This window comes from Osmerus eperlanus, chromosome 11 (genome assembly GCF_963692335.1).
Source record: "Osmerus eperlanus chromosome 11, fOsmEpe2.1, whole genome shotgun sequence".
Lineage (NCBI taxonomy): Eukaryota > Metazoa > Chordata > Actinopteri > Osmeriformes > Osmeridae > Osmerus > Osmerus eperlanus.
Window position 1 is genome coordinate 5,201,647 of NC_085028.1, and position 61,259 is coordinate 5,262,905.

A 61,259-nucleotide genomic window follows, 5' to 3' on the forward strand; every position below is an offset into this window, starting at 1 on the left:
TAATGTTCTCCAGGACATGGAGAAGCAACTATGCATGCATGGACACTGGCTGCCAAAAGGCCAAAGCCAATGACATCTGGGGGCATTCTATCAATGTTTTTCATGCACGTGTGTGCGTGTGTGTTGCTGACACAAGGCCCATTTTATGATTCCATAGTAACCCTGGAGTTGAAAATGTCATCCAACAAATCTATTAATACAACAGATAGAGTTACTGAAAGTTCCACATGTGAGACTGTATGCTGCCATTCAGAGAATTCTCAACAGGCGCATGGGGACAGGGACTGGACCAGTAACTTGAGCTTGTCTGGATCCTAAATATCGAGAGACGTTCTGTTTCAAGAAAGTGGGAGCCCAAAGTAGTGATCCCTTCCAAATTGTCTGTCAAAACAAGACTGAGTGACTCTAAGGGCACGGCAAGCACTGGTTGCAGTCTGGTCTGTATTTCCAGATATGAGGGGAATTTGTTTTATATCTCAATAAGGATTTTGAGCTCCCTAATTCAATTTCAGTTCATTTCCTGTAGTGTCTGGGAATTGAATGAAACTGACACCTGCGTTTCCACGATGTCTGTGGAAATTACAGGTAGACACACAAATGCAGTATCCCCCCCTCCTCCCACCACCCCTCCACACACACACACACACAAAAAAACACACACACACACACACATACAGATTAACTTGGTCGGAACCACTCAAGGTTGCCTGATGGGCCAAGATTGCCTGATGGGCCAACAGCAACAAAGAATGCAGGAAGTACCACATCATTGAATTAAATTGGATACCTTCTTGGAGGCCTATAGTATTTTTCTACTCTCCTTTCTCTCTGTTCTGGTTATGTGACAGAGACACATGAGGAATCTTGCCTGTTTTCAAGCTGCTCTCCCTTTCCCTGTGACGTGCATTCCCACCCACCCATGCTAAAGAAAGTGCCATGCTAGTGGAGGCAGCATGTTGTAGGCTAAGTACATTAGCACATGCACCATTATTTTTCAATGCTCAGGAAAAGCTGGTGTACGTCGTAAACTGCTTCCCCCCTAATACAGTGTCCGTGTCGTTATATCCCCCCCCCCCCCCCCCCCCCACCTCTTTTGATGCTCCTCCACCAGGCTTCACTCTGAGACTCAGACACGGAACACACTGCCGCAGACTCAAGTTCCTATAGCTGCAGACTCAGGTTTCAGGACGTTTGATGAGCTCCAAGCTGTTTCCTAGGGATTTGTGTTTGAGTGGGAAGTCTTCATGGGAAGTGACAGGTGAGGATCCAGCCTGCCGGGCGAGGGCCGAGGAGGAGCCAGAAGGCTTTCTCTCTCTCTCGGGCCTTCTCCAGTCCTCACTCTCTGGCAGAGGCCTGGCTCCATGGAGACGGCACAGTGGGCCTCACGGGGGAAGCATGTCAAACACACTGTGTTTCTGTTGGACTGCACAGAGGAGGAACTGACTTAGTTGTGGAAATGTCAGGAATTCAAGCAATGGAGCTCAGAAATTGAATGTACCCCCCTCCCCTCTCAAAAAAACCCAGAAACTTCCTTTGTGGTTAAGTAAACTGATGGAGTGTGAGACATACTGGCAGGATTGACTGTCCTCCTCTGCTTCCCCTCCACCTCCTCTCTCTGGGTGTCTGCTGTCAGACAGTTTCTCACCTATTCTAAACACCCGGCCTAACAGGCTGGTATGGTCTTGCCACACACATACACACACACACACACATGGAAGCATTCAAGCACATGGATGCACACATACACACACACACACATACACACATACACACACACACGGTTCCCTAAAGAGTGAGAAGAGGTTGGCATCCCTTGTGTGATTCCGTCCTGAAATTGCCAGGACAGAGTGGAGAAGGACAGAGTCTTTTGAACTTGATCCAGCAGCATGCAACAAACACCCTGGACAGCTTTGATCTCTCATACCTAACCTTCATCTGGGGCAGTAAGATTATTTGTGCGTTTGTGATTGTGTGTTTAAGTGTTTGAGTGTGTGTGTTTATGTAACCCATGTGAGCCCATGAGGACAGGGTGTGCAGGAATGCATTGGAGGGCCAATGTGGTTGAGTGACTTCTGAAGCTACAGGACTCATCCTTGGTAGCCACTTGCAAGCAGCTGCAGGGAACATGCTCCAGAAGACCTTTTACTGGGTCTGTGTTGTCGTCAAGTTGTTTCCAGATGACTCCCTTGTCTACCATTACATGTGATGATGGTCAGATTGCTTCTTGTATTTCCATCTGACCAGCCTCTAATCTTCTGACAGACACATGTGGACAGAACGACTTCTCAGTCCTGTTGAGGCGTCCCTCTCAGGAATCTGCGCTGGAAAGGTTTCTATTTCTTATAAGTAAAAATGTCTGAGGCTGCATGATGGGGAAAGAGAGATACTGGGACAGGCTGAGAATCAATTAATGAAGAACATTTATTGGAACTGAACATAACTTAATGTAGTAAAATGTCAGGAAGTAAGATGCAAAATAATGTGCTGCATGAATGTTTAACTGTAATCAAGATTCTGACTTGAATGGACAGATCAGTATTATGCAAATCTAAGATGAATAAATGGTTTCTTCCTTATAATGATGCCGCAAAACACAATTAAATTTTTACCTTTACAAATGTTTTTAAATAAATCAAAATGTGAAAACATGGGAGTCTTCCTAAAATTACAGATAATGATGTGTCATTGGAAGAAACTAATAAACTGTATAAGGCATTCTCAATTTTACTCCAGATTCCTGTCAACTTGGATATCTCCTTTGTACAATATTCACATAAAATGTATAAAGACATTTATTATAAAAGCAACAGTGGAAAGCAAATACAAGATTAATATTTATAGCAGAACAAGCATAGAAAACGACAGGCATGTAAAATCACATTAGAAGTTATATCTCACTTTGAAATGTCAATTTAGTTTTACTCAACAAAGTTCCAACATTTTATCAAATGATACAATTTCACAATTATATCATAATCAATTAATTACATATAGTCTAGTTTTAATTAAATATAGTTTAGTGAGTCATTCCATTCAGATAGACTCACTAAAAAAGGAACATGAAAAACTTACTATCATATGTAAACATGTACAAATTGGCTTGCAAGAAACAGCAATAAATGTCATGTACATTAGATTAATGAGATCCCTTTTTAACATACATTTGGAACAAGCAACATAGGTGACAGTTACATAATATTGAATGCATTTTAATCAATGCTTGCACTTCAATAAATAAAATGACTGAGGTGCAGCGTATTTAAGACATTACATATTTAAGACACGAACATTATGAGATCCATACTTACAGAGAAACGTGGGCTCTATTTTAGGATTTCATTGTGTTCAGAGTGGTATGGGGCCAAATACTAACACATGGGACGTAGAAGAACTGTTAGAATGTCAATGTTGGAATCTCACCTGGGAGTTGTTAGTATGTGATCCACACCAACACATACATCAGATCCTTCCAAACATTTAATGCAATTCCAGACAGCTCATCTTGATGGATAGTGTGGGACCATCCACCTCTACTAGCTTAAGGATATGTAGCACCACCATGTGGTCGTAAACTGCTAGTTCAGCAGCCGACAGCAAAGCCCTCCTGTGTATCTTGTCCTAGTGCCTTCATACATGAGACCAACAGGCACATCTTGATCCTCGAAACATCAATAAAGTGCAGTTGTGATTAATATTGAGAATTCTTATTGTTAAATATTGATCTTATTGCACCCCATCTCTTTTATTTCACACTAACAACTAGATTGGCTTTTACAAAAGTGTGCACGATTTGGATTTCTTCCCATCGGCATTGTCAAATTCAGCCGATGACTCTTTCCTGTTTGGGTCATTCAGTTCATCAAACAGTTTGCTGTCCAGCATCTCCTGTTGCCAGGGAATAGACACAGCCCCTGTGCTGAACTCTCTGAAGAATTTCTCATCTTTGGCTTCAAACTCAATGCCCTTGACTTGGGAGAAGTCCCCGATGGTTGTGCTGTCCTTGGCGTAGACCACGTTGGGCTTGGGCACCCAGGGGGGGTCGATCAGCCCTGCTTCCAGACGGGGGAAGTTGATGGACTTGAAGAACTCGTGCTGCCGTGGGTCGTCACCTCTGAATGACAAGGAAACACACTGTGTATAAGTCCATGTCGTCGTTGCGGAAATATATTCAGACTGGGTATGACAAAGGACAGAGTTAGACTATTGATATTGGTAGAGCTATTTGGGAAGTACAAGCACAGCCCGTGACTTTGTATGAGGCCCACATCAAGAGAACGGACGTGAAAATAACTCCTCCTCTCCTCATAGTTTGTTTGTCTTCCCTCAGGGAAACAGAAGAGAAGAATACCAAGAGACTCGAAATATGTGTATTAGAACTCACACTCTCAAAGAATTCAGGCAGGAGACTCACAGAAGCGATGAAAATGAATGTTTTTGAGATGCAATAATTACTACATGCCTAAACTAATACCTAATTCTTCAGATGGAAATTGAGATTTAGTTTGAGTAGATCTAGGATGTTCTGGGAAGATGCAGTTGTATGCTATGTATGCAACATGTTACAACTGGATTCTATTCCACTGTATTCTGTTTAATAGACAAAAAATGTTATACAATAACTGTCTGAAACTGGGTCTCACCTGCACCCAAGACGCTCTTCAACTTTTTTCTTGATTAAGAGATGGATGATGTTTTTGGTTGGGGGGTCAAAGTGTTTGTGGTTGTACATGCACTGGTCCTCCAGAGTGCGGCGAGCCACCTCCTCCATTTGCACCTTCTCCTTGTAGTCCTTGAAGGGCAGGCGGGCAGCCACCATCTCATAGATACTGCAGCCCAGCGCCCACCAGTCCACAGAGGTGCGGTAGGACTCCTGCTTTAGAATCTCTGGAGCCATATAGCCACTGGTGCCAGCCTACAAAGAGAGAGAAAGTGAGAGAGAGACAGAGAGAGAGTGAGCAAAGAGACAGACATACACAAGATGTTGACTTCTGAACGCTACTAGGTTTCTATTCCTTGTCAGCCAGTGAGGACATGACCTCATGAAGATAGAGGTTATGCCCCCCATGGCTGGAGCACTCTCCCTTGAGTAAAGGCCTACTGTGACTCAGCTCCCTTCAGCAGACAGATCCCAGATGCAGCTGAGTAATGCTACGATTAGCAAGATGAAGCTAACTCAATCCAAGTCCAATCCCCTACCTGACAATGCAGCAATTAGATTAATTGGGGTCTAAAGTTTTACTTTACTTGACGTTGAGTCTTAGTGGAATAGACATCTCATCTTGTTAAAAGCAAGCTCTTTGAAAGGAGGTAAACTTCCTCCAGAATGCAATACTACAAAAGTACCAACCAAGATGTTCTACTTTCACACATTGTTCATGGCACATGATTTACTTTTGGTGCACAGTGGATGCCAGTCATGACCATGGTGGTCACAATCCCACATCGGGATGCCATCAGGCCCTAACAGGGTCTTACCTTCTGGCAGATGGTCTTCTTTCCAGGCAGCTCTACAGCCAGACCCAGGTCAGACAGACGACACTGTCCAAAGCTGTCCAGAAGCACATTCTCCGGTTTCATGTCTCTGTACACTATGTGCATGGCATGCAGGTGCATGATGCCCGTGGTGATCTGTGCCGTGTAGTAGATGACTCGTTCCATGTGGAGGCCCTTCTCCCCCATGTTATAGATGTGGTACTTGAGGTCTCCTCCAGTCATCAGATTCATGACCAAGCACAGGTGAGTGTCTGTCTCGTAAGCGTAGGCCAGGTTGACGATGAACGAGCTGTTGACCTTCTCCAGGATCTGCTTCTCCAGCAGGGCCATGCCTTCTCCGTTCTTCTTTTTCAAGCGCTTCTTGTTCAGCTTCTTGCAGGCGTACATCTGGCCTGTGTTTTTAACCTGCACTGCACACACCTGGATGGAACAGAGAGAGAGGGCGAACCAATGCATAGCACATCATGGTCAGCACACATCATGGTGTTGACAAACGTATGGTTTTGCAAATGTCTCTAAGGAGATATACATATGTTTATCAGGAGCTTCAATAAAATGATGTGCTAATTAATATTATTTACTTGTGTTATTAACAAAGTGGCATTAAAAGGAAACCAGCCTTTTAATACTATCTAGTAAACAAATGTACTTTATAACTGATTAGGATTATTATTTGGGGACGTACCTCACCAAAGCCTCCCTTCCCTAGGGTCCTGAACTCATAGAAATACCTTTCTGTGATTTTCTGTTTTTCATACTCCTTCCATTGTAAGAACTTTTCAAAAAAGGGACTGGTCTGGTACTCTGTGAAGGGCTTGGCCTTCAGGAAGTCCCGTGTGGCATCTCTCACCTTATCCACCATGACTTCCTCAAAGTCCTTGTCTGAAACAGCCTTACACTTCTCGGCCACATCCCTGGTCAGATAGGAAAGGAAGCTTTTGGAGTCAGCCTTACAGAACTTGTTGATGATGTTCTGACGGTTCTTGTCTTTGGCTCCCCCCACTGCCAGTTCCCAGTCCTGAAGCTCGTCCAGAAACTCTGCTGCTGCAACATACTCAGGCTTGGAGGCTAGGAGAAACTGACGGAAGAATGTCTTACCCAATGGTTGTTTCTCACAGAGCGACTCAAAGTCCTTCTCTATTGACTTGCGGATGGCACTGCTCTGCTCTAGCTTGGGCAGTGACAGGCTGCGCCTTCTCTTTTTCATCTCCTTGTCATCCCCTTCCTGGGCCTTCAGGTAGGCCGTGTTGGCCACCAGGTTGTCCAGCCCCCCCATGTCGCACATGCTGGCGGTGTGGTATATGGGCTAGTCCTTGCACAGTGTGACTGAGTATGGGCTGGGGATGCTGCCTGTGTCCACTTCTCTACAGTCCCAGCAGAGACTGAAACAGCTTACACCTGCTCCTCCACAGAAGACACTCTCCACCACTCACCTAATAGCATGTCGAATTAAAAAGAAAAACTCACAAGGGATTTTCTCTTAGGTAAGTGTATTTGTGTGCTTATTCATGGACACTGCTCACGGAAAGGAACTTACTTGGACTCTGACTTAAGAAGCTTTGGGCCATCTATATTTAGGACGCCGCCATGTGTCAGTGTAGGTGGACACAGTGAAGTTAGCAGGTAACCAGCACCAGCGCCATTAAAGGGAACGAAGGCCTCCAAGTACCAACATTGAGGTTGAGGGGGCCAATCAAGGAATGAAATATAAACAGTTTTTCTTGATGTGCTTGAACAAATGTGTCTTTCTCCATGATTATTTATTGATTAAGTGATTTAACTGTCCCTGATTTATCCCTGTCCCGTTTTCACACACAGTAATCTCTGGTTCATGAGGAGTCCAGCATGTGTGTCAAGTCCTAGTCAGGAGACTAAGAATGGATTATCCTTGCTGTGGTGAGCAGACATACAGATTGTGGGGAATGGGCATTCTAGCATGCGTCTGTGTTAAGAGCAAACGTTGCACTCAGTAGCCTACTCATCACCATGGCTGTCTATACTGTATGTATGTTCTGTATACGGTTTGCATGGTGACACTCAATTCAGTGTCAGTGTGCAAATGTCAAAAGAACAAATGTTATTAGAACTCTGGTCCAAACCAGAACCAGCAGTTAATCATAGGTAGGTATCACTCTTAGCTTTCTAACACTTAATAAGAGATTCATCTAGAATATGTATCAATTTCAGAATGAAGAGCAATCATAGAACCTTTGCTTTCCTTAACATAGTATACCACAAATAAAAAACAGCAAGGTCATACTCTCGTTGCAAATGCAGTTTTAGTCACAAGTGGCCTGCTTGCTGCCCTGCTAATATGACACTGAAGGCTGTGGTTTCCTCTCAGTGGTGATGCCAGGGTTGGCTGCTGGTCAAGAAATAAGTGTTAAGTATGACTGCGCATGTGCAGTTCGAGGCGGGTAGTTTTGTATAATTGAACAATGGCAGTGATGCATGAGAGGAAGTAAAGTGATACATTTGATACTCAACGTTGTCGTCTGTTTGAGTTAACATTGGTAGCAGAGGATGTTGTCGAACAATTACAAGGTGCCCCCATTGTTTGATGAGAGAAAAGTGGCTTGATCATTATGTGAGTGGATTACAACAGAGTGAATTAGCCAAACTGGAGTCCAAAGAAAGTGCCAGAGCATTCCGGTTTGGTGATGGCAGACTTGTCCGTTCTACAAAGAGTGTGAAAATTAAAACCTGAGGTTGATCCTGAAGAGGGTGAGATTCACGATGAGGAGGAAATTCTCACTGTGAGTGGAAATATGACTACACAGGAAAAACAGAAGACTCTGCTGAAGCTACACAAACAATTCGGACATGCTTCAGTAGAGAAACTGAAAAGACTAATGGACTCTGCAGGTAACCGTAATGATGAATGCATTGGAATCCTAAAAAACATTGTTAGTAACTGTGAAACATGCGTTAGATACAGCAGGCCAAAGCCAAAGCCAGCTGTGGGTCTACCCATGGCTTCAACCTACAATGAGACAGTTGCTGTGTACTTGCATGAGCTAGAACCAGGAGTGTGGTATCTGCATATCATTGATCACTTACACGCTTCAGTGCGGGGAGTATTGTCACTACCAAGAAGCCTAAAGAAATTGTGAAGCATTTCATTCATCGCTGGATTAGTGTACATGGGCCTCCCCATAGACTCTTCAGTGACAATGGAGGTGAATTTAACAATGAAGAAATAAGGGATATGGCTGAAAAATTCAACATTGAACTCAAGACCACTGCAGCTTACAGTCCATGGAGTAATGGCCTCTTGGAAAGACATAACCAAACCCTCACTGAAATCCTGTTGAAAATAAGAAAAGATGATGGATGTAATTGGGGAATGGCTCTGGATTGGGCTTTGTTGGCAAATAATTCAATGCACAATGTGCACGGCTACAGCCCATATCAACTTGTGTGATACTCAGCCGACGGTGGTCGGCTGAGTATCAACATGGAAACTCAACAAGATGAAACTCAGCAGGCGGTGTCCGAAGGCCAAACAATGCTACCACACTCTGGGTTCAAATATGAAAACTGTGACATGGACGGTGTGGAAGAGATGGCGACAAATTCTGACTCACCTGACTTGGAGCACAACAATCGGTCTGAGCAGGATGGGTGTGCACAAACTGATACATTACAGACAGCCACTGTCGCAACTCCTGAAAGACTGCAGCTGAAATCTGGAAAAGTAGTGACGTATACAGACAGGGTAAGTGGACAAACAGTAACAGGAAGGGTTCTTGGCCGTGCAGGAAAGGCCACTGGAAAAAACAGAGACTGGTTTAATATGCAATACAGTGGACCAGAGGATATTGCTGGTACTACAGGTTCAGTCAATCTGAGTCAGATGGAGAATGTTCACATGGCTCCATCTGAGCTGACCTGTGCACAGACAGTTATGATGATGACATTCTTCTGATGGACGATGAAGGTCAAAAATGCATCTCGACACGGTGGGTGTGTACATTGAAAGAGACTCCTGATGGCGTTGCACCTAAAGCTAGACTAGTTGCTAGAGGTTTTGAGGAAATAAACAGGGAGGAGCTACCAAAGGACTCTCCTACATGTGCCTCTGAGTCTCTAAGAATGGTCATGGCAGTCATCTGTCAAAGGAAATGGCAACTGCATTCTATGGACATTAAAGCAGCGTTTTTACAAGGCAAAGAATTGACTCGAAACATCTACATTCGTCCACCACCAGAGACTCAGAGCCAAGGAATTCTGTGGAAACTGAAGAAATGTGTTTACAAGTAAGTATGACTGCGCATGTGCAGTTCGAGGCGGGTAGTTTTGTATAATTGAACAATGGCAGTGGGATGGCAGTGGCATGAGAGGAAGTAAAGTGATACATTTGATACTCAACGTTGTCGTCTGTTTGAGTTAACAATAAGGACTATTTTTTTCAAGTAGTAGTAGTACATGTGCATGTGGCCTGGGATTGAAACTCTAAACACAATGAAACAGACCCAACTAAACACAAATCAGGGTCAACTAATCAAGTTTACTCCCTTCTCCCAAGGCCCGCCAGCCTGCCCCACGCAGCCTCTACAACTCATCTGGAAAGCAGCTGCCGCCTTCTCTGCTGAGGTTGCTTCACTGGCTGGCGCACACCTTCAGGACATCCTTAAGCCCTACTCTGACTTTGCTCGGCGACGTGGTTGAGACATCTTGTGCCTGTGCTCCAGTTCTCTCACCCTGGACTGCTTCCCTGTCCTCCCCAGTGGTGGGATGAACCGCCTGCTCAACTTCACCTTTCCATCACTGCCCCATCTTCTGATGAGGTCTGAAGACACACCCACTCAACATGGCACCTGGACTTATCTCTTGATATAAAGACACCTTACCCAGCACTTATCTTTACTTTTAATATCAGTGGAATGGACCTTTTTGTTTTGTATGTATTTGCGACGTTCTTGTCTGTGAATGTCTCTGGGTGATTATACAGTATTGAGATGCAGGGTCTTGTAAAATAGATATTTCCTTTGCAATAACCACTAAAATACAGTTAGAAATACAGTTACTTTACAAACTATTTGGATGTCGCTTTTGGATAAAAGCACCTTAACTTTTAACTTTTGTAAAGCCAAGCTCTCCAATCCAGGCTTTACTTTACAAATTTAACCCATCATTATTTTTGTTTCACAAATGTGAGGAACCCAGGGGAGCAAACAAGGGAACTTAGGGTGGCCAGATCCAGAAGTTCTTGTAAAGGCTGTCAAAATAATACTAAATTCCTTTTTAATTTGATTACACATTTTTATTTACAAAGCACAAAAAACAATGACAACACAAAATCTATCTAGCTAACCCAGGAAAATACATAGCCTACTGCTGCCATCCCCCACAGACCTGTTTTCTTTCCCAGTTCAACATCCCACAATTCCATTTGGAGGGCATTGTAGATTTGACCAGATTATAACCCATCACACTTGAATGTGGTACAGGAAGCTGAACATCAGTGTAGTCCACCATGTCCTCAGACAGACACAGCAAGTAGAAGATTTAGGAGTTGTTCATTTGCCAATTCTCTGTACAACCCAGTCCTGCTGGCACAGTGGGCAGCGATTGTTCTGTTTCACCCACAGTGACATGCAGCAATTGTGAAAAGAGTGGTTGCACTCTCCCCAAACCACTGTAATGACAAACAGACAAGGAAACAATGAGAATTACACCTTGCAAAAATTATTCAACCGTAAATTAAATTAAAGTACATCTCATCTTCACCGTTCACCTTTCTGACAGTAACTGTCAGTGACGAGGTAAGTAGCTGATTCAGTTATACCTACATGTAAAGATTGGATATTTACAAAAAACGAATTCACATGACGAAAGAGGCTTACCAACACAGTCCTCTTGTTTGTTTTCAGCTTGACACCGCAGGCACGCATCTGTGGGTAAAGGAAAATGTCAGTATGTTTGTGGTAGACATTGGATGGGTTGTGAGGACAAGTCGCTAATCTCTCCATAGTACAGTACTACTACTGTAGGGCTATACTTTGCAACTACAACTACTAGCTTGGCAGACTGAATGTAATACCAATTAGCTAGAAGATATGCTAGTGAATTAACTAACCTTGCAACAGCACGTTAGCTACGACACTGAAATGTAAAGTCATTGTGTGTAAATAAAGCTAGACAAGCTAGCACTTGCTATCTAAAACGTCAGTCACACTGATTGAGCCAAGCTATGTAACCCCAAGCTTAAAACGGAGTCGCGTCAGCCGCTAGCGTAGCGCTAGAGCTAGCTAGATACTAGCTAGTAGTACTAGTCGAACTTACCCATTACTTGGACTCTACAGATGGCACATGTATCGCATTCAACATCCCAGCTCCACATTGCTACAGCATTCCATTTCTTCAGAGAAAACATCTTGTCGCCACCCGATTTCGACACGGTTGAAGTGTTGTGAGAGTGGACTAAACCCGACTCGTCACCCTCATCCATCTCTGCAATGAAAACACGAATCAAAATGGACGAGCTAGCATGATGCTAATTTTTAATACTACTGATTAGCCACAGGGGGCGCCCATTTCGTTAGTCTTGCTAAAATGTTCAACCTGACCTCACAGTCTATTCGTAACATAGTGTACGTCTTTCTGAAATGTTTCAAATGTTTCATCAAAACAAACCGTCATAGCGGTGCCGTTTGGTGGCGCTAGAGTTCAACAATTGTGGTGGTGGCAGGGATTTTAATCGCCTTCACAACAATTCTTGGATTGTAGGCCTACTGTCAAGTAAAACAGCACTCTGACGTTTCTGAGTTGAGTCCATGACTTTGCATACATTTTCAATGTGTAAAGCGTGTGTAGGAAGCCTGGAGCTCAAACAATCCTCAGGCCCGGGAGGGATGATACTCAGCATGAAACTGCATGGGTAGCATTCAACCATGGTCCGGTAAGCGCAGTAGTACCCTTTTTTCAGTTCTAGCCCACTAGGCTACTTCTCATTGACAAGCAGTAACATGAGCATGAGCAATATGTTCTTTTTAACAGCACTGAAAGCACGTCATTCTAAATCAGGCTATCTCAAATCATTTAATCTCAGTGAGTGATGAACAAATGAAGAGGCAGCGTGAACGCCCTACAGCAGCTGTTAAAATACGTGTTAAATCTCTACCTCTTTTTAAACGGAATGAAAAAATAATAAACGTGGTAGGTCTAACCTAAATCACAAGGAAGTACCTCACACCAACAGTAGATAGCCTATATGCTTCATGTTTAGGGCTGGGGTGGAGTGATGAAACCCCCCTGCCCCGTCTCCTGTTTGGGAGTCTTCAAAGAGGCTAAGGCAGTGATCATCCGTGATCCCGCTGTTTCCTGGAGATGTACAGTGAAATTTGATTTAGAGAAATGTTTTTTTGCAGGCCTTGGCATACATTTCCTATGTAGCTTTCACACTCAATTTACAGACAAACCTGTTCCCATGCTGATGTGCATAAGTGTTACTTTGCGTTGCTTCCCATTTGGCAAGACTACCTGACTTTGCTGCACCACCAAGATCTCTGAGTCCAGGGACATGAAAGATCTCTGAGTCCAGGGACATGAAAGAGCCAAGGTCTCCGCCTTGCCCAGAGAGGAAGCATCCCATCTCTCCCACCTCTCGCTAACTCCCCTCTCTCACTAAACATCTGTCTCTCATCTATTCTTCCTTCACTGTAGGATGCTCCAGATTTGCGGCCGTGCCTAGCAGAGATAGCTGAGGTGGAGGTCAGAGAGATGGCCCAATAGTTCCAGTGGATTGTAAAGTCACTGTGGTGAAGACATGGAAGTCTTAGCATCAATGAGAAAGCTTACTTTAAAAGTGAACCAGTATTCCCAGACATGTTTTCCGTGTCACGTTAAAAGTAAATCAAGTCAGGGTTTGTGACATAAAAAGCAGAGTAAAATTAATGTTTCCTATTTCAGTTTGTGTGTCCAGGACAGCATTATGTGTATGTGTTTATATACTTAATAAGCACATTAGCCCCCGTAATAGCTATGGGTTTAGACAAATGTTGAAAGAAATCTCATGCAGAGAAGTTCAAGTCATATTACAAAAACATTGTCTATACTTCTTTCGTACTAGCACACATACACAAATAAGTTGTGGCTTTAATCTATGACTAAGTTGGCCAGAATGCACTGCTACGGGCTCTTGAGAAACTCTTCAGGACACGTAATGTAACATAACAAATCTGACTACAAAGAATGTGAATATGATCTGGGTCCCCAGGGGCTCCCATTACTGTGAAAGCATCTGTTTTCAGGATGTCTTAGGAAGAAGTCTATGCTGTCTATTTTGTGTGTAGCTGTTGCTTGTAAAGCTTTTGAGGAAATGGGCCTCCATCTTCAGCTGCACACAGAGAGCAGATACAAACTTAACGTTTCCAAACAGATCACAGACCACACACATACGCGCAGACACACAAACACACAAACACTTGTATGGTCAGTTCTCTCCAATTTATGGTGTACAGTATATTTATGATGTCTCTGAGAGTAGGATACTAAATTCAGAGAAAGGAGGGACTGGAATTTGCTATTTGACTTTTGCACATGTGGTTTACTGACCACCAGAAAAAAGAATGTCACAAACCTGTTTGAAATGATGATATACAAGAACAAATAACATATCAAGATACCTTTTATTTAACATAGAGAATCATGACATTTTATTATGCTGCAATCTATCACTATCACATAGATACAAACCTTTTATCTTTCAGTGTATCTAATTTCATTGCTTATCATCCTGGACTCTTACAATGTGGTGAGTAAATCACGGCTCGCAGTTTCAGCAAAGGAAAATATGACTTTGGCACTCTTCTCAAGTGTCCAAAATGTCTGACCAATATGATTTGCACCTCCACTGAACTGAAAGAAGGGGTGATGTTTTTGACACGAGGGGCCTAACTTATAAAACCAGACATATATCTTCTACAGTAGTAGTATAGGTATAATAGCACAATCTTATGAATGCAACAAAAGTAACAAGTAAAAAGTCAAAGAATTCTTAATCAGCTGATCCTATAGAGGACAAATTGAAAGGTGTTGTTACACACCATTAATGCCCACAAATAGCCACAAAACACTAATTTACACCTAGTCGTTGGTCAAGAAAGCACAATTGACCTTGTGCAAGGCACTCTGAATTCCCACATACAGCCTATGGAAATATTCTGACCCCTTATTGTGTGCCATTGGCATATTTAAAATAGATGCAAAATGTTTCCATCAATGTACATACCCCCCACATCACCAAATTATTTACTGAAAACATGTTACATTTTTGTTGATGGTGTATTATACATTTAACTGCCAATTGACATTTCAAATGAATGTATATAAACTGTTTGCAAATATAAGTCATTTATATAATGATATTATATACTGTATATGTTTACCCTTTGCTACTCCAAACTGAGCTTCTTTACAATGTAAATATGCTGCTAAATATTTGACAGATATTGCACATATAAAATTATGCATAATTATATATATATGACTTATATATGAAGTACTTCATGAGTTACATTGTCTATTTCACAATACTTAACAGTAAGAAGAACACTGTCATGTAACGTGTAACCCAAATATCTGTGAAGAAAACTTGCTCCAGAGTACATATAACCTCAGATTGAGGTTTCACCTTTCACAAATACACAGCCCAAACAACATTGGAGTGACTTCGGCACAAGTCTCAGAATGTCCTTGTGGTTCATTCAAAGTCTGAACTTGAATCTCATATAAAACTTGTTTCAGGTTGAATATGACAGTTAATCGACATTTCCCATCCAATCTGACAGAATTTGAGGATCTGTGAGAAAGAATGGGAAAAACTGTCCAGATGTAGGTGGAAGGCTGCAAAGTAGCCTACTGAACAAATATCATTTCTATTTTTCCTTTTCAATGCATTTGCTTTCACATAAAAACATGTATAAAACGTGTTCTCAATTTGGGGTCATGGGATAGTGTAGAATTTCTATAAGAGTTTCTATAAGAAGTAGCCTTTTTCACATACCTTAATTTTCAAAAGAATGTATGTATAAATGTGTACACTTTTCTGGGTTAAATTAAGTGCACAGAAATAGATCACGTATTAACTGAATCATTTAGTGTAGCAGAGAGATGTCTATGTCAAACATTGAAAAGGTTATTGCATGTATCAATAATTTGGTGCTAGCTTGGGGTGTGGGTCAAACATTGAAAAGTTATTGTAGTTTTTAAGATTAAACACAATTTGGATGAGGTGTTTGATGTTTTTAAATGTCAACCGTTGAAAAGGTTACAAAAGTAAACACATTTTCCTGATTATAATGGCTCTTTTGTCTCCATCCTAACTCGATCATCCACTGTTTGGGTTTCTCAATGTCAAATGAATGTATTTTAAACATTAATCCAATTTAACCGACTTTAACCTGCCCAGTTAAAGGTTTCTGTAAACATTTTTTTTTTTTAAACTGTATGGTGAAATTGTTTGTCAGCACAAATACTGCTCTTCTGCGAAGCCAGAACAAATACAAATCCACCAAATGTAAACCTGAGTCAGAAAGACAGAAACAGCCAGAGATCCTGGTAAAATCCTGCTAGAAAACAGATTTTTTATATGACTGCATACTGAATATTTACCCCTGGCTTGTAAAAGAGACTTAGAGACTTGTTGCTCTTGTGGTTAGTGGTAACTGATTTAAATGTTTGTACTCGCTGTGATATTGTTTTTATTATTGTTGCTTGCTTTTTCCACAGGTACACTTGCACTTATAGCGGTTCATGTTGTTTAATTGTAACTTGTTTAACTACATGCTCTTATGGTTCTTCCCTTTGGCACTTACTTTGGTTGTTCACAATGTGTGCTTCATGTTTTGGCTACTCGCGATGTTTTGTGGCTATCTTGTTGTTATGATCAGTGACCTATGCACTTTGTAAAGCTCTCTCTTGGAAGTCGCTTTGGATAAAAGCGTCTGCTAAATGAATAAATGTAAAATGAATAAATGTAAATGTAAAAGCTGCTGATGCATTGTGTTTTATGAAATGTGCAATGAAATGGCTCCCTATGACTCATAATAAAGGAAAGATTTGAAATAATGATATTAGACATCTCAGAGAAGTTGCATTAAAGTTAATATTTAACTAACTCAAAAAATACTTTCCCAAGCTTTTAATTGTATAACTTTTTCACGGTTGTGAATACTAATGTATGACATTCCCTCAAACATAGTTCTAACACATAAGAGGGTACATCTGTATTTGTGACTTGCATGGACCCAACCTACCTAAGAGAACTCCACTGGTGGTCTTCTGCAAATAACAGTGATCTACAGCAAGACAAAAAGGCTGCCATACCGGTTCTTGGCCCATCCATCCTGGTCCCCCCTCGCTAATCACTCCGCAACCACTTTTCTAGTTTATCAGGATTTATAGGTCTACAACACAGCATAATACATGTGCTTTCACAAACCACAGAATACAGCCATAGAGAACCAATGGCTGAATCTGCCTGTCTATCCTTAGGATCCCCTGCGTCTTAAATGATTGCATAGCACTGTATAAATACTGACAAAGCTAGAAATAGACATTTCATAAGCCAAGCTGTTTCTTTTAAAGTCAGAAAGTATGATTTAGTTTGACAGTTGTTATATTTTTCTTAATTTAATGTAATGTGTAAGTGTATGAGGCCAAGAACTCCATGTGTTGTTGTTTACAGTACATACAGACTCAGGACCATGTTGAGCTGTTTTCTTGTGTATGAAGGGATATATTGTTTCATTGGGATGCTCCAGGCAAAAGTTTGAAGAGTTTGGCAGTGGGATCTATCTGATGTACTGCCATTGTTTTTGGCTGTTGAGACCTCATTAGCTTCACTTATACGGTCTGAATTCCTAAATGACAATACATATATGGAATAACTCGGGTACACTCCGAAATGTGTGGTGTCTAAGGGAGTGTGTGGTCAGGACCACCGCTTCAACCATGGCTCTGGGTTCTAGAGGTAAAAACGTTCTTTCACTTCTACTTTGATTTGTCCCTAATACAAAACTCCATCAATTAAAAACTGTCATGACAGCCATGTGATAAGGGAACAAATACAAACTGACAGGCTTCAGCTATCGACGCAGACACAATGCTAAATATGTCAGAAATAGCCTAAACACATTTGTTTGGAATAGGCTACTAATGCATATTAATGTGGTGTCTTTTAGATGCTGATCCTGACTGCCACTAAAAAGCAAAAAATAGGGAGTGTATGTCTTAGACTCAGATAAAAACTAGGATCATGTTCTTGGAGCAAACGTATCATGCAACTTGACAGCTAAACAACTTAAAGGGACACGCCTGCCTCCTGTGAAGATTGCAGCCAATCGCACAAAACACTACATAAGATTCTCAACGGGCGCTGACCTGTTGAATTATTGACTTCAAACGACAGAGGAGTTGAGATAATTCATGGTGTTGCGATTGACTGGATTTGAATTGAAGAGAACATGAAAACTAGGATCATTGCGGACGTTGCAGACCGGGACAAAACTGCTTCCATGCGCATTCAAAAAGGTAGTTTTAACTGATGGGTTGATGACATCACTATTTTTTTAGTATAGGCTACTGTAAAGTAGGCTACATATTTTTTTCTGTTGTTTGATCATAATGTTTGAAAGCTATTTCAATACAATGTTGTCAACCGAAACAGTTTGATGTATGTCCATTATACTGAACGGCAAACTCTTTATGTTAGAAACTAAAATATTGGAGAATTTTGATCTTATTTTAATGAATTTGCTTGACAAGTAACTAGGTTTTCTCGCGGTTGGATGAAAATTAGCAGCATTATACTCTAATTGTGACTACGATTATTAAATTAAATAGAAATAGTAGTTTGGGCTTGCTTCAACCTAAATTATATTCATTTATAATTAGGTCATACAATAAGTATAATATGCTGTATGCATTTACATAGTGTCTGTGTTTTGAATGACAGAGACGATGATGAGGAGAAGAAGATGTCTCTTGCTGGTACTGGGCATGCTCTGTCTCTCTCTCCTCCTGGTTGTCCTCGGGATCTACACAACCACACGCACAGAAAGTTTGAGCATCATCGGTTACTCCTCCGGAGTCATTGTGAGTGTCTGCATCTTCATAATTTAGCTGTCTATGTGCCTGTAAACAGCCAGGACTGTATATACGGACCATGAAAGAAACAGAGCAAAATGGAAACTTTAACTCCACTTTGAATTTCACTTTCTTGTAAAATAATAATTACATGTGATGTGGTTAGCCTCAAAGTACGTTATAATGTTGTGTCGATCTTGTTTAAGATTTTTTTTAAACATGGGGCTTGGCAGGTGACGAAAATGAAATAATTTTATGACAGTTACTAAGAAACAATATTACAATTGTAATTTACAATTTTAAAGGTTTACTATAGAATGCGCCAGAAATTGTGTTTGTGAAAGTTTTGTGTTTATCATGTTCTGAGACTGTATGCTGTTTTATGCAGTTGGCTTTTGGATCCTTCTTGGGTGTTCTTGGACTCTGTCTTGAGGAAAACCGCAAGCAGCTGGTATATTCTCCTTTTTTGTCTCATTCCTTACCTCCTAATTTCCCCTCCTCTCCCAACAGTCTCTCTCTCTCTCTCTCTCTCTCTCTCTCTCTCTCTCTCTCTCTCTCTCTCTCTCTCTCTCTCTCTCTCTCTCTCTCTCTCTCTCTCTCTCTCTATCTTCATGGTTATCTGATCCTCTTGATCCCACTTGCTCGTTGTCTCACACTTGATTTTGCATGACCTGGAAACCCTCTATCAGAAACATGTTTGTCTCTCCTGCAGATTGTGGCAGCCATCGTTTTTCTCAGCCTCGGGGTCATGACCTCTTTCCTCTGCCTGGTGGTGGATGGTGTCTTCATCGTCTTCAACATGGTGAGTTGGCAGAGGCATGGTGCCTTCTGCGCAAAAAAAATATTTAATCATTCAGTATTCCAGGTATTCCTCGATTAACTTGTTTTTAGTCATCACAAGTCCTTATTTTCATATTTTCTTTCTTACTTTTTGAATGAAAATATTTTTTGTATCACTACTCCTCTAATGCACAACACGGGTCTAAAATGACCCACATTAATTTCCTATGATATTTCATGTATGGCTGAGTGTTTCTTTGCCATGTCTTTTAAAATCAATGTATTTGATAATTATTATTAATTATTAATATTCCAAGTATTCATTAAATATCTTGTTTTTGATCGCCACAAATACTTCTTTTTCTTTTCTTACTTTATAAACAACCATTGTTTTTGTGTCACTACATTCAGTTTACAGACATGGGTCAAAAATGACTCATATGTATTCCTATGGAGTTTGATAGAAACTTTTGATATTTGTTAATTTTTGCAATTTGGAACATATTTACTGTGGATAACCATTCATATGCCACACATTTCACAACTCAAACCGGCTGCTTTTAGGCTGGGAGATGTTCATCAGTGACAACATCATTGAGGAGGTTCTGAAATGCAACAACTTAGAGATGAAGAGCTGCAGCAGCAAAGGGAAAGATTGGAGAAGCATTGACAAACAGGAATTCATGGCCTCTTTCAGTTTGTCCCTCCTTGCAGGCAAGGACAAGAGCTTAGAGGTTGTCTTGCGGGAGCGTTTTTGGATCCAATTGGAAAATCCAATGTATAAAGCCACCATGGGGCTATAGAGATATGATGATATTACCAGCTTGACTTTTGATGACAAGAGGAACAGGGCTTTGTGACAAGAAACCAAATCAAGTGAGATGCCAAGTTCCGAATTTTTCCATGGTCAATGGCAACATGACCATGGTGAGCTATGTGCTGAAGAAGGGAAAGGCTGTTGTCCTTCTGACCATGCATGATGGCAAAGCAGTGGATGAGAACAATATTGTGATCCAGCACTGTAACAAAAGAAAAGCAGGAGTGGACACAATGTTTCAGATAGTTCGCACCTACTCGTGTAAGTGGAGAACACAGAGGTGTCTGGCACAATGTGCTGGATGTTGCCACCCTCAATGAGTACAGTAACTTCTACACCAACACCTTCATTACATGGGTGGTGTGACCAAGCGGCAGTTCATCAAGGAGCTAGGCAAGGACCTTGTCATGCCACATAAGAGGCGCATGAAGGCCAAATCACAGCTACAAAAGTATATTACAGAGGTGATGGAAAGATGTTTCCATAGTGAATACATATGGATCATTTTTGACCCATGTCTGTAAACTTGATGTAGTAACACAAAAACGTTTTTTGCTCAGAAAGTAAGAAACACAAAAAATTAAATTATGATTTGAGGTAATCAAAAACAAAATACTTAATGAATAATTTGAATTTTAAATAATGAAATAAATCGATCTAAAAAGATATAGCAAATAAACACTCAGCCATACATGTGTAGGGGGTTAAATATTGTCCAAACAACCAAAACTAATTCCCCTATGGTTTAAAGGAAGATGGTAAACTGAACAGTGTATTAACATGAACCAAATAATGCAAATACAAATAGAAATATAGCTGCAGGCAGCAATGGCGGGTTGCTCCTCAACATTGCAAACCATTACAAATTTGGAATGACATTTCAAGACAATTGAATCAATGGCTGATTTTAAGTAATTTTTTGAAATTCTTCACAAATTGTCACTGTAGAGAAATATACATGCTGACGACATCATGGTTTCTAAAGACTTTTTTGTTCCCAATTGGCAATAAGGCATGCGTACCAACTTTCAGACATCTTGGCCTGATGGGGTCAAAATGCCACCCTTTTGAAAGTGACAACTTTGAAGCAACTTTGTTCTGTCAGGCCACCTGTGCTCTGGTCAGGCCCATCATGCAGAGATCCATTCTTTAAAAGCTTTGATTACAACAATAACTTTATGAAAGTGAGGATACACTTCACTAAAGGACGTGTATGTAGGTTATGTACTACTACTGCTGGCTCTGCCCACACACTTTCCCCATCCATGCTGTTTCCCTCTTTCCCAGCGCAGGTCACGCCAAGGCATAAATGCGGCGGCCGCATGATGATTAGAAGTAGCCCAAAAAACATACCATACACAGTGACACTGTTTTCAAAATTCCCCGAAACCGGTTAGAAAACCATGGCTACAGAAACTCTCCCTGAATTGAACTCTCTCTAGAGTCTCAGTCAAACACAACTGACAAGAGTCATGCCGGGAACTGGACCAAGATAGAGCTAATGTCCAGCTGTTTGCAAGTGTACCTTGTGATGGTACTGCAGCTTGACAATACTTTATCATGGTCAGACTCTCTGATCCCATTAAATTACACAACATGCACAATCAGGGTGACCAACAGTATTATTAACATGAAAGCTTGTCTCGGGGGTCATGCATGTGATCTCACTACAAGCTTTTGGTTAGACGTGACGACCACGTTAGCAAGGTATTTATATTCATGTTTTGTTTGTGATTGAATGGTAATGTCAGCTAGCTATAAACAATGTTAGTTAGCTTGGCTAAAATGGTTTTCATAGCAACAGATATCAACAAATCAGATCAATCAAACTTTATTCAGAAAGGGGGAGTGGTGGGAACATATACACTAAAGGTGAAATGGTACGCATTGTTCTGCCTTGAAGCTGCGTGCGCATCCTCATTGTTTGTAATCACAAGACCCCATCTATATGTAAAGATAACATCCAAGCTAGCAATTTCGCCAAATTTGACTGCAGCTTTTTAACATGTACTCTGTTATGGTTGTTGAGTCAAACAACTTGCTAAATGATTTAATGTCTGTTAAATGTCAAATCCAACTATAAATGTATAAAAGAGAGAATTAAACCTAGAGGTTTAAAAGGGTACCTTTTCCTAAACTGACATGCACCAACTCAGAGCACTGAGTTTTAACATTCATTTACACATTTAGTCTCTATTTTTTACTCTACTCTTAACGCATGACTATGTTTAACTTAATGTCAGCACCTCTCTGTCATCAATTGTGTCTGAAGTGGGGGGTGGGGGCTTGTTATCCAATAAATTACACCCCTGAACTTAAAACATATCAATGGCCTACTACAATTGTAAATGTCCTTTGGCCTCTTCTCCAATTGGTCCTTGATACAATTGAATCTAAAATAGATTTTTTTCTTCCATTCTGCAGTTTTTGGGGGCTTTCCATATCAGCACCCATTTCCCAGTTCCTCTATTTTGCACTACTACACTTTGACTTTGAAACTTTCATGTAGGCCCATACTATAGCAGTTACAGATATACAATACAGATGAGAGTGAATAATGGATAATGGTAGTGGGATGGTGTTGCACTGTTCTGCTTCTCTTTTTCACCACTCCTATGAAACATTTGAACCACTGCTTTTGCCTGTTAGTGCCTGCAATGCTGGGAAGAAAACTATAGGACAACAATAATGTTTAATGTAACTGGCCTTTCTAACAGTACAACTGGCCCCAGCTTGGCACCCCAATGGTCTAGAACCTCCCATAGTTGCATTGCAAATCAAGACAAAAGCCTTTTCATTTGGCCCAGTGGCAGACTCATGCTGTTTGAGGTTTTCAAACATCACCACTCATGGACTTCTGCCTAAATTGACATGCACCAACTCAGAGCAATGAGTTTCAACAACCATTAGCACAGTTATTCTATTTTTTGACTCTACTCTTAATGCAAGAGTATGTTTAAGTTATTGTCTGAAATTCTCTGTCAGCAAATGTTTATGGAAGAACCGTCCCTCACCAAATTGCTTTGGTCATGCTTTCTTAAAAGTCTAGTCCTTAGTTTAATTGTGCCAAAGAGGACGATAAAATGACCAAGCTGTGTTTGGTTGATTCAACTTTATGGTTCTGAAGAAGAAAACCTTCTGTTTATTTTAACAGTAGAATTAGCTGTGGCCAAACTAGCTACAGAATGGCTACTAGATCAAGGAGTGAAGGTGGGGGCTTGGTCAGCCCACAATGTCCTGACATGTTGTGTTTGCGTCTCCCCAAGCTCGCACGTGCGTCAAGGGCTCTGGCCCCTTGTGTGTGTGAGAATTTGGAGCACGCGCGCTGAGGAGCAGAGGGAGAGAGGATTTGGGGAAAAAGCTAGCAATTAGCCAAGAATGCATATTTGAAATATTCACAATAAATCTACTTTTCATCTTACATTCAACTTTTTTTCATATTTGTGTACAAAACATTCTCAAGAGTATTCATATGAACTTGTGATTGAATCAGACTATCACTTTTTGACCGGCGGATGTGTAAAGAATTATTTTAGCGTTAGCGATAAATTCGCTTTGCTTGCTTTATATCAATAATTTTTGGAGGTATGAAGTTGCCTTTGCACATGGTAACATGTTGTACTGTCTTCCACCGATATACCAACTTTGGTGTTGATATCTCAAAGATTTGCTGAGATTTGACCAAACGTCCTGTTTCGTTGCTTTGTTGCAGATTTTGATTGGCTGTACCGGACACACGATTTCGAAAATCAAAAATCTGTTGAATAATTGAGTGAAGGTTGCTCTGAGGATGATGTGTGACAATTCTGGGGAAGATTGGACCAGAATTGAAGGAGGAGTAGCGAAAAAACGTGTTTCCTTAATCTTTATTGTACAGAAAAATCCAATATGGCGGACGTTATAGGTTCTTGAGGCTTTTTTGTTCCGCATGAGTAATGAGGCATACATACAAAATTTCAGAATTTTGGGACAAATGGGAAGCAAATGGCATCACTTTGAAAATGGTCAAATTGGGGTGTGGCCTGTAGCGCCACCTTCTTTCTAAAGTGACCCATGTTTGGTATGGTAGTTACTAATGTGCTGCAGTTTCAACATGCCAAATTTCACAACTTTTTACAGTTCTGGTCTATGGGCTGCCATTGACTCCCATAGGACTACCATAATAATACCACCAATAACAATAGGGTTCCCTTCTACCAGAGGAACCCTAATTATAGTTATTTGAGTCTATGGGTTAAATCAGAGCAAGAATGGTCAAAGTAAGGTTAAAATGAAATACGCATTTAATAACATTGCAAATGAATGAAATCAATTGCAAGGCAAATATGTTACAAAATGAAAGTTAATTCTCACCTACGCTACCATGATTATTGTAAACCAGAGATAGAAAGCAAGAGGTGAGCAAGGAGAATGAGTACAAGCCAGAGCTGAGGAGAAGGTCTCAGGAGATCAAGAATCCACAGAACAATGCTTCACCATTCCTTAAATACACAAGAACAACCAATCAGACCAAATCAATGGGGTGTGAGAGCCATCAAGTTAAGAGTCCGCCCAAAAACTCCAGATTTTAGCAATGAGAGGTGGGGGCAGGATGACACCCAACCTTACACATGAAATGTTATAGGAAATGAATGCGGGTCATTTTTGATCCATGTTGTGCATTAGAAGGTGTAAGCATAGCTTGTCTATCAAAGGGTTAAGAAAAGCATACATAGCTTGCTTGTTTGTTGTGTTTTACAATGCAATTAAAACAACAGTGTGTTTTCCATCCTGGCTACAATTGGAGCCTTGTCTGGAATTAAAAGCGTTATGAGAGAGTTTAATATTTGTCATCGACTTCATTGTTGATGCAGATCATTTATCTGTTACTAAAGAACTGGATCGGAAATGTGCAAGGGATAAGTTTCTATACGTTGAACTGTTAGGCCATGTTTGATTCCTTTCTTATGCTTCAGCTCACAGGAGTGACATGCCTGCAGCTGGCAACGTCTAATACTAAAGGCATCTTTATAGGCAGCTGCAGGATCAGACTCCATGTATTATGTTGTCAAACTAACATCATTGTTATGTTTTACAGGAGTAGACATTGCCAAAATGAAAAGAACCCTTTCTTTCCCCTCCCAGGATGTGCGCCCCCTGAAGGCTGGCAGATGTCAATTCTACACCAGCGGAAGCAGCTACATCTATGAAAACTATTACGCCGCTGTATGTACAGATGTTGAGGTCATCATTTAAACTTAGGATGAAGAGCCACCTATGTATGGATATCATGGGTCAATAGTTTCAAGTAAGACTAAATGGTGCCTGAAGTTTACGCTGAGTAGCTGTGACTGGCTTCTTCCTGTGGCAGGTGCCCTGCCGCGGACTAGTAGAGTCCTGTACCATGAATGTACGCAGCGGGACCTGCTACTGCTGTGACCTCTACGACTGTGCCAAGTGAGCTTGAGCCCTCAACTCTCTCTTTTCGTGACTCCTCATTGGTTATTGTATATCAAGATAGACGCACAAGCATTCACTTGTGTTTGCATTCTGTCATCCTGTTCTGCAGTGGAGGATACATGAACAACTACTATGAGTTTGTGGGTGTGCAGAGCTGCCAGGATGTGATGTCATTGTACTTGATGATCTGGCTCATGACCAGCCTTAACCTAGTGGCCTTCTTCATGGGTATCCTCACCACAGCTGTGCTGGGCAGCGTTAAAGACCTGGTGAGACACACACATACGCACGTGCACACACACAGACACACATGTACACACACACAGACACACATGTACGCACACCCTGACACACATGTACACAGACACACATGTACACACACCGACACACACGTACACACACAGACACACACACAGACACACACACACAGACACACACAGACACACACTATGTAATCGGTCAGGAGAACAGAAGGGATCACGTTGCATTCTGTCTCACTTTGCATTAGTTCTGTTCTGTAGATTCACATATCTGCCTTCTTCTCGGAAGATCTGTACAATTGCAGACTAAGCAGTTAGGTCAGAGAGCAGAAGAGCTATAACATGAAATGTAGATTACATTTCCAGCAGCTTTTCCAAAGACATGTGTTCTCAAGATGTAGCTGTGTGGTGCTCTGAATCTAGGTAACTCTAATGCATCGGAATTTCACTACCATGTTTTATTGCTATCCAGTATTTTACACAAAGGGAAGCCTTCTTTCACATTCAAATGTGAAATACCACAGTAAGGAATAGAGATAGCTTTCATCACATGTCTAATGTCTGAGCAGAAACAAGTTAACTAACTCAGATTGCATTATAGTCCCTTCAGCGTGGGGGAAGGGGGGATATTTATGGGACACAGCATGGAGTCCCGTAAAAAAAGCATGAGTGATAGTTTCCCAGAATGACCCTCTTTCCATTCCTACCCTCACTCACACCCACGTACACACCACACATTTGTTTTGTTTTAAGGGGACTTCTGGTCCCCACAAGAATAGCTAAACAAGTCCACACGCACACGCACGGTCGGCGGGGCTGGTGTAACCTGATCTAGGTATTGGTGTGTGTGTGTCTGCTATATAGAAGAGCTTCACCTCGCAGTTGTCCTCGGAAGGGGGAGATGTGTCCTCTCCCACAGCCCCCCTGCTGATAGAGTCCAACACACATGCTGGGAACCAGGTCAGTCACGCACACCTGAACCCTGAAACCCCCAGTGGCGGTTCTAGACACAAATTTTACTGGGGGGGCCAAGGGGGGGGGGCAGTGTTTAATCAGAGGGGCACATTAAAAAACGGAAACAAATGATATTTAAACATTAAATACTTTAATTTTGCTTTACATTAAAATCATACAAACGGCTCTCCCTCTTCCAGCTCCTCAGCTCTCTCAATAGTTTGATATGTTTCTCTAACTTTTTTATTTACTGGGGCAAAAAAGGCTGCAATGTCCCTTCCTCGTTTCATGATGACTACTAGAAGAAGAAAAACGTGTAATTTTTATTTATTTATTCAGTCAGCTCAGGGGGGCCACAGGGGGGGCCAGGGACATTTTTACAGGGGCACTGGTCCCTGTAGGCCCCCGTGTAGAACCGCCCCTGGAAACTCCTAACCCTAACTCTACCAACCCAGACGCCGTGTACCCCTTAACCCCACTGGGAGAAAACACAGGTCTTATACCCACTCATCCTAATCTCCCTAAATCCGAACCCACCACCTACTATGCCCTCCTGTTCCCACCCCCATCCAAAGAAATGTACCAACCAGTTGTGTAGGGTGGAGGACCCTCTAGACGTGAGAAGCTATCCTGACATAACCCTCTCTGGCTGTGCCTGTGCCTTTACACTCTGTCCTGAGGTTCACTGCTCTGGCTGTGCCTGTGCCTTTACACCCTGTCCTGAGGTTCACTGCTCTGGCTGTGCTGTGCCTTTACACTCTGTCCTGAGGTTCACTGCTCTGGCTGTGCTGTGCCTTTACACTCTGTCCTGAGGTTCACTGCTCTGGCTGTGCTGTGCCTTTACACCCTGTCCTGAGGTTCACTGCTCTGGCTGTGCTGTGCCTTTACACCCTGTCCTGAGGTTCACTGCTCTGGCTGTGCTGTGCCTCTACACTCTGTCCTGAGGTTCACTGCTCTGGCTGTGCTGTGGCTTTACACCCTGTCCTGAGGTTCACTGCTCTGGCTGTGCTGTGCCTTTACACCCTGTCCTGAGGTTCACTGCTCTGGCTGTGCTGTGCCTTTACACTCTGTCCTGAGGTTCACTGCAAGGAGCGCTGCCCATTGAGATTCCAGCTCCCTCCTGACTCGTTTATCTGTTTGTTAAACACCCCATTGTTGTTAGTGTTGGAACTTACAACACTTACCGACCCAGCACCAAGGAAAACAAACACATTAGCTGTGCAGCATGATAAAAATGCAATAAATACACTTATCATTTCCATGTAAAACAAAAAATATGGTCCATCTCATGTTTGCCCTCCAAGATCAACATTCTTCAGTAGTAGTTGTTGTGATGTTGTGTACTGAGGTTGTATTGCTTGTGTAAACTGTAGAGGTGTGAGATGTGGATTTGATGTCTGTGTCCTCAAGAAGCCAGACTTTTCTCTCTTGGTAGACCCTCATTTAAGAGCAGCCACAACAACATAGATCTCCAGTGATCCTACTGCTAGCAGAACCAGAAGTATATCCTGAAAAACCAACCACCCATATCTGGAATGTATTGACATGGCTGTTTGTTTTACTGCTCCTATCTAATGGGGCGATCTAAGCATTTGATGGTGTCTGGTCTATTTCACTACACTGTGCATGAAAGAAAACGGAATGACTGCAATCCTCCTCCTGACTGATCTTTTCTTTCCTTCTGTTTCATCAGAGACAGTCCCCGTATTTCTCACCAGGCATTCTCTCTGGCAGCCAGACTGACTCCCTAGAAACCTCCTCTCCAGATCCAAACCCCCCTCCCTTTGCACCCCTCTATAACCTTCTGCCCTTCAAGTCCCAAGGATTCTCCGTCTAATGTCCACTGCTGGTCACCACTACCCATCTCCACCGGACATATCACCTGCAGTATCATCACCCCACCACATCACCACCCCGACGAATCATCACACTGATACATAACCACTTCCACTCATCGCAACCCCAAAATACCACCATCACCCATCACATGACACATCACTATCTAACACATCACAACTAGATACATCACCATCTAACACATCACAACTAGATACATCACCATCTAACACATCACCACACCAACATCATCCTCCTCAACCAACAAATCTGTATAATATTTGTTTCTAGGAACAGTAAACACGACAAACATGATGTGACAGACCATGTGAAGAGAAGCATTCGCAACACAAGGAGACAAATCTATGGAAAAATGTACTGCACAAAATTGTAATGTATCCCAATAATCAGTAACCCTTAATTCGAAGAAAAGGTGACGTTTGTTAAATATGGTGTCAAATGTACATGAAATGTAAATATCTCATTTGGATTGAGTTGTCTATCATGTTTTGAATGCATAACACAACCGTTAAGACTCACTAAGACAACAACTGTTAAAACTCATAAAAACCTTTGTGAAATGTATACTGTAGGTTTACATATACAATATATACCTTGTATACTACATTGTGACTATAAGGTTGCATAATAAAAACGTAGGTGCTGTTTGATCCAACCTTCCTTCTTCTTTCCCCTTTTTAGCAGTGGTCTTTATGGCGACAGTATCTAGATTTACCAAGAATAATTTAATGTGGGTCAGTGATTTCGTTAAGCTTGGCGAAATCTGTTCTCTCTCTCTCGGAACCTTCTAGATTTGAGAGAAGGGCACTGAGGGAAAAAGAGCTCTGGTCAGACAGGACACGGTTTAAAACCAAAAATTGTTTGGTGGACTCTCTCTTCATTCTGTAGATGTGGTTTGCAATGGTAATGTGTGTGTTCCATCATGAACCCAACAATACTCCGAGACAGGAATGTGGACAGACGCACATGAGTTAGGATGCTGTGTGACTATAAACCCAATGTAATCAAATGACCTATATAAAATCTAATTTGCTTACAAATTTAGACAAAAACAATTAGTAACAGAAGTTGTGTTCTTTTTTGCCACTACACTCCCGTGGGGTCAGGGGCGTAGCCAGGACATTATTTCCCTGACCAATGGTGGCCGTGGCCCCCCTTGGCCACCATGTGGCTAAGCCCCTGCATGGGGTCACACATGATGAAAAGTAAAGTAAAAGTAAAGTCTAGTTTATGCAATTTTGAAAGTTTAAACTGAGGGAATTAAGGGTTTTGTCTATGATATTTATGTTTAGTTGCTATTCTCTCATTACAACAGGGATTTGTGGCTCTAAACCATTCTGTCTTGCATTTGTTGAAACAATACATGGCAATAATACTCCATGCTGAAACCACTCACTGTGGTATGGTTCTAGAACTTATAAGTGTAAGGAAACTAAGTTACTGTTAGTAAAGGTACACAACAGCATTTTCATAACCCACAGAGGTCAACAGGCATCTCAATCCTTATATATCAGCCTGCGGAAGACGGGGCGGAGCATTTACATTACATATCTACAGCATTTATATTGCATCTTTATCTGTAATATAAAGGATAATACATCCTGTGACGTGTGTGTATCAGCATTAAATTTGGGGAAGAGGTGCCTCACTGCAAGAATGTCCAGAGTTTGCACAGTGTGGTGCTCTGGCTGGACCATCTCCCAGGCCTTTCTGTGTGGAGTTTACATGTTCTACACATGCTCACATGGATTTCCTCTGTAAAGAACCCCAATTGAAAACGTTCAAAAACATACAGAACAGATCGCTCTCTTACCCATGTCCTTTGGAGCACTTGGACTTGGGCCACAGTTGCCTGGCTGATCATTCCTCCTGGCTGGCCTTGGAGGAATTACAACAAGATGGGAGAAAAACAGAAGGAATGTTATTAGTGGAAACTCAAGCACGTGTGTGCTGGTGCGGCCTCCCTGCAGGCGTTTGCATGTCATCACATGATCAATTAGGGTTTCTTCTTTCTTCATCTTCTTCTTTTGTTGCATAGTTTCCTGTACCTTCTCTCTCCTCACCTCGGGAGATGCTTTTTCTGGGAGGCCAGAGTTCAAAAATCTCATTATGGTTTCGTAGGACAGGAGGATGGACAGATTGATATGAGGCTTGTGAGAGTAACAGCCATAAATCTAATTTTTAATGTGAAAAGAAAGCGTTTGGTTTACTCTACTCTACTCTACTCTACTTTTACCGGGATGTGCTTTTTGGAATTTCTTCTATTCATTTTTATAAATTGAAATATGTATGTCAGCTCCGAAACTGGCACTGGGTTGCAACGCCAACCACTCAGGCTCCAACAAAGGATCACACCATTCATTTTATTAAGGTTGACACCAACAGCCCGACAGACCTTTTATTTCCAATAAAAGTTTACCTTGTCTATGACACAACTGTTGTCACTGTAATAGTGCAAATGTGTCATTCATTCAGAAAGAGATTTTGTCTAATGTCTGCCTTGATACAAAATACAAGGCAGACATTGTTGCTTTTGAACATAATTTGACATAATTATAAGATATCATATTCTACTACATAACCTTGTCTATGTCAGGCTCAACTCCAACCTGGAAGCACCCATAGAAACAGGACCCGCTCACTACCCCCCAAGCCCCCCTCACACACACACACGCACACACACACACACACACACACACACACACACACACACACACACACACACACACACACTCACACACACACACACACACACACACACACACACACACACACACACACACACACACTCACTCACACGCACACACATACCTCTCCCCAGTTGACTGTCTGGTTAGGGGGAGAGACTCAGCTGTCTGGGATCAGGTCTCTTAAGGACATTCTCAGGGGTGTCAAACTCATTTTCACCAAGGGCCACATCAGTATTATGGTTGCCCTCAAAGGGCCAGTTGTAACTACGATGTAACGATGTTTACGTTGTAATACATCGTTTTTAGCTGTAGCTTTTGTGATATTCTGCAACGATTGCTGTCTTTTGATTCTTGGACAATCTGCTGTTTTTCTTGGAGGCTAAATTTGGCATATTTATCTCCGTGTTTGGTGTCCAAATGCAGACGGAGATTATACTCTTTAACGACCGACATCGCCTCATAACACAAAATACTGTGTTTTCTACTTGAAGCACAAACATAACTTTACACAAACTTTCCCATCTTTGTTGAAACTGCCTTCCATCCAGGGCCGGATGCAGGCTTTTTTACTGGGGGTGCAGTGAACATTTCTGGGGGGTATCGGAGAGTATTCTGTTTTATATTGATACAATTTTTAAGACTGCTTATCGATCCTAGTGTTAATCAAACACAACCCAACCTAGGACGTATTCTGGGTTTGATGTGATGCTAAATAGGGACTTCCAAAGTCAAAATGTTTTGGCCTTCATTTGAGCGCAAAATAGCTTTTGAGCATAGTGAAGGTGATGTATTTATCATTTATGACTCCAAATGGTCGACAGGGAAGCTGAAACATGCATCTAGCTTGGCTGAGTACTCTAACCAAGTTTGAGAGCGATACCAATTTGGGTTGAATGCCCGAGGACTTTGGCTGAAAATGTGCATGGGGTACGTTTGCAGAACCGGCTGCATTGAGTGCTGTCATTCAAACCATGCTAGCCTTCACCCACAGTTAAACTTGGAACTTTGCTGCTGTTTCCGACTTCAGCCTGAAGTCTCCCTGCATTCTCATATAGACAGAGCACCCCTGCTTCACACGGACACAGCCAACTGGTTGGCATGACTGAAATTGTAGATTCTACTTAATTAAAGGAATCTTCCCAGCACAGCTGTTTCGAGTGTTTAGCAGAAACAATTACAAACAACAATGGGATAAAGATGGGATGTTGTGAAGGTTGTGAACTACAAGATGATTTGAAAACCAAAACTATTCCTGATAGCTCTTGTGTGAGCTTCATGTGTAGTATGAACACACTCCACTCTGGTCCATACTCTCCAGAACAGATTGCTAAAAGGATGTCATGATGAGCCAGATGCAAATTGTGAAATCAGTCTAATTCTCAAATTTTCTCTAAACCTGCCATTTTCCACTTTGAAGTGTGGAAAGTCATCAAAAACATACTTCTGCACTTGCAGTTGATTTATAGTAATCATGTGTGACATAGCTGTCAGATGTTGATCCATCATTACTGTAGGTTTAAGGAGAATAGATCAGTCTAGCAGATGGATGGGTTCATCTACTTCGAGGTAAGTATAGACTGTTGGAGCTGTGAGGATGTATGCAACACTTTAACACAAGAGATAGCAGTCAACCAAATCTTCATTATTCATGATCTTGCCTCTGCAGCCTGAATACATAATGTGGTCAATATGCTCCATTCAAGGGTACACAATGTAAATGTTGTCATAATGATCACAGCCCTCTGAGAACTGGTTGATGGTTAATGATGTCTGTGCTGATAGGATAAGTGCTGTCGAGAGTGCTAGCTCAATCCTTAAAACAATCGGTCACGTCTGAAAGGGACATGGGTCTGTGCTATCTGTTCTTCCAGCTTTTGCTCAGTTCGAAACACTTTGGAAACCCTTTACATCAAGTTTACATGAACTACCATGTAACTAAACAGCCATACCTCAACTAACAACATAGTAGTTACCTGGGAAGTTCTATGTAGGCACACATCATGTGGGCTCAGCAGTAATTGAAACTTGTTATGGGGGTCTTGCCAGCAGTAAGTGGATCACTGATCTTGTTTTGGCAACACAATCTTCAACACCCCTTTACATCCTCCATACATCAAAATATCACAACAACAAAGAACATTGGCAAAGGTTTTATTGTAAATTATTTTCAATGGACAAATAAAAAACCCTGAAATCTTGAGAAAATATCTATAAAACATTTAAATAACAGAAGAAAACGAATCCATGTCCTACAGTCCTGATTTAGACACACAAACATAATGGTGCATTCATCAAGTGGTGGTATCTTGTCATGTACATATAACCAAAGACAGTTTTTAAATCACCAGATTTTATGCAACATTTTGATATCATTTCAGCATCTTCTATTCAATCGCGGTTAGCCATTTTGTGGATAAGTACATTGTCATCTTACAAAGATCCTTGTCCAGTTCCTTGTAGCCAGTACCGTAAATGTACCTTCCTTAATTCCAAGTCAGGCATGAGAATTAAGTACAGATGTACGTACAGTTGAAAAATCATAACTCCTTGGGTGACTAAGGCCGGTGCATGTCTGGTTATCTGCTGTTGCAATGATAACATTCCCAATAGGGAGAGGATGTGGACTGGATAAATATGTTCCCTTGTCCTGATCAAAAAGGTATGATTGTTAGAAATCAAAACGAAAGAGCATGATATCTTAACCTTCATTAAACACGCAACAGGTAACACCACCAGGACGAGAACAGGGAGGTTGTGAGTCTTGGACTAGGACGTGGACACAGGAGCACAGTGGGACAGGGCATGGTGGGTTGCTTTGAGCAGGTTCATCTCAGTAACACCGCAGAATCCAAACTCTGCTTTTCTCTACCATCTGAGACAGACAACTAGCCAGCTTCCTAGTACCACTGAAGAAAAACATTGAGACATTAAATAAACAGTTATGAAAGATCAAGGTCAGATCACAGTGTTTGAAAAATAGACATAGAAAGCACACGTAAAAAAAAAAAAATGCTGTTAAATATACGGGACATGCATGTTAGAAATATGATGGACCAAAGACAGGTTTTCTGACAGCAAATATTCCCAAAAGCTAAAATATGCAACACTAATAACTCTGTTCTGACGGCAACATATCTCAACCAAAGTTCAAGTTGGTAGGTATTTGTTCTACATATTGACTTTCAAACTGGTAGACTGAGACAAATGATTGACAACAAACAATTGTGCAGGCCTGATCCTCCTAAAACACAAACCAACGTATGATTGAATTAAAGTCTTTGATTATGGATTGTATAATCACAAATTCTGGAACTTTCTGTCAACTGGGAGGTTCTCCTGTGACCAGGGGTTGGTCTCAGCCAGGGAAGGTCTTCTCAAGACAGATTCAAATGCGTGCTAGGCTGGGATCATCTTCAAATGGTCAACGTGTCAACAGACGTTGATTTGTGGCGATTGTGACAACAATATGCCGCAACAGTATTTCAAATAGAACAGAGGTGATGAGGTAAACTATGATACCCACAATATCATACTACCAGTCATTCACTTGACTAATGTTATGACCATAAAATGTTTTCATCATTCGCTCCTCTACTTTTTCAGAAAATATTAGAGGTTACGTGATCAAATTGTCTGTCATAAAAAAAGAAAAAAATATAGGTTACCAAAATGTACACATGAACGAAATATATATTTCTTTCCATTTTAAAACATCTGTATTCAAAATACAATAATACCCTTTTCAAGTCAACCCTGCAAAATAGTCTTTGGCTTCAGAAAAATAGTCATAAGAAAGGTTATCGTACAAGAATGAGATAAAAACGTACACAAGATCATTTAACTGATCGATATGGGGTTCTCTGATACCACGTATCTAAATGATTACATCTGGATTATTCCAAATATTTAAAGTGCTTCAGCATTGTTCCCTTACTTTAGGGTGTTAAAGAGATTAGTAGCCACAACAGTTGGGAAAAAAATAAAATAAGGCAGATTGGTTTTATCCCCTTGACTGTACTCTGAAATCCATATTTGTTCAAAGCACAAAAGAGCTGAAAAACAGGAGGGGAGTACTTGTTTGGAGGAGCAGAGGGAGCTGGAGAAACTATACCTGCTGTTGGCCCAAAAATGGGCACGGAACCAAACTAAGGACTATGAGGGACTGTAAGAACCAAACTAAGGACTATGAGGGACTGTAAGAACCAAACTAAGGACTATGAGGGACTGTAAGAACCAAACTAAGGACTATGAGGGACTGTAAGAACCAAACTAAGGACTATGAGGGACTGTAAGAACCAAACTAAGGACTATGAGGGACTGTAAGAACCAAACTAAGGACTGTGAGGGACTGTAAAGGATTATGATTACGAACGGTACAACATTTTGAGTGAATACAAAAAATTGGATTTAGCAGCCTATTCACACACCAATTAACTATGCTTTTTCACATAAGTGTAGGAACAAAACAGAGGACAGGAGGTGGAGAGCATTCTCTTCAGGTCGAGATCAGACGTGTTTGGGGGAGGGGCTCTTCGGGGATCAATCATCAGCCCCCAGTGAGGGTCAGGTGACGACACGCTCTGCTCTAATTGGCCTGTGGATGGCGCTGCATCGCCTCAGAGCTTCCTTGTTGTCTCTCTGTGGTGGCAGGCCGCCTTCTCACTTGTTGACGTTTGGAGGCTCCAGTGTTGAACTGTAGCAGGTGGCATTGTGCCATCACTGGTGTGGCCATCTAAGGTCAGACGCCTCCATGCTGGTTAGGATGTCTTCCCCACTATCGGGTTATCCCTGGAAAACAAGAACCAAAACCTCTGTTTAGATGTGTGTGTGTGAGTGGCAAGGTGTGTGTGAGAGAGGCTGTGTGTGAGTGTGTGTGTGAGAGAGGCTGTGTGTGAGTGTGTGTGTGTGTGTGTGTGTGTGTGAAAGAGGCAGGGTGTGAGTGTGTGTGTGTGAGAGGCAGGGTGTGTGTGTGAGAGAGGCAGGGTGTGTGTGTGTGAGAGAGAGAGGCAGGGTGTGTGTGTGTGTGTGAGAGGCAGGGTGTGTGTGTGAGAGAGGCAGGGTGTGTGTGTGTGTGTGTGAGAGGCAGGGTGTGTGTGTGTGAGAGGCAGGGTGTGTGTGTGAGAGGCAGGGCGTGTGTGTGAGAGAGGCAGGGTGTATGTGTGTGAGAGGCAGGGTGTGTGTGTGAGAGAGGCAGGGTGTATGTGTGTGAGAGGCAGGGTGTGTGTGTGTGAGAGGCAGGGTGTGTGTGTGAGAGAGGCAGGGTGTGTGTGTGAGAGAGGCAGGGTGTGTGTGTGAGAGGCAGGGTGTGTGTGTGTGAGAGGCAGGGTGTGTGTGTGTGAGAGGCAGGGTGTGTGTGTGTGAGAGGCAGGGTGTGTGTGTGTGAGAGGCAGGGCGTGTGTGTGAGAGAGGCAGGGTGTATGTGTGTGAGAGGCAGGGTGTGTGTGTGTGTGTGTGTGTGAGAGAGGCAGGGTGTGTGTGTGTGTGTGAGAGGCATGGTGTGTGTGTGTGTGTGAGAGGCAGGGTGTGTGTGTGAGAGAGGCAGGGTGTGTGTGTGTGTGTGAGAGGCATGGTGTGTGTGTGTGTGTGAGAGGCAGGGTGTGTGTGTGAGAGAGGCAGGGTGTGTGTGTGTGTGTGTATGTGTGTGAGAGGTAGGGTGTGTGTGTGTGTGTGTGAGAGGCATGGTGTGTGTGTGTGTGAGAGGCAGGGTGTGAGTGCTGACGTACTGGCTGCCGTACTGGGCGGTGAGGGCGTTGCGGGTGTGGTGATGCTCCTGCAGATCCTTCAGGACCAGGCGGATCTGCTTGAGGCTGTGGAACGTCTCCTTGGGGTCCTGGATGGTGAAGAGGGAGTAGTCATCCTGCTCCCTCTGAGGACCCTGGTACACCGCTATGCTGGCACAGGCATCTGGGGGCAGACACACACACACACACACAGTTAAGCCCTGAAAGGCAAGCCGTATCCACTTGCAGGGTAACTGACTAGCCAGGTGGGCCTCACCCTCCATCTTCTGGAGCTTGGAGTAGTTGGAGGAGAGGAGAAAGTAGATGCGCTCCGTCTCCCTGTCACAGTCGATGTCCAGCTGGAGATTGGCCAGCGTGGTCCTGGGGGAGGGGGGGGAAGATACATGACTTAGAAAACGTTGATGTCCCTCGAGAGGACCATGTTGACACCCAAATTAAAAGCACATCTAATGTACACAACGCAGCTCTAAACAGAGAGAGAGAGAGAGAGAGAGAGAGAGCGAGAGAGGGTCACTTACGGGGTGCAGGGTTTGCAGCCCGGCTGGCTGTCGCTCCTCTGGCAACACAGCCACGCGCCCCCCGAGTAGGTGGAGGGGTGGTACGTGACCTGTCGCCCCGGGTTACAGCGGCACACCTGGCTTAGCACCTCAATCCACTCGCTGGCCTCCACACAGTTACCTGCCTGCACATACAGGGGCTTCTCACTGTGGATCACCTGGAACATCTGGGGACAGGAGTCCTGATTACCACAAGTCTCACGCAAACATGGGTGTCCACCACGGCATCATGGGTACTGTAGTTCTAAATCCAATATCATTTGTCACAAATCGGATGTTATCTTTTGTGAAGTGACACTGAAATGGGTCTTATGTAAAGGGATACACACTGTTTAAAAAAAGAACATGACAAGACACACAAACAGAAAAGTGTTAAAAGATCTGTTTACGTTTTTGCGGTTGAAAGCACTCTCGTCCAGTTTCTCCACAGCCAGAATATTCTTTACAGGGATGACACACAATGCCTCTTTACCTGGGGAGGACAAACACGTATGCTCACAATGGCATGTTGATACCAGATAAAAGGAAACTGTGGCAGTGTTTCCCCTACCATTATATTAGGAGGGCGCCCGCCCCCCCGACAGCACCCCCCGCCCCTCCTGGAAGGTCAAGTTAATTTAGTAAAAAAAAATATATATATATATATTTTTTTTTATATAGTGCCAGATCACAAAATACATAATTTAAGGTTACCTTTCCTATAAAACAGGTCTATAGCTTGCTCTTTTATTAAACGAACTAAATGGCCTTATGTTATTTATCTTATTTACATGACGGCATGTCATTTCTGTCTCTACATGGTACTTACAGCTACAATACTTTATTGTAGATGTAATCAGAGGTCTTGATAAAAGTGCAATTTCATGTGCAAACATTCAATGTTTCAATATTTGTATAAAATAGCCTAAGATTTCCTTTTCTGTCAATAATTGTGTGCAGATGCTAACATTTATGTTAATGTTTGGACAGAGAACAAAAAGCATATGTCTACATATGGTACATACAATCAGTCAAGCAATGTGGACTGTTTACACACATGCAGAACACTAAATGTGTGTGTGCTCAAGCTGCACTACTGGCGATCATCAGCCCTAAGCCCTGACAAGCATCCCTTTGAACACAGCCAGCAAACGACTGCATTTCACCATCTCCCATCTCCTTCCAACAAAAAGAGAGATTCCGCTCCGTCTCCACACACACACACACACACACACACACACACACACAAGGCATTCTTGCCATTCAACATGACCATTATTCCTGGCTCTGAAAACAGAGGGGGCGGAGAGCTCCAGGGGGCGGGAGAGGGGAGCCGTCTGATCTGCACCTGCCATTGGTCTCTCTGCGCCAGGTCCCATGCCCTCGCCTGAAGTCCAACAGACTGCACGTTCAGCCTCAGTGAAGCTTGCACAACCCCCCCCCCCCCCCCTCACCCCGAGCATCTGTGAAGCTGTCCCCTAACCCCACCCCCCACACGCACACACACACACACATTCTCCAGTGGAATTGCACACAGGCACCCTCAGTTTCTCCTCTGCAGAGCATCGGGGCTTATCGTGGCCTCTCATGCAACAGGCTACAAATCAGGGCCCTCGTAAACACAGAGTTGATACATGATCCTCCCAGCACAGCGGGGCTCCTGAACAGGGCCAGGGCCTCCGCCTCACTCCAACTGGGTTGCAGCAATCCCACCTTGTGCTGCTTCAGAGCAACACTGTGGAGTCAGCCAGACTAATACAGACTCGTCAACATCCCAGGAGTTTTTTTTAACATGCAGAACCAACCAGGAATGGCCAACGTCAAAGTCCATTCACACTGATGAGGAACTGCCTGCCCTACTGACGGTCCACACTTACAAGTTCTTTCTGACCGTCACAAGCCTCCGCTCCTCTGCTGTCTGATTGGACCACATTCTGGGATCCAGTAACTTAATGTGTCTGATTTAAAACATTTGCTTGGCCTGAGTCAACCCTTAGCTTCTTTATTGAGTCCACAGGGACCGGCATTGAATCATGATAATGTTGCACAACACATCAAGACAAATAGACATGAGAGGCCCTTACTGCAAACTGGACAATGCGGACAGCTAAGGTTGGGTTATGAGCTACAGGGCTTGTGGTTCAAATATGTTTTAAAAGACAATAATTATTTGGATGTTGGGAATTGCTATTGGCAAAAAAAATGAAATAGTGTTTGCGTATGGAAGTCTGACTGGAAAGCAGAAAGGAGAGAGCAGAAAGCAAGGAGGAGATAGAAAGGGAAAGACAGAAAAGGGGGAGAGAGATAAATAACAGAGAGAGAGGGAGAGAGAGACAGAGGGGCAAGTGTGTTTGCAGAAGAGAAGCACACCTGCTCTGGGACTTGGATGTCTGTCAGGACTCCTGTCTGTGGGCTGGGTCAGGGGCAGGGCCGGGGTCAGGCTGAGTGCAGGCCTCTCCCAGCCCCCTTCCTCACTCCCCGCCTGCTCTGGCCTGCCTTGAAAGCAACAGACAGGAAGCGCAACGAAAACCAGAACCAGCTAGCAGAGTCGGGGCCCGTCCGCCCACCACAGCGCACGCACAGAGCCCCAGTTAACACTCGCACGAACCCTGAAAAACCCCAACAAGCAAACCATGGCATGTGCTGGGACTGTGGACCCTGCAGGAGGATCCAGTGTGTGGACACAGGACACCATCAGACACAATGACCACAGCCCAAGTTATGAGTGCTGTATGTACAAATGCAAGCATGCAAACGCAGAGCGTCAACCTCCGAAACATTTTCTCTGGGAAAATTCATCAAAAACGATTGTTCTGAAGAACATGCCAGGGAATTCTGACGTGCAGTAAATTAAACAAAGGCCACATTTGGCTATCGCCACTTGCCAAATAATTCACGACTGCTTAAAAAAACAGCCTTGACTTCGAAAATCAGCCGATAAGGAACGCACTGTTACACAATTCGCTTTTGTTTTATTTATCTTCTACTCAAGTCCAGCATTCCATGCTAAATATGGCAGCTAGCTCTCAGAGGAGGTGGATGATCTGATACTGTCCTGGCTGGAGGGACGAGGATGTGCTATCTCTCATTTGTAGATTGCCTGGATTAAAAGCTATTCTGGCCAAACCTTTTGTAGAAGAACCATGAAGGGTAACTCGGGGGCTAGCATTTCCTGCTACCAGACACCCTGACCCTCACACTGGGCCCTCACACCCTAACCCAGGGTGCAGTAGTAGGATACTGGACAGGTCGAGGCAGGGCAGGGCAGCAGGGGCTTCACTGCAGCACAGTGGATGCTGCAGCTTAGCTCCAGCGACGGTATGTGAGATGAGGTGAGGTTTAGAGTTGGGCTCCGGCCGAGTGTGAGAGAATGGGAACCGGGAACCCGGCCTGAACCTGACAGGCATTCTGTTTTTCATGTAATTGAACCTGACCCGAACTTGATGCAGTTAATTTAAGCTGAAGCACTGAGTTTGTTACCCTGTCACGCAATTGGTGTTACCGCGGTTACAGCTTGCCTGTAATTACCATGCCAAAAGCTGAATTACCATGCCAAGAAGACTCGCCCAGCCCACATGGCCGAACATGACCCCGACATCATTTTGACATATTTGTTTCTACCCTCTAATGAGGTGAAACCCTGCCCCCCCTCCCCTCACATCCAGGAAGCTGGCTGGCCAGAGAAGACGTTTTCATCTCACCCAGGCTGCCGTGCCCATGAGGAGAGAGGAGACCAGATGCCACGCAGGGAGTGGGTGAAGATGACAATCTGCGTGTTGTTGCTGGTGACGTGGTGGATGTCTCACCTCTGTGCTTGTGGTAGGAGAGCTCTCTGCTGGTCACTCTCAGCCATCTCTTCTTGAAGTTCTTCTTACCAATGCGTCTTCTTCCCTGGGCCCTCTTCTGCACCTCCCTGGACACACACACACACACACACACACACACACACACGTTGCTAAACCAGCTACATAGAACTGCACAGCCATGTAAAAGTACGGTTTGAGCAGGCATTCCCACATACCCTTCCTTCAGAACAACGGAATCCTCCACTCCACTAGACTCCTTACTCACGTTGGACGAGATCTCATCTAGGAACTGGACAGGCAGAGAACACGCTCAACCAAGACACATGGCAACACCAGAAAAGGCTCACTCTAACTAGCTTTTTATAGTCTACAACAGTAATATAATATATATATATATATAATTATTTTACCTTCTTCACTTTTCCAATACATTTATCTTCTTGGAATGACTTGAAAAAATCATACATGTAGGACTCCTTAAAACTGGACTGAGGAGAAACAGAAAGGGAGGAGTTCACTCTCTGAAACAGTCAGAGAACACGTATCCCCGTCGCCCGTCCTAACCAGCCCTGCCAGCCTTACCAGCTTGTTCTTGGACAGGCTGCCCCAGCTGCCCAGGGTCTGGATGGTTTTGGAGATGAGGGTGAGCGTACGGGACACCTCAGGGTCCTGGGAAGGAGGGAGATGGGATATCACACAACATACTATTGTCCACTTCCTTTTCTCTCTCTCACACACGTGCACACGGACCATCCATTACCACAGAGTAAGAATAATGTGAAATATTAAAATAATATAAAAACATGAAATCACAGTTATGATTAAATATGTTTGACTAAATAATAAATCAAACTCGAGCCAAACGGAGGTTCTTTCCTCCAGCCCTGCTGGCAGGACAGGGGGGGGCGACGGGGGCGACTCACAGGGTGGTGGGGCCGCAGCTGGAAGGTGTGTGGCGAGAGCACGGCCACGGCGAAGAACCGCAGGAACACAAAGCTGCTGACGGCAGAGTACTGCACGTGGGGGTCGGCTGTGGGGGAGACGGCACACAACACCAGGCCCTCGCTCGTTACCCAGACACACTCGGAACCTTCCAGACCACTTAGATGCATGAGAACTAGGCATGTCTGAACAATGACCTGGCTTGTAGTCTCCTGACAGGTCCTCTCAGTGTGGTGGGTGGCCAAGTAACATACATTTACATTGTCATTTAGCAGACGCTCTTATCCAGAGCGACTTACAGTAAGTACAGAGACATTCCCCCCGAGGCAAGTAGGGTGAAGTGCCTTGCCCAAGGACACAACGTAATTTTGCACGGCTGGGAATCTAACTGGCAACCTTCAGATTACTAGCCCGACTCCCTCACCGCTCAGCCATCCCTACATACATAAAGACTGCATCAAATATCTCCCAGCAACTTAGAATAGGGGTGGGGGGGGTTGGGATCTGTTTTATGTACTTCATATTGTAATGGACAACTGTGTGGAAATACAGTTACACTAGGTCAGGGCTGTCCAATCCCGGCCCTCAGGTTCCACTGTCCTGCATGTTTTAGATGTTTCCCTGCTCCAGCACACCTGATTCAAATGAATGATCATTACCCGGCTTCCACAGAGCTTGATAACAACCCATTCATTTGAATCAGGTGTCCTGGAGCAGGGAAACATCTAAAACATGCAGGACAGTGGAACCTGAGGGCCGGGATTGGACAGCCCTGCACTGGATGGAGGGATGAGGATGGGCAAGCTTCTAGCTCCACCTTGTGGTGGACACGCTCTTTACAAGCTTCTGCTGTTGGGCAGTAATCTTGTCTGTTTGTGGCTCGATTATTTCGAGAAGCGGGCACTTTTTGAAAAAAAAATGTGGCAGGTGTCTGGATCGGGACCCGAGGACGTGTAGTGCTGTTCTGAGGAGCGTTTTCGGATCATTTAAACGCATTCATTGAACTGGAATGAGTTGGCATCGGCCACCATGTTGAACGCTCTCTCCAGGCTCAAAGGCTACTTTACCACCAGTAGGTGGGGCTCTTGGCCAACAAACAAATGGGTCTCACTTCTGTTATGCCCTACATCTCTTTTCTGTCACTTTGTTTAATAAAGTGATGCTCATATCCAGACATTATCATTGTGCAAACCCCAGTTAAACACCAAATCAACGACCCAACATGGTCGGCTGCATCACGGGCCAGTGAATGAACGATGCCTCCCAGTGGGAGTCCGGTAGCAAGCTGGAGCCCTGAGAGGGGCGGGTCTAGGCGCTCGGCCTCGGCTGGCCTCACCTGGGAAACGCTTGGAGGCCATCTGGCGCAGGGACCTGAACACGTCACACATGAGGGGGGGGCAGCTGGAGCTGGACTGGGTGATGGAGGAGAACACCTTCTGAACGTAGCCCTGGAGGTTCTCCTGCAGACAACACAGATGTTTCAACACGGGCACACCCCCTCATCGTACACGCTCTACCGTGATAGGCTGGCATACGGCGTGACAAGCAGGAAGAAGCGTACTGTACCTTGTTCACCTCCACGTTGTCCCCTTCCTTCAGTTTTATCGGGTCAATTTCACATGTTTTGTTGGATTCACAAATCTATGTGGAACATCAGATATAAGACAGCAGTTAGACAGTGTAGACTTTACAGTGTAAAGGAGCATGCGTGTATTCAGGGGTGCAGTGTAAAGGAGCATGCGTGTATTCAGGGGTGCAGTGTAAAGGAGCATGCGTGTATTCAGGGGTGCAGTGTAAAGGAGCATGCGTGTATTCAGGGGTGCAGTGTAAAGGAGCATGCGTGTATTCAGGGGTGCAGTGTAAAGGAGCATGCGTGTATTCAGGGGTGCAGTGTAAAGGAGCATGCGTGTATTCAGGGGTGCAGTGTAAAGGAGCATGCGTGTATTCAGGGGTGCAGTGTAAAGGAGCATGCGTGTATTCAGGGGTGCAGTGTAAAGGAGCATGCGTGTATTCAGGGGTGCAGTGTAAAGGAGCATGCGTGTATTCAGGGGTGCAGTGTAAAGGAGCATGCGTGTATTCAGGGGTGCAGTGTAAAGGAGCATGCGTGTATTCAGGGGTGCAGTGTAAAGGAGCATGCGTGTATTCAGGGGTGCAGTGTAAAGGAGCATGCGTGTATGTCAGGGGTGCAGTGTAAAGGAGCATGCGTGTATTCAGGGGTGCAGTGTAAAGGAGCATGCGTGTATGTCAGGGGTGCAGTGTAAAGGAGCATGCGTGTATGTCAGGGGTGCAGTGTAAAGGAGCATGCGTGTATGTCAGGGGTGCAGTGTAAAGGAGCATGCGTGTATTCAGGGGTGCAGTGTAAAGGAGCATGCGTGTATGTCAGGGGTGCAGTGTAAAGGAGCATGCGTGTATTCAGGGGTGCAGTGTAAAGGAGCATGCGTGTATGTCAGGGGTGCAGTGTAAAGGAGCATGCGTGTATTCAGGGGTGCAGTGTAAAGGAGCATGCGTGTATGTCAGGGGTGCAATGTAAAGGAGCATGCGTGTATTCAGGGGTGCAGTGTAAAGGAGCATGCGTGTATTCAGGGGTGCAGTGTAAAGGAGCATGCGTGTATTCAGGGGTGCAGTGTAAAGGAGCATGCGTGTATTCAGGGGTGCAGTGTAAAGGAGCATGCGTGTATTCAGGGGTGCAGTGTAAAGGAGCATGCGTGTATTCAGGGGTGCAGTGTAAAGGAGCATGCGTGTATTCAGGGGTGCAGTGGCGTGATGGAGCACCTCGTCCAGCACGGGCTTCAAGGTCACCGTCAGGTAGCTCCTTCCCACTATCTTCATCATGTCGTCGATGCAGCGCGTTGCCAGTGAATTCCCTCTGAATATGGTGTTGGCCTCCCTGAACGAGCAGAGATTTTGGAGGGGGGGGGTCAGGTCAGAGGTCGGGAGGACACACAGGTTCGACTTCGTCGTGGCCATACGTTTTGGCAATGACAAATGTTGTGTTTGGCAAAGTTTGATGGTTCAGTATTTGATGAAAATGTTTTCCGGTAGAATACTGGAATACAATAAGGCACATTTCATATTTGTAAAAAGATTTGGGGGGCAAAAAAAAAATATTTATGCAAAGTCCCCTCTTTTACAGCAGTCAATCTGCTCAGAATGATAGAGTGATTTCACCTGGCTAGACCTAGTTCACACTTTCCCCTGTGCTGATGATATGACTTAGTGAAATTATGCTAGCAGTCATGTTATGCCAGAGGTGTGTGTGCTCACTGGGTGTTGTCCAGCTCCAGGGCAGCGATGGCAGAGACGAAGGGCACCAGGCGGCTGTGATGGAGTAGCAGCCGCACCACGGGCAGGACGGCCTCGTACCTCTCCCTGCAGATGTCCCCCAGGATGTGAGCCGGGGACGCAGAGATGGGCTGGAGCACAAAGGGACACCCAGAGGGAGAGGTACACGAAGGGAAACATACAGAGATAAGACAGAGGGGCCAGGAGGGAGACAGAGGGAGACACGAAGGGAGGTAAGACAGATGTAGGAGAAGAGATAATGGGAGGGAGGCACAGGGTCAATTCAATATGCTTCTGATGAACACACTGTCAGGGTGATGTGCTGTACAGCCAGCTAGACAGGCAGCCAGGCAGCAGCTGGGTGGTAGTCACCTTGACGTCAGGGGACTTGAGCAGCAGGGTGCGGAGGGGTGTGTAACAGGCGGAGGGCAGCACATTGTCCTCGGTGTAGGTCACATTCAAACGCAGGGAGCCCAGGTCATCATTCTTAGACTTGCTTCCATTCCCCTTGGGCTGCAGGAGGTACCTGGAAACCCCAGGTCAACACACACACACACACACACACACACACACACCCTCAGCCTATGGAAACATTTACCAACAGACCAATGGTCAATGCTATCACACACCCAATTCACTGAATTGAAGACGGGCTGTGGTGTGCCTGCACAGCCTGTGACTGACCACCAGGGGGAGCAGCAGTCTGGGTCAGATCCAGACCGAGTCGAACCCACTGCTGCTACTGAGGCCCAGAGCGCTGAGCCACTAGCGCTCTGGGCAGCAGTCACCAGACACCGACCAAATGGCCGGGCCGAGCACTGTTTACCGTGTGCGTGTTTACGCTACAAAGCGTGTGTGACTGTCACCGGCAGAGGACACGGGCGGCCGTCTTCATGCAAACGGACACCCACACACTCATCTCACGGCACCACACCCAAAAACACCCATTGGAATCTACACAATGTTTTAGCGTTCACACACACACACTATGTTTACTGGAAGCCACTAGCATGAGGCCGAGTTCAGCCGAAGAAAATGACTGAAAGCTTCTATATCATTTGTATGACTTGAAATTCTATTGACACACAGTTTAGACTGGTCTAGGTCCACCACAGAGCCAAATATCACACATTTACCACATACCAAATATCACACGTTTATCATATATCAAATATCTTTCGACACCAACCCTTATTTACCAATCTGGAGCAAAGGGTTCTAGGAAGGTCACCGTGGTGACATCACCGCGGATGCCCCACGCCTGATATAAACACAGCCAGCCTCACTTGTGCCTAACCCAGTGTGTCCCCTTATCTGCCCTGCTCATCTCTTAATCAGCCTTCCTTTCCAGTTACCGTTGCACACCACATTCTCTGAGTTTTCCGCTACAGACGTGTAGGTGCAGGCACTTGTCCATTACAGAGTGTGTGAATGTGTTTTGTAGCAGTTCATAGCACGTATGCACAGCAGGGGCATGTTGGTGAACGCTGACATGCGCTGGAGGACTGGACGGCTGCTGTGTATGCGCCACATTAAAAGGGAACGGAAGCAGATTTGAGTTTTTGGGTTGTTCATTCTCACGTTTCTTATTTGGTTTAGTTCAGAACGCAACTAGTGTTGGGCAAGACATGGATATTGTGTGGAATCTGTGAGCGGTTGTGTGTGTGTGTGTGCGTGTATGTGTCCCCTCACCAGGCCCTGTGAATATGGTCATTTCTCAGGATCTTGACAGATACTCGCGTCTCCCCCAGGAAAATGTCCTGAGCCAAATTCCCATTGTTCCATAAATCAACTCTACAGATGGACAGAGGGAGAGAGGGGGGAGAGAGAGGTCAAACAGGTGTGCACGTCAGTAATAAGGAGACAAAAAACCTCAGGCATCATTACCATCCAAGCAACATTGTCCACAGTCTAATCAAAACACAAAACACCTCAGGCTCAACTCATAGAGCACGCGTGAGTTAGTCTCTCTCACCTGGGGGTGGGGGGGAGGTCCGTGTTCACACACACACACACACACACACACACATATACAGGTACAGTATATGCATGTAAGAGTCAGTACACTTGGTAGAAATGCATGCAATGAAACCTCCAATTCAGCTGTGAACAGCAGCCATGCATGTTTACCTGTGTGGCTCGGCCTAGCCCGGGCTCTCACTCTGCTGGAGAACAGAGGGACACAAGCCCCTCACATCAAAAGGCTCAGTCAGTTCACCCTACTGGGCTGTTTTGTGAAATGACTGTTCTCTCAAATACACATCTGAGGTATGAACTACAAGTCTGCGTACAGTATGATGGAGAAACAAAGTGTTCTGTCAGGGCAAAGAGAGGAAAGGAGGGATAGGGAAAGAGAGAGAGAGAGACAAACAGACAGAGACAGAGCAAGGAGGCAAACAGAGGTGTCCTTACTTGATCTCGAGCTTTTCAATGTCCTCCTCCTCCACTTGAAAGTGAGATTTTTTGGTGTAGCTGCTGGACCTGGTGACCTGGGGGGGGGGGGGGGGGTGAGACACAAGCATGTCTGTCTCCTCTGCTAACATGTCACCAGACACCCTGCTACCAGACCTGTATCAGACGGGAGGAAGGTACCTCGAAGTGGAAGGTCTCCTCAAACTGAGGGTCACTGGTCTTCTTCTTCACCTTGGTCTTCTTCTGGTCTACCCTGCAGAGGGAGAAGGGACAGCTTTGAACACACAGCACTGTTGAGTAGTGAACACACAGCACTGTTGAGTAGTGAACACACAGCACTGTTGAGTAGTGAACACACAGCACTGTTGAGTAGTGAACACACAGCACTGTTGAGTAGTGAAAACACAGCACTGTTGAGTAGTGCCGAGCTGAGAAGCATATATTCCTTATTTTCAAAAGATATATATTCAGAAAATATCAAATTTTCACAGTTTGTGTTTATGTCACATTATCATGTGAATATGATATTATCATATTATCAATATGATCATTTAATGTTCATGTATGGATTCTGGGGTTCAATCCACTTTTTCCTGGCTGTTTTTCCCCTCTCATTACATGGCTGACTAGGAACAGCAGGACTTACCTTGCAGGTCCCACAAGCGAAACAGTGGCGTAAGCGTCACAGTTCTGACCACTTATCAAAGGCAAACCTTGGCATTCAATTATCCTGCGGGGGGAGACACAAACATACTAAAGTAAGATGCAACACTGACTATAACCACACTGTCAAGTGTTTTGACACAACATCCTGTATGGTAAACAGGATGTAAATGAGACCACAGAGGGGGTGAATGACCATGTCAGAAGCTCCAACAGTGGGCCTGGCTGAGGTCACAGTGAGAGAGAGAGAGTGAGTGAGTGAGTGAGTGAGTGAGTGAGTGAGTGAGAGAGAGAGAGAGAGAGAGAGAGAGAGAGAGAGAGAGAGAGAGAGAGAGAAGGAGATATGAAGGTGTTGTCTGGGCTGTGGTGGCTTCTCAGCCAAGGGACTGAGCTACAGTCTTTTTTCGTTTTGTAATAGAAGAGGTGCTAAAGACGAGGCGAGACTAAAGTTCAAACAGGTGGACTGCATTGCCGTTCCAGCGACAATTTCATTTTGCACATGAGAAACGCATGCCGAGGTCGTTTTGGACGCAGGTGGAGATCTGACTTGTGCATGGCTGAAAAGCCTTTTCATCTGATCTGGTTACAGAGATAAGGTTGACGTGTTTCATTGACGACATGAACACTGCTCGGCTGTGGCTGGTGACATCAGGAGGGTGACAGTATGACAGTGTGACTGTGTGGTTGGGTGCAGAGGGAGAACAGGTCCCTCGGACGGTGTAGTGTGACGCTGGTAGCTAACCACAGCGGCTTCATGGCGGACAACGCTAGCTTCCTCCATTTCCTCCTCATTGACTCTGAATGTACTGCATTAGTATGAATGGAAGCTCGAAACCAACAAAACCACCATGGCGCATTTCTCTTTGCACGTCTCTCTCTCCTAGTCTCTCTGTGTTACAATTAGGGCTGGGCGATATATCGAATATTAGCAATAAGATCGCAATAATTTTGACGACGATGTAAAATTTGAAAATATTGTGAATATCGAATATAAAAAAAAACTAAATCTAAATCTGGTCCTTGTGTTTTAAGATCACCGTCTGGCTCCTCACACACGCACACGCGCACACACACACACACACTGAAAATTGCACTCGCACAGGCGCTCTCTTTTGCTCTCTCTTTTTCCTGCCACATAAGGACCTCTGCATGAATTGTTCCATGTGAGGTCCATTTTGTCAAGTTGCAAGTACCATGTTATGGCAACTGCTTAAATTTGCACTACACATGATGTACTTTGTAACAATAGCTGTTTTATCCAAATTGTTTTAATTGGTTTCTAATGGAGGCAAAAGAAAATCATGTTTTTTTATTATTTAAATACAAATGCAAACATTGAGATATATATCAAATATCGTAAAAATTGACAATATGGAGACATCAATTTATTATATATATCGCCCAGCCCTAGTTACAATGTGTCTCTCTACCTCCATCCCATCCCTCACACACGTTGGAAACAGTGCACTATTAGCAATGTACAAACATCCTTTCAATGTCATTGGGGAGTACTTAAACAGGGAGAAGACAGGGAGTGCGCACACACACACAGCCACACACACACACCGGGGACACACTATGGTGTTGTAAGTAAACGCAATGGAGGTAACGTCAAAGGAAGAGAGTCTGCTCTAGGGGGAGCCGGGCCTGGGGGTAGGGGAACCAATGGTAACCTGTTGTAACCCAAGGCAACCCACTGTGGCATCTCTGCGCTGTGGCTCCTGGAAGCCTGTGCTGAAGGGGGAGGGATGCTGAACTGAACCTGTAAAGCCTTTATATACTGAGATACGACTTCATAATGGACCACCATCTGATCACCTCTGGTCCAATCTTATACATTACGTACTTAGGGCTGACTCCACGTGCGATTTTCCGAGTGAAAAATACTAAAATCAGTGACTGTGGTGTTCAGACTCCATTGTGTTCATCAGGGAGAAGCAGGGAGGAGCAGAGAGGAGCAGGGAGGAGCAGGGAGGAGCAGGGAGGAGCAGAGAGGAGCAGGGAGGAGCAGGGAGGAGCAGGGAGGAGCAGAGAGGAGCAGGGAGGAGCAGAGAGGAGCAGGGAGGAGCAGAGAGGAGCAGGGAGGAGCAGGGAGGAGCAGGGAGGAGCAGAGAGGAGCAGAGAGGAGCAGGGAGGAGCAGGGAGGAGCAGGGAGGAGCAGAGAGGAGCAGGGAGGAGCAGGGAGGAGCAGGGAGGGGAGCAGAGAGGAGCAGGGAGGAGCAGGGAGGGGAGCAGAGAGGAGCAGGGAGGAGCAGAGAGGGGAGCAGAGAGGGGAGCAGAGAGGGGCAGAGAGGAGCAGGGAGGAGCAGAGAGGAGCAGGGAGGAGCAGAGAGGGGAGCAGAGAGGAGCAGGGAGGAGCAGAGAGGGGAGCAGAGAGGAGCAGGGAGGAGCAGGGAGGAGCAGAGAGGGGAGCAGAGAGGAGCAGGGAGGAGCAGAGAGGGGAGCAGAGAGGAGCAGGGAGGAGCAGAGAGGGGAGCAGAGAGGAGCAGGGAGGAGCAGGGAGGAGCAGAGAGGGGAGCAGAGAGGGGAGCAGAGAGGAGCAGGGAGGAGCAGAGAGGGGAGCAGAGAGGGGAGCAGAGAGGGGAGCAGAGAGGGGCAGAGAGGAGCAGGGAGGAGCAGGGAGGGGAGCAGAGAGGGGCAGGGAGGAGCAGAGAGGGGAGCAGAGAGGAGCAGGGAGGAGCAGGGAGGAGCAGGGAGGGGAGCAGAGAGGAGCAGGAAGGGGAGCAGAGAGGGGAGCAGAGAGGAGCAGGGAGGAGCAGAGAGGAGCAGGGAGGAGCAGAGAGGAGCAGGGAGGAGCAGAGAGGAGCAGGGAGGAGCAGGGAGGAGCAGGGAGGAGCAGAGAGGAGCAGAGAGGAGCAGGGAGGAGCAGGGAGGAGCAGGGAGGAGCAGAGAGGAGCAGGGAGGAGCAGGGAGGAGCAGGGAGGGGAGCAGAGAGGAGCAGGGAGGAGCAGGGAGGGGAGCAGAGAGGAGCAGGGAGGAGCAGAGAGGGGAGCAGAGAGGGGAGCAGAGAGGGGCAGAGAGGAGCAGGGAGGAGCAGAGAGGAGCAGGGAGGAGCAGGGAGGGGAGCAGAGAGGAGCAGGGAGGAGCAGAGAGGGGAGCAGAGAGGAGCAGGGAGGAGCAGAGAGGGGAGCAGAGAGGAGCAGGGAGGAGCAGAGAGGGGAGCAGAGAGGAGCAGGGAGGAGCAGAGAGGGGAGCAGAGAGGAGCAGGGAGGAGCAGGGAGGAGCAGAGAGGGGAGCAGAGAGGGGAGCAGAGAGGAGCAGGGAGGAGCAGAGAGGGGAGCAGAGAGGGGAGCAGAGAGGGGAGCAGAGAGGGGCAGAGAGGAGCAGGGAGGAGCAGGGAGGGGAGCAGAGAGGGGCAGGGAGGAGCAGAGAGGGGAGCAGAGAGGAGCAGGGAGGAGCAGGGAGGAGCAGGGAGGAGCAGGGAGGGGAGCAGAGAGGAGCAGGAAGGGGAGCAGAGAGGGGAGCAGAGAGGGGCAGGGAGGAGCAGAGAGGGGAGCAGAGAGGAGCAGGGAGGAGCAGGGAGGGGAGCAGAGAGGAGCAGGAAGGGGAGCAGAGAGGGGAGCAGAAAGGAGCAGGGAGGAGCAGGGAGGGGAGCAGAGGAGCAGGAGGGGGAGCAGAGAGGGGAGCAGAAAGGAGCAGGGAGGAGCAGGGAGGGGAGCAGAGGAGCAGGAGGGGGAGCAGAGGGGAGCAGAGAGGAGCAGATGAGAGCAGGGAGGAGCAGAGAGGAGCAGAGGTAGACTGTACTCACCGCACCAGCAGTTGCTGACACACAGAGCCGTTTTCTGTGATCAGCTCATTCAGACGCATCTCCAGGTGGACCTTACCCTGTCAGAGGAGAAGCAGGCGTCACATATCTACACCCAGGGTAGCCCACCACCTCGACACTGAATCCGATCATGCATGAGTCAGCTTTTGTCTTGCTTAACCACCAAGTTGATTTCTTATACGCTTTATTGCAGCGTTATCACATTACCATAAAGCTTTACATGCTGTTGGTGTAACATTGTATAAGATTCTGTGGTTTTACTGGCCTATAGTGCATATCATGTTGTGGAGGAGGTAGTGAATAAGGCCTGTGACCCAGTGCTCTCTTAGACATGCTGAATGGGGGAGTGAGAGAGAGACGGGCAGTGGCGGCTAGCTGTCATGTTGTTGAACACTTAAGAGTCCTTATCAGGTCGGATGTGGTGAACGCTTCCTCGCCTTCGGAAGTGTCAGCACACAGCCGGAAAGAAAACACACACACACACACAAAAACACATTACCTCCCACCCTACCTCCCACCCACACACTCAGAACACCCACACTCCCTCTCCCTTCTCCCTATTCACAACCCAGCAGGTGCCGGGTTGTGGTTAATGAAGCACCTTAGCTTTCATTAGTAAGAATTAGCGCAGCTGACTGAGGTACAGTCACGCACTCAGCGGCTTTTCCCTCCACACAGTCCTCTCCATTCACCTGCCTCACCATGTGTGCCGTCGTCTCTCCCACCCCTCCCCCCCAGCTCTGTTCTCACAGCGCCACATGGGTTCCATTCCCCTCTCAGAGAGCACTATTACGATTGAGATGGAACTGGAGTTGGAGAGTGTACCCTTCAGAGTGAATCACTGTAGCAGAGATGGGCTTAAAATAGCCCAGGGAGTGGGCAACAGCTGCAGTGAGGGCTGCTGGGAGGTTTTGGAGGAGGTTGTTGTGCAGCTAGGCACAGCCCCGGCCCCTGGCTGAGCTCGTGGCTGAAGGATGCTGAGGGATCACTCTCCACTAGACCTCAGAGTCCTACAGCACGCCTCGTCACAAGCAAGCGAGTTCCTGTCACCTGCCGGGTGTCTCTCCCCGTCACACAGGACGCCACATCCATCCTCTCTCCCCCGGGGGGTTAAGGAGCACACACTTCCTTTGTGCGGGTATACACACAAACACACGTCACCAGGCAGCACCTGGGGAACTGCGACTAGCTGTGTGGTGGGGGGGGAAACATCTAGGCTGAGAACGATATGCTGGAGGACACGTTCATCCCTTCTCTCTTTGAGAAGCAGGTTCTACCGATCAGAATACACAGAATCATAAACAGGAAGCGAAGACACACTGTCAGACACAGGGTACGTCCCAATCCCTGTTCTACCATACTATTTAGTATGCCAGGGAAAGATTGAGTGTGTCCCGATACATAGTATATCAAATGCAGTATGCCAAAAATACTGGTACATCCGGTCGCATTTTGCATTATGCTTGCCCTTTTCTAGCTATTCTGACCTGCAATCCTTTGTGACTGAACTGCATACCGGCACATTACAATGCAACAGCAGAGCTCTACTGGATGTCCACCAACAGCTACTAGATTTCCTTTGTATCTCCAAGGTAAAAATGAAGCACCAACCAACATTCACTTTTTGCGCTGAATGAATTGTGCTGAATGTATGTAGATGAAGTAGTATGTCCTAATTGTATGCATAATGCATGCAACAGCGTACTTGTAAGGGCAGCTGCAGTACGTAGTAAAAGTAAAAAGAAAAAGCAAGTGATGTGTGCTGTGGGGAGAGCTGCCAGACTGACCTGCTGACTAACAGAACCCCATGTGATACTGCAGCACTACACCACGGTAGGGCTGACTAACAGAACCCCATGTGATACTGCAGCACTACACCACGGTAGGGCTGACTAACAGAACCCCATGTGATACTGCAGCACTACACCACGGTAGGGCTGACTAACAGAACCCCATGTGATACTGCAGCACTACACCACGGTAGGGCTGACTAACAGAACCCCATGTGATACTGCAGCACTACACCACGGTAGGGCTGACTAACAGAACCCCATGTGATACTGCAGCACTACACCACGGTAGGGCTGACTAACAGAACCCCATGTGATACTGCAGCACTACACCACGGTAGGGCTGACTAACAGAACCCCATGTGATACTGCAGCACTACACCACGGTAGGGCTGACTAACAGAACCCCATGTGATACTGCAGCACTACACCACGGTAGGGCTGACTAACAGAACCCCATGTGATACTGCAGCACTACACCACGGTAGGGCTGACTAACAGAACCCCATGTGATACTGCAGCACTACACCACGGTAGGGCTGACTAACAGAACCCCATGTGATACTGCAGCACTACACCACGGTAGGGCTGACTAACAGAACCCCATGTGATACTGCAGCACTACACCACGGTAGGGCTGACTAACAGAACCCCATGTGATACTGCAGCACTACACCACGGTAGGGCTGACTAACAGAACCCCATGTGATACTGCAGCACTACACCACGGTAGGGCTGACTAACAGAACCCCATGTGATACTGCAGCACTACACCACGGTAGGGCTGACTAACAGAACCCCATGTGATACTGCAGCACTACACCACGGTAGGGCTGACTAACAGAACCCCATGTGATACTGCAGCACTACACCACGATAGGGCTGTACACAGGAAGCAGCCTCCAGAAATGAAGCCCTTACCAGACCAACTGTACCAAAGTAAATGCATATGTGAGTGTATGTGTGTGAGAGAGGTGGGGGCGATGCAGTGTAGTTTATGAAGTTCCAGGCTTTGGGTGGGAGAGCCAAAGAGGGAGACACAAAGAGAGACAAGAGAGTGTGTGTGTGAAGGGACCACTCACCTGGACTTCAGAGTTGGGGTCCACAGGTTGCAAGCCAAACCAGTGCTCTTTTCCACTGTGTTTACATAGGTCCTCCTTACGGATGGATATCTTCCCTGTGCACACACACAGATGCACACAAAAATGTATATACAGTGCCTTGCACAAGTACTTTAAACTTGAAGTTGAATGCGTGTGCACAAAAAAAAAATATATATATATTTTAGGAATATTTGAATTTCTGTCATATTTGCTTGCAAATCTAGACAACATACCAACAGGTAGATCCCTTTGGAAAACACTCTTGGCATAGACGTAAAAGGACAAACACTGAAATGGTCGTGGAATCTCAAAGTAGAAGTCCTCTCCGTAGAAGGGGCTGTAAAAGCAGATAGATCTGTGAATGAGCTGCTCTGGAACCAAGCAGCCAATCATTTAAATGGCCAACAGAATTCAGCTAAATCAATTTGTTTACAAAATAAATAAATTCAATTAGAGATGTTCAGATAAAACGCAATGGATTCCAGGAGAAGATTTCTGGTTTGGCCCAACTTATTTTTCCTGACTTTAGGACGCGTACGGGTTAACCTGCTTCAAGGGTCAGAACACGACCAGGACTGCAGCAGCAATCATTAAACATTGGCAGCTAAATATAGCCGAATGTGGTGGCAGGCCCTCCTCTGAGCAGCATATGGCTGACCTGTGGAGCTGGCTCAGGGCCTCCTCTGGCTCACAAGCCTCAGGTTTGGGCACCTTCCACACAGGACAGGCCTCAGCCGGCTCACCAGCCGTCCACCACCACCAAACACAGCAGGCTTAGCAGCAGGCATCACAGAGGCCCTACAGCCTGGGCCTTGAGGGAAAGAACAGCCCCTTCCCCTGGCTCCACAGGTCTGCTTCACATGGGCTTTTGCAACCAGCGAACCGAGTGGACGAGAAAGACTCTTTCAAACCAGGCTGCCCTGTGGACGCTTCTTACACATCCGTAGAAACAATTTGGCAACACTTCCACGTTGTGCAAACCGCCCACGCGTCCTCCAGTTGGTGAACACATTCACATGCACTTAAAACACTTGTAACCTACACACACACATAAACATGCAGATACACACACATCTGGGCTTATACCACGGTATAAACATGTATTATGGTCTGAATTTGAAAAGATTGAATGTGCTCATGTTATAACACAGAGACGGTCTCTCTGTTGTCGAGACGTTTCCAGCGGCTCCTGTGGGGCTTGTCCCTGAGGCCGGCGTAGCGACACCCCATCCTGCACAGCTCATTACCCTGACGCTACCTTCCACACCCAGGGGGAGGGCGACCGCTGGTGCACAGCTGTTAAACCCTTTTAGGTTTGATGCATTTGATGTTCCGGCTGGCCATAGGTTTAGTGTGCAACCGTAGGTCAGAATAAAAAGTAATATGACCTGAAGAAAGCTGATCAGCCTCTGTATTGGGGGAATATAACACTGCTCAGGGCCGTAAGAGTGACATTTAGATCACCTACTGATGCTGCTGTGGGTCTGGTGTGTAGAGGGTTCCGTTTATTGGTTCAATTGATACAAAAGTTGAATTCCTTAAGTGGCTCCACAAGTCTAAAAGCCAGACGCAATACGTGTTCATATTAGAAAGAAAAATACTGAACTATGAAACAATAATGTTTATGATAATTGAAAACATACATGAATCCATGAAATAATTCTGCAACAGAGTATTCTGTTTGAGAGGTCTCTGGAACTCTGAAACTGTAGTATTACGGGTCACGGGAAGAAAAAAGAGAGAGAGAATGAGAGAGAGAGAGAGAGAGACAGCAGCGCAGCAAGAGAGAGACTGCGTGGGAGGACATACTTCTTCAGAAACTGTAAATCGAGCCCTTATAACATGTCAGAAATCAAGAGAAAATACATGGTTGTGAAATACTTGGAGGAGGCAAGCCCGTGTTTACAGTAAGTGGAACTGGACTTAGAAACACACTGGGTTCCTTGAAATCCATCTCAAATCATTTCTATGAGCTCGACACTTACTGGAATACAAGTACACTATTGATGTATCAAATATGCCTGTAGCCTAATTCAGAGAGTTTCGCCTATTAATGAGTCAGTTGTGGATGTTTCCCCATAGACAGCTCATAAACTTTAACATGACCTTGCTCAGAAGTCATCAGAAGGTTCCACGAACAGCAAAGGGACACGTTTCAGTTACAATGAATATGAGATCCCCATCGATTAACAGAACACATTTCAACATACACGAGATGGTGGATTCTATAAATGGTCAAGCTTCATGACATCTGACACTAGCTGATCAATGAGATAGAGAGACATCGCCCCGGGAAGGAACAGGATGTTACACATCATATGATATCACCTCGTCAGCAATTGCGCAACCCAACGCAGCAGGGACTTGAAAAGCAAATGTCGGCAATTAAAGAGGATTTTGGACCCATATCAACAGATCATTGGCCGAGACGCACTGTTATTCTGTGGTGTGTGTGTGTGTGTGTGTTACCTCAGGCTCTTCTCAAACACCTTAGTGCGGAACACCTCCTCCTGGTCCAGATTGATGGTGCAGAAGGTGCAGAGGTCTCGCTGGCGGTTTGGACCTGAGGTGGGACCCAGGTTCTTAGCTTCACCTGAAGGAGTGAGAGGGAAGCAGGCAACTCCGATGACAGGACAGCCAGTAGTAGTTATCATACACAGAAAATAAGCGAGTTAGGCCCATAGGACACAATCTGTCAGTAACACCTGAGTTTAAGGGCAAGGAATAATAGGAATAAAAAAAGATAAGCCAACGCTAATTTAAGCCTTGGCCAACTGCCAAGTCATAAACTCAAGGCCTTGTTTGTCCCCAATCAATGGGAACAAACAATCACCTACAATCCACTGACTGCCTTTCAGGTGCAGTTACAGCTCCACACTTTTCCATACAAACAAGGTTTGTTTTGATAAACCACATCCTCATGAGCTATGGTGGTAGTGTGCCTGGAGCCTGGCTGTGTGCATAACAGCACAGTGCGGATGTGGCAGAGCAGAGGTGCAGTGTGTCAGATGTGGCTGAAGACAAAATAACGAGAACTTCCTCCCAGCATTCTCCTGGTTGTCAGTGGAGCGCTGATTCACACATGACAAACTCAGCAGAAACCTTGGTAGGCCTACCTCCAGCGTGACTACCCTACAGTATACACACAGATACAAACCGCACCAAACACATCACTACACCCAATGGGTTTGTTAGGACCAATACGTTAGCCTTATGGCTAGCTTTCAAAGGATTACTCAGCAAGTTTACAGCGATCTAAATCGGTCTGAGGTCGGGATATGTAAGGCCAGGCAAACGGAGTGGGAAAAGCCCTGGTAAGGATCAGCCCTTTAAAAAGGCTATTAATATGACTAATCCAAGAAAAGGGCTGTGAAAATCAAAGTGAACACTGAGCTGCCACTAAGCCCCACAGAGTCTGACCTGGATCAAGTTCAGACGTTAACTAGCAATCTCCATCCTCACTATAAATGACGATGGCAGCTCTTGAGACTCAAAGGGAATAGGCCAGAAGGGGAATGGGCCTTAGCACACACACACAAACAAAAACACACACAAATACAAACACACACACTCCATTGATGCTTTTAGAAGTATTATGAAAACACTATGAGGAACAACAAAAGTTTCGAAAGATGGCACAGAGTTACACTATATTCACCAGCTCTGCTGGTTCCTCTTTTTCTACTGCTTCCTGCTAGTTGGTTCATAATAGTTAAACTTGGGTGCTGACAATGTGTGCTTGTCTTTAAGTATAGTCAAATACATCTTAGTAGTAAAAGCAGCCTTCTAAGCCATAGGCACAACCTCTGTTTGTTATTCTAAATATTTTACCCTAATGCTTGCATTAAAGCAATTCTAGAAGTGAACAACATGGGAGTGAGGAGTTGACCAATTTGTAGAATCCCAGATGTAGCCTACATGACTTCCTGGACATAAAATTGTGACAATTCTCCTCTAAAAGCCAATATCGTTTTCCCGGGGACGGTGTCCCTCTCACACACCTGCCTCTGATACAAAGCAGTTTGTATACACAGCCCCTCATCAGTCATAATCAAGCCATTTTGGATCAACTGAATAACTACAAGCTAACTAACTATATCAAGTTGAGTCTGCTGCCACAGTATGTAAACTCAAGTTAAGCTATCTCTACATGGTCAAGCGTTTAGTTTCAGAACAGGTACATTTATTAGCCATAACAGCTTCCTGCGAGTCAGGCCAGGCAAGACGTTTTGAAGATGTGCATGTAAACTCACAGCATCTAGGTCTACTCGTTTAGCATCAATGAGACGACGATTCCTTCCGACGCCAGGCCAAGTTGATCACTAGCTAATGACAAAATCAAGACGAAGTTGTTCTGCGCCATCGAATTATACCACGGAGGCTAAACATAATATACTGTAATAACTGGATCGATTCCTCGGAAATACGAACGAGTCCCAAGTATAATTTTAGGAAATTATAGCTTGCAAAATACACTGACATGATCATCTTGTCTAATGGGGATGTGACAACCACAGCTGACTTAACATTACCGATACGCAATGCCCTTGATTTAGCTATCTGTCACTTCGTTTCACAAGTGTCAGTCTGTCATTTCAAAAAAAATCTCTGCATTCAATGCAAAGACACCCGGGCTAGGGGTGACAATGTGCACCGCGGGACGGCGAGGCACCTTACCGAAGAATGTAAGTCACGATATCGCGCTAACTAACTACTACAGCTAGCTAGCTAAGATTTTCAGGCTTATTTACATGAGTCAACTTCTACTTGTTGCCACGGCGAAAGTATTACAATGGAATTTTGCGCAATTAAAAGTCCTGACAATTAATACGAAATAGCTACATTTCACAAGGACCTGGGCAATGTTCAGTCACAACAATACTTGAGCAGTCAACGTTAGTCTAGCTAGCTAGGCTAGGCTAACTGGCTGACTGAACTGGCTCAGTCAGTGCACCGCGCCCCTATCTTTCCTTTCCGTTTGCTCACTTTTTGTTAGGTAGACCAGCTCAGCTGAATAAAGCGTGTGTGATTAGCTAGCTAGCTAGCTAATTATTTGCACTCACATATCTTTCCACGCAGGCTTTGTAAAATCCGAATAGTCATGTCGTCTTCTTCCGCCATGGTCTGACTTGACTGTGTGTGTTTCTCTTGCTGGTACACTGTACATTCGACGCTTATCATATCCGTTTATGAATGCAAGCTCCCAGAGCCAACCTACTGCAGCGTCACTATGAGCGCTATTGGCCGCAGGGCAGTAACTACAAACCACACATAAAAACCTAAACTGGGGGCTTGTGTGAATTAGCTCAGGGCAATTTGCGCTTGTGTCTTTAGTTTATTTACACACCTCAACAGCACCAAGTGAAGCTGTCACAAGATTAATATGAAATGGATTTGAAGGTGTAGGCCAACAAACATTTAAGTAATTGCCAGAAACATGGAAGGGTCTGGATAGTACAACCTGCATAGTAAAAGTAAAGGTGAAGAAAAAGGGGTAGGCTACATCAGAGAAGGACCGTCTTAGCTCCAGGAACCTCGTCCTTCTTTCCTGCAGTAACTTGCCTTATATATATACCTTTATTGATTCACAGCCAATCATAGCACACACACATGTGCAGGGAGCAATGGATCACACACACAGACTGTGGAGCATACGCCGGGTCACAGTGCTTCTTCCTCAGTGCCCACTCTGTGATCACTTACCTCCAAGGGAAATTGGACATGGAACATGGTATAGCCGTTTTATGCCCTTGTTACACCTAACTGTGACTTAACTCCTGTTTCCGTTAAGAAAAAGCAGAGAATAGCATTGACTGTCCATTGTGTTTAATATGGA

The 61,259-nt window shown here is 44.9% G+C and overlaps 4 protein-coding genes across 5 annotated transcripts; 1 reads left to right on the top strand and 3 right to left on the bottom strand.

Moving 5' to 3' along the window:
- Nucleotides 1-2,925: 2,925 nt before the first annotated feature.
- Nucleotides 2,926-6,838, bottom strand: grk7b (G protein-coupled receptor kinase 7b). Its single transcript, XM_062472844.1, has 4 exons — nt 6,179-6,838; nt 5,476-5,913; nt 4,641-4,912; nt 2,926-4,111 (listed from the first exon to the last, which is right to left on the bottom strand). Exons 1-4 carry the CDS (start codon nt 6,776-6,778, stop codon nt 3,772-3,774), a joined length of 1,650 nt encoding a protein of 549 aa, XP_062328828.1. The 5' UTR covers nt 6,779-6,838; the 3' UTR covers nt 2,926-3,771.
- Nucleotides 6,839-10,737: 3,899 nt separating this feature from the next.
- On the bottom strand, nt 10,738-11,986 carry rnf7 (ring finger protein 7). The gene is made up of 3 exons (XM_062472816.1): nt 11,782-11,986; nt 11,343-11,390; nt 10,738-11,134 (listed from the first exon to the last, which is right to left on the bottom strand). The coding sequence occupies exons 1-3, from the start codon at nt 11,945-11,947 to the stop codon at nt 11,016-11,018; spliced, it is 333 nt and encodes a 110-aa protein (XP_062328800.1). The 5' UTR covers nt 11,948-11,986; the 3' UTR covers nt 10,738-11,015.
- Nucleotides 11,987-17,776: 5,790 nt separating this feature from the next.
- Nucleotides 17,777-29,347, top strand: LOC134028982 (transmembrane protein 255B). Of its 2 annotated transcripts, XM_062472925.1 has the most exons (9): nt 17,778-18,030; nt 18,455-18,594; nt 18,974-19,036; nt 19,298-19,387; nt 25,307-25,387; nt 25,533-25,618; nt 25,731-25,890; nt 26,746-26,841; nt 28,529-29,347. In XM_062472925.1, the coding sequence occupies exons 1-9, from the start codon at nt 17,964-17,966 to the stop codon at nt 28,670-28,672; spliced, it is 927 nt and encodes a 308-aa protein (XP_062328909.1). In that variant the 5' UTR covers nt 17,778-17,963; the 3' UTR covers nt 28,673-29,347. The 2 variants fall into 2 exon arrangements, with proteins under 2 accessions (XP_062328910.1, XP_062328909.1); XM_062472926.1 differs by lacking the exon at nt 26,746-26,841 and having other exon boundaries at nt 17,777-18,030.
- Nucleotides 29,348-33,517: 4,170 nt separating this feature from the next.
- Nucleotides 33,518-60,640, bottom strand: rasa2 (RAS p21 protein activator 2). Its single transcript, XM_062473653.1, has 24 exons — nt 60,487-60,640; nt 57,893-58,016; nt 55,657-55,760; nt 55,403-55,497; nt 52,513-52,589; nt 48,748-48,831; nt 48,282-48,354; nt 48,102-48,178; nt 47,382-47,483; nt 46,062-46,215; nt 45,672-45,820; nt 45,180-45,294; nt 43,974-44,048; nt 43,744-43,867; nt 42,389-42,495; nt 42,048-42,134; nt 41,876-41,953; nt 41,681-41,754; nt 41,466-41,572; nt 38,070-38,152; nt 37,642-37,847; nt 37,380-37,483; nt 37,106-37,286; nt 33,518-36,170 (listed from the first exon to the last, which is right to left on the bottom strand). The coding sequence occupies exons 1-24, from the start codon at nt 60,602-60,604 to the stop codon at nt 36,140-36,142; spliced, it is 2,529 nt and encodes an 842-aa protein (XP_062329637.1). The 5' UTR covers nt 60,605-60,640; the 3' UTR covers nt 33,518-36,139.
- Between the last annotated feature and the right edge of the window lie 619 nt (nt 60,641-61,259).

Coding starts and splice junctions, on each gene's coding strand:
- rnf7 (XM_062472816.1), bottom strand. CDS start 11,947: ATGGATGAGGGTGACGAGTCGGGTTTAGTCCACTCTCACAACACTTCA. Junction 11,391..11,781: donor CTGTAGAGTCCAAGTAATGG/GTAAGTTCGACT, acceptor CTTTACCCACAG/ATGCGTGCCTGCGGTGTCAA. Junction 11,135..11,342: donor CAAACAAGAGGACTGTGTTG/GTAAGCCTCTTT, acceptor TTGTCATTACAG/TGGTTTGGGGAGAGTGCAAC.
- grk7b (XM_062472844.1), bottom strand. CDS start 6,778: ATGTGCGACATGGGGGGGCTGGACAACCTGGTGGCCAACACGGCCTAC. Junction 5,914..6,178: donor GGAAGGGAGGCTTTGGTGAG/GTACGTCCCCAA, acceptor TGTTCCATCCAG/GTGTGTGCAGTGCAGGTTAA. Junction 4,112..4,640: donor GAAGAGCGTCTTGGGTGCAG/GTGAGACCCAGT, acceptor CTTGTCATTCAG/AGGTGACGACCCACGGCAGC.
- rasa2 (XM_062473653.1), bottom strand. CDS start 60,604: ATGATAAGCGTCGAATGTACAGTGTACCAGCAAGAGAAACACACACAG. Junction 55,761..57,892: donor GTGTTTGAGAAGAGCCTGAG/GTAACACACACA, acceptor CTGCTTTTACAG/CCCCTTCTACGGAGAGGACT. Junction 41,755..41,875: donor GTATTGGAAAAGTGAAGAAG/GTAAAATAATTA, acceptor CTGCCTGTCCAG/TTCCTAGATGAGATCTCGTC.
- LOC134028982 (XM_062472925.1), top strand. CDS start 17,964: ATGAAAACTAGGATCATTGCGGACGTTGCAGACCGGGACAAAACTGCT. Junction 18,031..18,454: donor TTCCATGCGCATTCAAAAAG/GTAGTTTTAACT, acceptor TTTGAATGACAG/AGACGATGATGAGGAGAAGA. Junction 18,595..18,973: donor GTTACTCCTCCGGAGTCATT/GTGAGTGTCTGC, acceptor TGTTTTATGCAG/TTGGCTTTTGGATCCTTCTT.